Below are 68,222 nucleotides of genomic sequence, written 5' to 3'. Positions count from 1 at the left end.
ACTACTGATACTTTCGGTCAAGTACCCGCCAATACAGAGTACCGTTATCTTTGTGGTGCAAATATTCGGTATCGGTATCGGTGTTAGGGCAACCCTAATTCTGTTTGAAAAAAAATCTAAGTACCTTTTTCCTAGTTGATATACAGCTGTCACATGACCCATCCTGTCTGCAGGGGGACATAAGTAGTAGGAGCTGCTGGTCACATGTTCAAAAAAAAAAAAAAAAGCAAACATACAAGCTGAAGGCCGCTATCAAAGCAACCTGGGCTTCCATAACACCTTAGCAGTGCCACAGGCTGATCGCCTCTATGCCACGCCGCATTGATGCAAAAGAAGTCCCGACCAAGTATTGAGTGCATACTATACTGTACATGGACACACTTTTCACTAAGCCAACGTTTCTTTTTTAAAAAAAAAATTTTTTTATTGGTGCTTATGCAATATTCTGATATTCTGAGATACTGAATTTTGCGTTTTCACAAGCTGCAAGCCATAATCATCAAAATTTAAAGAATGAAATTCTTGAAATATATCACATTTTGTGTAACGCATCTATATAAAATATATTAGTTTGTCTTTTTTTTTATTGAATTACTGAAATAAATTAACTTTTTGATGATATTCTAATTTTATAAAATGCACCAAAAAGCCTAGGACAGATATCTAAAAAGGTAAAACGAGTAGGCAATGCATACCACAATAACTGTGTGTTGATGTTGCTCCCAGAAACTTTCCTATTTGAAAATTGTGGTTACATGAAAAATTAATACCTGTAAACTTTTTCTGCGCTAAAGCTGAGTTCCAGCCTCAAATACCTTTTTTAACTAAAAATACCCCTATATTACTAATCCATCGCCCTTTAAAGAACCGCTATTCTCATACTTACAAGGTATACAGTATTGGATTTTAGTCAAAATCTTACTTAAAAGCGCTGTCTGGGTGCGGCCATTTTGGATGTGGGCATCTGAAGCTGCAGTGTAATCTGCTGTGTCCTTCTTCCTGATTCCAGGGAGTGTTCTGGGAGTTCTTCCTGATTCCAGAGAGTGTTCTGGGAGTTCTTCCTGATTCCAGGGAGTGTTCTGGGAGTTCTTCCTGATTCCAGGGAGTGTGCTGGGAGTTCTTCCTGATTCCAGGGAGTGTTCTGGGAGTTCTTCCTGATTCCAGGGAGTGTTCTGGGAGTTCTTCCTGATTCCAGGGAGATTTCTGGGAGTTCTTCCTGATTCCAGGGAGTGTTCTGGGAGTTCTTCCTGATTCCAGGGAGTGTTCTGGGAATTCTTCCTGATTCCAGGGAGTTTTCTGGGATTTCTTCCTGATTCCAGGGAGTGTTCTGGGAATTCTTCGTGATTCTAGGGAGTTTTCTGGGAGTTCTTCCTGATTCCAGGGAGTGTTCTGGGAGTTCTTCCTGATTCCAGGGAGTGTTCTGGGAGTTCTTCCTGATTCCAGGGAGTGTTCTGGGAGTTCTTCCCGATTCCAGGGAGTGTTCTGGGAGTTCTTCCTGATTCCAGGGAGTGTTCTGGGAGTTCTTCCTGATTCCAGGGAGTGTTCTGGGAGTTCTTCCTGATTCCAGCCTCCTGGGAGTGATAACAAACAGCTCCCAGGATGCAATGCAAAGGCGGAAGGGGGGAGAAGGAGGAAGTACAATCAAAAATGCCCTGAAAATAAGGTAAGGGACCCCCGAAAAAAAATTGAAACTGCCCAATTGTTGATCAGCATAGCGAGCACTCCAGGAGTCACTAAAGTTGCAAAATAGGCCAGAACTCCGCTTTAATAATATAAAATATCCAAGAAAGGTGATGTCTATGCCAGTCAGGTAATAAGCATTTGCAGAAGGTCAGCAGTGGTAGACTCTATGTTTTCTTTAACAGTTCATCAGCAGCCAAACCCTATACTTATACCCACAAACCTCTTTTCACCTCCTCTATACTTCCTATGAAGACACCACAGAGTTTAATGTTATTTAAAAAAAATCCAAGATTACTTGGGGCAGTAAGTCATTGTAAGAAACTCAAAGACTAAAGAACTGCCCTACAACCTTACAAACAAAAAGGTAGCTGTCCATACAACCATGATGATGTTTTTAGGATCTTAAATAAAAAGTGGTTTATATTTTCTGACAATACATGTCTATAACCACTTGACCTCCAGAAAGTTTTACCCCCTTCATAACTAGGCCATTTTTTTGCTATTGGGCACTGTGCTACTTTAAGCAAAAACAAAAATAATTAAAAGCTTGGGACTTTATATGAGGTGTGACCAGCTACTTATGTAGGGGTAAAAATAAAGTAAGAGAAAAGGAACCAATGTAAAATGCATAGTAAATTTATTAGTAGAACCAGTAATGCTCTTTTTCACCTATTTGGTGATTCTACGGGCTTACACTTCACTCTCTATTCCCTCTTGGACTATCCACTTATTATTAGGGGCCCCAGGACACACTCAGTATTATGCCATTCACTTGGGTCTCGGCTTCCTCGTGATCTCACCCATATCGTACCTTTTATAATTTTTATCTTTATCTATTATATTTACCTATGCAGTTTTGCTATTACTGTATTATAGATATACACTTCTAGGAGTGAAGGGTTTGAGATCCCCTCTCGGAGAGCTGTGTTGCACAAACGTTTGATTCATCTTGCCTGCTTGACACGCACGGGCTTCGCCCCCTCAGTTTCCTGGCTGGACATACCCTTGCATGACCCGTTACCCCCAATTCTCATATATACTCGATATCATACTGTAAGTTATACTCTGATTGGTTTGAGACCTTGTGATTATTGGATATATACTGTTGTTCATTTATGTACATTCTTTCTAGAGACTGTGTCTACTCCTGATGAAGTGAAATTTGTTCACGAAAGGGGTTGAGTCTATTACAGGCCATTTCTGCAAGTTTATACATGCGATCAACTGTCTTATGACTGTATACAATAATATTTTTTATTGATGCACTTTACTTATTTTATTATCATGATATTATTGTATTACCTTGCACCATTATTATGGTCTTACATATTTACAACTGTATCATTCATGGCTACTCCCATATTCTGGGGCTACATATCGAGCATTACTGCTTATACTAATAAAATTACTATGCATTTTACATTGGTTCCTTTTCTCTTACTTTATTTTTACCCCTACATAAGTAGCTGGTCACACCTCATATAAAGTCCCAAGCTTTTAATTATATTTGTTTTTGCTTATATGCATTTATATGAGTCTCATATAAAGTCCCAAACTCCTTCCCGCATGTTCCACTGTGCTACTTTAGTCATTGCGTGGCCATACAACACTGTATCCCAATGGAAATTTTTATTTTCGTTTTTTTTTATTTTGGCTGAAAACACATTTAACAATGTCAGGGGCCACAACATTTGTCCAAGAAAGAACTGAAAATAACAAAATACAGTGCTGAAAAAAATGGTTTAAATGTAAGTTAGTAGAACAGGGCCTGGAAGAATTTATATAATTTTTTTTTCACACAAATAGAGCTTTCTTTTGGTGGTATTTGATCACCACTGGATTTTTAATTTTATATCATATCAACGAAAACAGACTGAAATTTTTGAAATAAAAAAAAAAAAATACAATATTTTTTTAATTTATGCTATGCAACATATCCAATCCAAAAAACTGTTAAAAAAATCAAATTTTTTTATAAATGTAGGCCAAAATGTATTCTCCAGGTCTTTCATAAAACCCAATATGTATAGGCACAGCACTGCTGTGCAATGCATTCAAAAAATGAGAATATGCCCTCAGTGTGCAGTTACTGTGCAAATTGTAGAAGGGATTAGCATGCCAATGCCGATTCTTCATCCTTAAAGCGGAGTTTCGGGCATAAATAATGCTTTTCGTTAAAATAATGCCAATAGGCGTATATTAATTGGTTTGCGGTAATGTCATAGCATCTACAAACAATGGTATATATACTGGAATTTTTATATATATATATATATATATATATATATATATATATATATATATATATATATATATATTTTTTTTTTAATACTAGTAATGGCAGTGATCAGTGACCTATAGTGGGACTGACAGTGCAGTGGGGGATCAAGCACTAACTGACCCTGTGGGGGGGGGGGGGGGATTGCTGACTTACTGACATCACCAGTGACACTAATGCAGTGATAATACTATACACAGTCACTGTACTAATGACACTGGCTAGGAAGGGCTTAACATTAGGGGCAATCAAAGGGTTAACTGTGTTCCTAACAATGATTACTGTGTACTGTTTTTACTATGCAATGTACCAGCTTTTACTCCCTTTGCAGGGAGAGAAAAAAAAAAAAGGCACTGGTGCTGTCTGTAGAAAGCCCTGTGTTGTTTACCAACACAGGCCCCTCTGCTGTCATTCGTTCAGCTGATCAGGGGGTTCCAGCAAAAATCATTGGCCAGGACCCACTAATCAGCTTGTGCTGCAGTGAATGACAGCTCAGGTATGCAGAAGCCCGCGCGCATGCGTGAGCAGACCCGGAAGAAAGCCCGGACGTACAAGTACATTACAGTGCTTGGATAAGCCTCCCGGCTGCAATATATGTACTATGGCGGGTTGGCAAGTATTTAAAACAGCTTTTAAATATTGGTAAACCTTACCTTTTCGTAGCTCCAAACTATCCCCTGTATTGTCCTCTCTGGAACAAAATCTCTCTGTCCCTCTTAAAAATCAAACATAAATCACCTAGTGCAAAATCAAACCACAGTTTATATAGGGTAAAAAGAAATAGTCCACCATCCAAAGTGAAATAAGAGAAGTGAAGTGCATCTTCCTTTCCCTAAAGTGCAGATCACCCCATTTCAGGCAACCACACCACCATCTTCCTTCACCACATGCTTCATAAACATGCTTCCTAAAATAATTTGAGCCTATTATTCAGAGATGTCAAAAAGCGCTTGTATGTACAGGATCCTCTGTGGTGCAGTACAGCCGTCCTCCTATTCGAGTCTCTGCTAGTTATCCTCCCAGGCTCCACATTGCCCATGAAAATAAAGCCAAGGAATCCACACAGTGTAAAAACCGTATATACAGATTTTTGTTAAAATAGTAAAAAGGTACTCACAAGTATAAAATAATGAGTGTCAATAACAATGAAAAAGCCAGTCCCGGAACTACGATGGGCCACTCCTAGACACTAGAGCGTGTGTTGACATCATGAATGTTGGCTCTGCCCTACGCATTTCATCACAAATGACATCTTCCAGGGTGTTAATTAATTGTATATTCAGATGCATGCATATTTTGACATCATTTTTCATCGTTTTGACTATGTTTTATGTTTGTTCTTGCCCTGATGAAGGTGGGGTTTTTTTGTCCTCAAACTGTCAATTTTATATGACTAATTTACCAACTATTAAAACTATTTTTGACTCTTTCACCCGTTTTGTGTTTGCCACTCCTTTTTGTATTTTATTGGTTTCAACTAGCAATAATGTAGCGGATTTCTTTGTTTTCTTTTAAGTCCCTAATAACATTTTTATTACCTGTTGATTCTGCCAGTAGATCTGTTAATTTTCTCTTTTCAATGACATTGCATAGCAGCATTGTTGCCATGTGGGCAGGGTAGTCATAGATGGACATGTAGTTTTAAATGGACTTTTATAAAAACACAAAGCCTAACCCCTGCAACTGACGCTTTTGCCAGACGCCATGGCCTCATACATAAAGTGAAAAAAAAAAAAAACAGATCTACTGGGAAGATAATCAGGTAATAAAATCATGTGACAGACTGGTTCAGAAAAATGAAAACTGATATACTCATGCTACTAGCAGACTATACCAAAACATTTCTTTTATTTTGCCTGTAGTTGCGCTATAACCACTTCCCTCCCGCCCACCATAAAATGACGGCGGAGCGGTGTGGCTCTCGTTCTGGGACGATGTCACATGACGGTTCCCCAGAATGGCCGCTCTCCAGCACGTTTCTAGGGCAGGGAGTGACCCCAGTCTCAGTAAAAAGCTGATGACATGGCTCTTTACCCATGTGATCGGCTGTGTCCAATCACAGCCGGTCACATGTAAATGCAGAAATGCCGAAGGGATGACCAATACAGGTATTCAGGGCACTGATCATTAGTGTCCTGATTACAGTAAAGCCCCAGCAGTGCCCATCAGTGACTCCAATAAGTGTCAATCAGTGACCCCAATCAGTGTCCATTAGTAACACTAGCCAGTGCCCATCAGTGCTGCCTATCAGTTCCACCCATCAGTGTCCAGCAGTGCCACCTATCAGAGCCCATTAGTGCCACCTATCAGTGCCCACCAGTGCCACCTATCAGTGCCCATCAGTGCTGCCTATGAGTGTCCATCAGTGTTGCCTCCTCAGCGCAAATCAGTGAAGGAGAAAAATTACTTATTTACAAAATTTACTGACAAACTGAAAATAAATGTTTTTTTTCCCAAATTTTCGGTCATTTTTCCTTTTTTTTTGGTAAAAAATAAAAAACCCAGCAGTGAGTAAATACCACCAAAAGAAAGCTCTATTTGTGTGACAACATTGCATGACCGCCCCAATTGTCATTCAAAGTGTGACAGTGCTGAAAGCTGAAAATTGGCGTGAGCAGGAAGGGGTTTAAAAGTGCCCAGTAGGCAAGTGGCTAACCTGAGCCTACTCAAACCTCTAATCTTACAACCATATTTTAAACTAATACTATATTATCCAAATAAATATTGTACTAACTGTCAATACTGGTGTTGATTTCATATTATTTTTTGCTGCAGTGCACCACAACACCTGCATGTAAAATGTCTGCAATAAATTGACTGCACAGATAATGACTGATATATCCATTTCCATTACCTAGAAGTCAGGTTTAGCCGTGAGAGTCTTCAACGCCATTCTGCCCTAAACACACTAAAGGCCCGTACACACAATACAAAAATCGGAAGGGAAATTTCGTCCGATGAACGATCTGCTGATTTTCGGATTGTTAGTATGGTGTTAGTATGGTGTTAGTATGGTGCTTTCGACAACCGATTACGTTTTTTCGGACGACAAAAACTGGATGTGCAGGCTATAAAATTTTTATTGTACGTCAACACAACATCCGATTTTCATTTAAAGCGGTAGTATACCGCTTTTTGACACTTTTACCTACAGGTAAGCCTATAATAAGGCTTACCTGTAGGTACAATTAATATCTCCTAAACCGGCACGCTCTGAAGGTCCGGGGGGACCTTCAGTTTTCCTTGCCGGGAGCTTGCCGAAAAATCACTCCCGCGCGCATGTCGTCATCGCAGCTCCGGCCAATCACAGCACCAGAGCCGCCGAACCCGGAAGAGACGCCGAGGGATCATGGCAGCGCCTGCAGCGATGTCCGGGGGTCCGTGTCGGGGCTTCGTTCTAAGGTAAGTAATACATAATGAGCTAGTATGCGATGCATACTAGCTCATTATGCCTTTGTCTTGCAGGTTTTTTTTTTTTTTTTTTTTTTTTTAATTTTCGGGTGTACAACTGCTTTATTTAGTACAGTTTGCATCTGAAAAAAATCTTAAGAGCAAGACTAGGCATGCTCAGAAACGAACAAACACATACAAAACAATCCAACACATTATTATTATTCAGGATTTCTATAGCGCCAGCAGTTTACGCAGCGCTTTACATGACATCACTTCTGAAGTAGAATTCTGTCGTACGGGAAATTTCGTATGAAAATAACCTCTTCACTTTCCACATCAGACTAGCATTCAACAAAAAACAGATGACAGATCGTTCTATAATCTGATCATTTGTACGAGACTTTAAAGTGTTCCTAAACCCAGGAGCCTGCATTCACTATATCTGGTCTCTCACAATACACAGAACATGGAAATGCAATTATTTTAGTAATTATAAACGGCTAAATACCTTTTCTCATCAGCAGTCTTGTGACTTCTATCAGTGTCAGACACTGGTTAAAGCTTGAAGAAGGAGTTTTAATTCTCCTCTGACTGTCCTATGAGGCTGCAGGACCCTTGACCCTCTGTCTAGACAATGTTGATTGGTCCTGCACTGATCACATGCACTCTCCAAAAAAAAAAAACAATACACACCAAACTATAAACAGTGCTGTTTGCGAATGGACTTTTAAGGTGCTCATGGACTACACATAAAAAATACATATTTATTGACAACTTTTCATTAAAAACACTGTGCTTAACAACCTGGGGTATATAGCCCCCTCTTTATACAGTAGATACCTGGACATGTCATACATAAAATACTTGAAACAACTTTGAGAAACTTTCTCACACAATATATCAAAAGTTGTGTCTTGTTAAAGATATTCTAGGGATCCTGTGTGCCTCAGCGCGTTCCGCGGGATCTGACACGCTTCCTCAGGAGGATGGTGGAGAGCAAAGCATCTGTAAATATGCAAACAAAATAGTGACAGATCATGCAAAACATTTTACATGCATCATGATTTACTTAACGAGTATTAATACCTACAGCACTTTTACATAAAAATCCCATACTGTATGTATTGGCACAGCACTGCTGTGCAATGCATTCCAAAAATGAGAATATGCCCTCAGTGTGCAGTCACTGTGCAAATTGAGGGATTAGCATGGCAATGCCGATTCTTCATCCTTAAATAAATGTTGCTATAGATCAGGCATGTCCAACTTGCGGCCTGCGGGCCGCATGCGGCCCACTGCCCCCTGACAATTTTTTTATTTTTTTTTGCTGGGGAGGAAGGAAGTTGAGTTGGGGGCACGGCCACAGCGGCTTCCAACTAACTGTAGGCAGAGGCTGCCTTGGTGGGGATCATCCACTAGTTGTGTTAAATTAGTGCTGGGGGGGGGGGCGCAGCAGCGCGGAAAGGGCGCAGTGGCGTTTTATTACTTATATACCTTAACTATAGTATATATTTTATATGCGGCCCGAGAAATATTCTCTACACTCAATGTGGCCCAGAGAAGCCAAAAGGTTGGACACCCATGCTATAGATGAACATAGGTTATCAGGTCCTGGGTACTTCAAGTTTCAAGGTCAATGTGGCACTTGGTGGGTGGGTGGGCGAGAAGTATTTTAGAAACTGTGCACCTCTCTACATCTGGAGCACACCGTGGGTATATTTCCACCAGCAAATACATTAGACATTTCAAAATTCTTATGACAGTAATCTATTTAATTTAAGTATAACTAAAGGCAAAACTTGTTTTTTTTGACAGAGCTGAGAGGGATTAGAACACATGTTGAGCTTTCTGAAATTATAAAGAGGGTAACTTTTTGGCACACAACATGTAAGCAAAGTATGCATTGCTGGCATGGCCTCAATTACATGTGTCACAAAGATCCAATAAACAGAAAATGATTGGCTAAACCTCACAAGGGCCTACTTTTTCTTTTATAATGGCTTTTTAAAAGAACAAACTCCATAATATAGAGGTTGGATAAAAAGTTTAGTGCAGCAGTATACTTTTGGTAGTAAAACAGTGCATTTTGTATAGAGATGTACACCTCAGACCAAAAAGAGGGACAAGTAAGGCTGCACAAGGGACAGAAGGATTTGGTCTGAAAAGAGAGAAATTCCCTCCATATGAGCTATTCCCTCCATTGGGAGCTGTGGTGAAATGAATGAAAATTTACAAATTTTGAGTTGTCATAGAATACTAATAGAGGGGATACCTTCCACTGGGGACACTAGTTTTGATGAAAACCAGGGATTCCCTAACTTTGTAGGGTGTTCACTTTCTGTTTAGGCTATGGGACTGGAGGTGAAGGAAAATCTCCCCAGTGGGATATAAATAGCAAAAAAAAAAAATCTGTCTCCCTCACACTTTTTAAAATGAAAAGAAAAGTTTTGCCTTTAAATCTACATTAAACAGTAAAAAAATAAACAAAGTAGTACCCTCTTGTGTGCTTCTAGTGTGAGAGTAGGAAAATGTATACCCTGACTCATGTTTAATCCAGTGAGTCTGTAATTAGGTTAGTGTTAGGTTAGAGTTCAGGGCAGCATGACTCATACAGACAGCTCTCTGCCCCCCCCCCCCAATTCTGGAAAGCTGGAAAACATTCTGGAAGCTGGAGGGCGGAGGTTAGGAGGGCTGTTCTGCATATTAAGGGGTGCTTAGCCATTCCCCAGGAGATGGGCCTGGCAGAGGGCTAAGTGAACCACTAAATAGGAATGAGTCATGCTGGGTCAGGTGAAAGATGGAGATGCAGTGCTGAGGGGACTGTTGGTGGTCCTCCAGAGACCCCTGCCAGGGAGGGGGCTCTACCTTGGGTCGGGGCTCAGGTGCTGGCCTGGAAGGATCCTGACAACAGGAGAAGCTTGGAAAAAGTCTTCCCTAAGAGGCAGCAAGGAGGACAGTGTGAATACTACAGCCCAGAACATGGACTTACAAGGGGAGAGACTTCCACTTGTAGAAGGTCTCTCTGGAAGATAGCAGCACGTTTTTATCTTCCCTACCTTGCCCTAGGAGGTCTCCAGTGAGTCAGTCGGGTAGACTGGAGAAGAGAGTCAGTCGCATAGACTGGGGAAGAAGCAACCAGGTGGGCTGGTGGAAGAGCAGCCAGGTGGGCTAGCATTTCCGATGGCGGTAGAGCTGGAATCAGTGTCTACAAAAGAGTTGGAGGTGCTGCTATTTTCTAAGGGACTGAGAGATCGTAGCCTGTAAAGGGCTGTGGCTGATCTAACAGAGACTGCTAGGTACCAAAGAGGGATTAATCAGAGCTGTACAGACCAAGGAGGAGGAATCCATTGGAATTATACAGGATAAAATAAAATAATCAATCAGAGCTGTAAATAGGGAGAAAGTTGTCCCTGGCTTTGTTACGGTCAAGTTGGGCATCCCATAATTCATATCCCCATCCAAGTTATTACCCCTTGATAAAAATTCAAAACAAAGTTTAAGGACTGTTCAATGTGTTCAGATGAAAGCTGATGTTGTTGTGTTCCTGGCTTTGCAGCAGTGGGGTCACCTGTAACCCCTGTAGGGGTAAAGCTACAAATACAATATGTAGAAAAAGGTGTATATACAATGCTTGCACATACATCCACTGACTCCCCAAAAAAATTCCCGGCTGACAGTTGGTTTGTAAACAAAGGGGTGGGAATCGTAACTGACCAACCATCATGGTCATTGACCAAATATGGTCATGGCATCCCACCCCTCTGTTTACAATCAGCGGACCGACGGAAATTCCCGGTAGACAGCTGAATGTCTGGCCAGTAATGTGTCACTGACTGCTAGGAAGCTGATTGGTTGTTGGCTTCCTAACAACCAGCCTGAGTGAGAAGCTGTCACATTTAGCAGAGGTAATAATAAGGCTCATAAATGTATCACTTCCCCCTGGAGCTGCAGGCTCAGCTTGGCGGACTGGAAAACAAACCATTTAGTTTTCCTGTTTGCTGAAAAGTTCAAACCAAATTCTACTTCAGCACCAAATATCTTTGTGTTTATCCAACGTTATACAACAATATTCATTATGGAATGTTAATTTTTACCTTTCTATTTACACTTGTGGGACAGATATATACAGCATATGCTCAATAATATGAAGGTTGCTGTCAGGACAAATCTCAAACAGATTTCATATCCTAAAAAAAAAAAAAAAAATGATTTTTTTGCTGGCCATACAAAAACTTCCTTCAAAAATTGTTTATTTTAAGAACGTTCGTATTTTCTAATCAGTGGGGGTCAAATCAACGTTCGTTTTCGACCACATTGATGGGAAAACTTGAAAGAGCCGGATAGAAAACTTCTTGGTCAAAGGAATTATCAGACTATGTATGTGGTTTTTGTTCATTTTTTCAAAAATCTAGCAAAATCTAGTGTAACTAAAGGGGAGGGGGGGTGTCCCAAAACTAATATTGACTTTTTTTGCAGATGCTGACAACTGAGTCACTTTTTGGCACTCCTAGGATCTCCAAAGATTAGATCTCCCCATGGTTATTCCCACCTCCTTCCACCTTTTACATAGTAGTAACTAGAATACATAAGATCCCATTATCATCTTTATCGACTAATCCTCCAATAAATATTTACCCTTGAGGTACAACTGCCTGTTTTGTTCTAGGGATCCAGTGTTGGTCTCCCCCCTTTTTTGGGATCCTTATGGGATCAAGTGGGCACCATTTGCCACCCTTTTGGCGAAATACTGTCAACATCAAAAGAAAGCACATATACATATACGGTATTTATACTCTCATTAGTCCTTGCCTTTCCAGTATCTTCTCATGCCTTGTCGGATAAGAAGTGATGTTGTTCTTCACGGCTTCACTTGTCAATAGAAAGTGACCTTTGTGGTGCGTATAACTTATTTGATAATATCTCTTTATGATTATTTCATTCTTTGACTGTATAATGATTTGTTGTTGTATATTTATATCTGTATATATTTACATGTGTACATCTTTTTTTAAATAGACAATAATGAAGTGGTTCCAGTAGACCCCTGAAGAAGGGTACGCTCGAAACGCGTCGGGTCTTCCATGGAACACATGCACTCACGTAACCACTTCATTTTTGACTAATTTTTGTCAGCTGTGATTTCCTTTTTCTTTTATCATGACTTGTTCTTTGTATAAATATGTCTTGTTATAATTTTATTTTATATATTTTTATATAATAAAATTTGATATCTTTTTATGCTGTTGTACCATTATTTGGACGTTAAGGGTGCCCATATAGTCCCACAACCTCAGGGGAATTCTTTTTGACTTGTAATTTGGGATGATGGCCACCTACATCCAGACATTTGCAATTAGACAAACCTTTCTTTACATAGAAGAAGGGAATGGGGCAGCGTACCTTCTCCCTGGAGTCTCTATCCATGTCTACGACTCCCCCTATAATCATATTTCCATGTAAAATTGGCAAATACAGTAAAACCTTGGTTTGAGAGTAACTTGGTTTAAGAGCGCTTTGCAAGACAAGCAAAATTTTCAAATAAATTTTGACTTGATATACAAGCGATGTCTTGATATACAAGTAGCCTCAAGTCACAGCTGAGTATAAAAGAGAAGAGAGGCACCTCTAAGTGTAGCAATATGGTTAAATTTAATGAAGATACAACATTTAGCAACTAACATGGTTGATGATTGGAACAGGCACATCTAAGGATGCAGGCATCAGGGGTAAAGCTGTCCACATAGACCATCCTCCGCACCATCATCTACATCATCCCTTCCATGCTGGCCCTCGCTTTCAGATCGCTTTACTCCAGGGTGGTCTTCCCGGTCAGGATTACAGACTGGCAGCCGGCGGTGCAGAAGATAGTCTATGTGGACAGCTTTACCCCGGAAGCCTGCATAAATGTTGTACCTTCATTAAATGGAACCATATTGCTACACTTAGAGGCGCCTCTCTTCTCTTTGATACTCTGTAGCTCCTGCTGGATTTTGCTTCTAATCCCCTTGTGGAAGCGGCTATTTGTGGATGGACATTTTATGGTTACACAACCTATCACAATGCTATAATCTTTTTATATGGACTATAAACTGAAGGACTTATGAATAAATGGTTGTGGAACGAATCATCTGAGTTTCCATTATTTCTTATGGGAAAATTTGCTTTGATATAAGAGTGCTTTGGATTACAAGCATGTTTCCGGAACGAATTATGCTCGCAATCCAAGGTTTTACTGTACCTACAATGTGTTTTATTTCTTAAAATTCTATACTATTGAGAAGAGGATCTCAATTAGCATGTTTTGTAGTCTTTTGGATTTATTCCTTCATGCAATTTCAACTCCTTCAGCTTTTTTTCCACTATTAATAAAAAAAACTTGCACGAGGCTTCAGTAGGCAACTTTTAAAGACTAAGCACACCTCAAATTATATTTTATCCACCTCAATATACAGTGGGTACGGAAAGTATTCAGACCCCCTTAAATTTTTCACTCTTTGTTATATTGCAGCCATTTGCTAAAATCATTTAGGTTCATTCTTCTTCCTCATGAATGTACACATAGCACCCAGGGCCGCTGATAGGCCAGTACAACTGGCCCTGTTGTACCGGGCCCGGAGTCCTCAGCTCTGCAGGGGGGCCCGGGCAATCTAAAATCTAAAACACAGTGCAGAATAATTTAAAAAAAAAGCCTTTTTGAATTCACAGCATCCCCTCTCCTACTTACTAAACTGGTGTTTTTCCTTTTTCTGGGCCCCTCTGCAATAATGTGCTGGTATGTGTGGGAGGGACTACTTCTTCTGTTTCGGGCGCATGTCTATTCAGTGCCCGCTCTGCATAGGATTCCTGCCTGCAGCCTGTGTAATGCCTTCCCTGCCCTGGCGGAGTGATCTCTCTTCCCCTGCTTATGGTGCTCAGCTCTGCTCCCCACTCGGCCAGGAAGCTGTGTCTGTGAGGAGGCAGAGAGGAAACATCTCAGCCACAGGCAGCCGACATTTCTCTCCAGAAAGCAGGTAACAGCACTGCAGGAAGGAACTGAGAAGAAGAGGTAAGTTAGTGAGGAGAAGAAGAGATTCATGATCGGGAGGCTGCCAGACAGTCACAGTGCAGTGCCTAACACAGCAGAACCAGGGGCGTAACTACAGGGGTTGCAGGGGTTGCAATCGCTACCGGGCCCCATGCTCCAGGGGGCCCGGTAGCAAACCAGTGGGTGAACTTCCAGGATCTCAAGGGTCACACTTGCGACCAGACCCTGGCATTGCACCACTGTGGGGAGGCCCCAAGATTGCAAGAAGGGGGCCCACAAGATTGCAGGAAGGGGGCCCACTGCAGAACTTGTGAAAGAATCCTGCTGCGGGACCGTAATAAAAGGCCATGCAACGAGTGTAAAGAGCCCCAGGATTAGTGGGAAGAGCCCTGGGCTTGAAGGTAAGGGCCAGGGGTCTGGGGGGCCCTTCATGGTTTCTTGCATCAGGGCCCTGAAGGTTCTAGTTACGCCTCTGAGCAGAACATTCAGGTGTGTCTGAACACTGAAGACACATTTTATTTCACACAAAGTCAGGCAGGGCTAAAGATTGAAGGAAAGCCCAGAAAATCCTGATTGTTTCTTTATGTATTTGACTTTGTAAACGTTTACAGGATTGATGTAGCTAAATGTGCTTGCCTCACTGGTATTATTTCCCAAGTCAGCCTAAAGACTTCTATAGTAGAAAAAAAAAGTTATGCTTTCAAATTTGTGCTTTTTAATCAAACTATCTGAGAACAGAAAAGCTTTTTTTTCAGGTTGGAAATAAAATGATCAATAACCATAGCAGTGTGTGTCATTGAAGGCATCCTGTCACTTCTGTCACAAGGGAAAGTTACAGGAGTTCACTATGTAATGAACAGAGGATTCTCTCTGCCAGAGGTGGGAAGCATTGTGACTCTGCCCTAAAAATCTCTGCTTTCACTTTATCTAAAAACTCCGATCCCAGACAGAGAGATGGGGAGAGACAGACTGAGAGGAGAAGAGAGAGATATTTATATAGATGGGGAGAGAGATGGAGAGACAGAGAAAGAAATAGAGAGAGAGAGACTGAGAGGAGAAGAGAGAGATATATATATGGGAGAGAGAGAGAGACTGAGAGGAGAAGAGAGAGATATATAGATGGGAGAGAGAGAGAGACTGAGAGGAGAAGAGAGAGATATATAGATGGGAGAGAGAGAGACTAGGAGGAGAAGAGAGAGATATATAGATGGGAGAGAGAGAGAGACTGAGAGGAGAAGAGAGAGATATATATATGGGAGAGAGAGAGAGACTGAGAGGAGAAGAGAGAGATATATAGATGGGAGAGAGAGAGAGACTGAGAGGAGAAGAGAGAGATATATAGATGGGAGAGAGAGAGACTAGGAGGAGAAGAGAGAGATATATAGATGGGAGAGAGAGAGAGACTGAGAGGAGAAGAGAGAGATATATAGATGGGAGAGAGAGAGAGACTGAGAGGAGAAGAGAGAGATATATAGATGGGAGAGAGAGAGAGACTGAGAGGAGAAGAGAGAGATATATAGATGGGAGAGAGAGAGACTAGGAGGAGAAGAGACAGATATATATATGGGAGAGAGAGAGACTGAGAGGAGAAGAGACAGATATATATATGGGAGAGAGAGAGACTGAGAGGAGAAGAGAGAGATATATAGATGGGAGAGAGAGAGAGAGAGACTGAGAGGAGAAGAGATAGATATATAGATGGGAGAGAGAGAGACTAGGAGGAGAAGAGACAGATATATAGATGGGAGAGAGAGAGAGACTGAGAGGAGAAGAGAGAGATATATATATGGGAGAGAGAGAGACTGAGAGGAGAAGAGAGAGATATATAGATGGGAGAGAGAGAGAGACTGAGAGGAGAAGAGATAGATATATAGATGGGAGAGAGAGAGACTAGGAGGAGAAGAGACAGATATATAGATGGGAGAGAGAGAGAGACTGAGAGGAGAAGAGAGAGATATATATATGGGAGAGAGAGAGACTGAGAGGAGAAGAGAGAGATATATAGATGGGAGAGAGAGAGACTGAGAGGAGAAGAGAGAGATATATAGATGGGAGAGAGAGAGAGACTGAGAGGAGAAGAGATAGATATATAGATGGGAGAGAGAGAGACTAGGAGGAGAAGAGACAGATATATAGATGGGAGAGAGAGAGAGACTGAGAGGAGAAGAGAGAGATATATATATGGGAGAGAGAGAGACTGAGAGGAGAAGAGATAGATATATAGATGGGAGAGAGAGAGAGACTGAGAGGAGAAGAGATAGATATATAGATGGGAGAGAGAGAGACTAGGAGGAGAAGAGACAGATATATAGATGGGAGAGAGAGAGACTGAGAGGAGAAGAGACAGATATATAGATGGGAGAGAGAGAGACTGAGAGGAGAAGAGACAGATATATAGATGGGAGAGAGAGAGACTAGGAGGAGAAGAGACAGATATATAGATGGGAGAGAGAGAGACTGAGAGGAGAAGAGACAGATATATAGATGGGAGAGAGAGAGACTGAGAGGAGAAGAGAGAGATATATAGATGGGAGAGAGAGAGACTGAGAGGAGAAAAGACAGATATATAGATGGGAGAGAGAGGGACTGAGAGGAGAAAAGAGATGGAGAGAGAGACAGAAAGAGAAAGAGAGGGAGAGAAAAAGAGAGATGAAAGGGGAAAGATGGAGAAAACAAGATATAGAGAGAATTAGAGATGGAGGGGCAGACAGAAAGAGAGAGACCAAGAGAAAGAGACAGATAAATATTATAGAGAGAGCGGTGGACAGAGAGAGAGAGATGGAGAAAGAGAGGGAGATGGAGAGAGCAATAGAGAAAGAGAGGGATAAAGAGAGAGAGAGATGAAAGGGGAAAGAGACTGAAAGAGAGAGATAGAGAAAACGAGATAGAGAGAATTACAGATGGAGGGGCAGACAGAAAAAGACAGATTGATAAATATTATATAATATAAGATAAAGATGGAGAGAGAGAGAGAGAGAGAGAGAGAGAGAGAGAGAGAGAGAAAGAGAAATGGAGAAAGAAGCAGAGAGGTAGGCAGAAAGAGAGAGGGGCGGAGAGAGTGAGAAATAAAGAGAGAGAGAAAGAGAGAGAGATAGAGAAAGATAGAGAAAGAAAGAGAAGAAGAGAGACAGAGAGTTAAAGATTATATATCACAAAATAAAGATAGATAGAGAGGGAGAGAGACTGAAATGATAGAGATACAGCAGAGAGAGAGATAGAATGAATATATATCATAGATACAGAAAGAGAAATGGGCGGAGAGGGAAAAAGAGAGAGCAGAAAGATATATGGAGAGAGAGGAAAGGATGAGATACCAAAAAAAAAGAAAGGAACAGAGTGAACGACTGAGGGAGAGAAGAGAGAGACAGAGAACAGAAGAGAGTGCAGAGAGGAGCAGTGAGATGAACTGGAAGATCTATATACAGTATTTGAAGCATCAGCTTTTATCAAGAGAACAGGAACTTGTATAGAAGGCTGTATACGGTGTTAGAAGGCTGTATACGGTGGTAGAAGGCTGTATACGGTGGTAGAAGGCTGTATACGGTGGTAGAAGGCTGTATACGGTGGTAGAAGGCTGTATACGGTGTTAGAAGGCTGTATACGGTGGTAGAAGGCTGTATACGGTCAGAGATGTATAGTAACGAAGTAGAACTACTTAAGTACTGTACTTAAGTACCGAAATGCGGTATCTGTACTTTCCTAGAGTAGAATTTTTTTCTCCTACTTCTACTTTTACTTCACTACATTTTTTCGATGATTTCGATACTTCTACTCAAGTATTTTTTTTTTGTGCTGCATAGTTACTCGTTACTTTTAAAAAAATTACCACTGCCAGAACAGTAGATGGCAGGTTGCATAAAGCTCAAAAAAATGTGTATAATGTCATTTGTAAATCAGCGCATACGAAAATAAAGGCTGTGTATAATAAAAGCTGCTATACCAAATCTTTCCAATAAAAAGAAAATATGAAACAAACAAATAAATGGTGCTACAGCGCTTAAAGTGCATCAAGAAACTACTAACAAACACCGGTTAATCATTTGAATAAATCATTTGAAATAATAAAAACAATATGATGTTCATACTTTTGACTTCTTTCTTTAATAACTACATAACACAGTACTTGTACTTCTACTTTCAGTACTTGAGTAGAAATTTTTTTTCAAAACTACTGGTACTTTTTACTTTTAGTACTTAAGTAGCAAATTTTTTGAAAAAACTACTTGCAATACTTAAGTAAAAAAAATGTTGAATACTTTAGTACTTCTACTTAAGTAACTTTTTCTGCGAGCACTTCCACTTCTACTCAAGTAATTTTTTGATCGAGCACTTGTACTTTTACTCAAGTAGAAATTTCAAGTACTTTATACAAGTCTGTATACGGTGTTAGAAGGCTGTATACGGTGGTAGAAGGCTGTATACGGTGTTAGAAGGCTGTATACGGTGGTAGAAGGCTGTATACGGTGTTAGAAGGCTGTATACGGTGGTAGAAGGCTGTATACGGTGGCACCCGCAGCTCCTCAGGTGCAGAAATTTTATGCCCAGCTTATTTTTAGCCTCCATGTATATGAGGCCTGAGTTCCCATCACCACCGGGGTAGGGATAGCAGTGGCGGCAATTTATTTCAGAGCCACCACAGTGCTATTTCAAAACAGTTAGCTTAGCCCCAGCATTTTCTGTGTGCCCCCCTTTGAATTTAGTACTAGAATCACCGACTGTCTGTGAAAGCCAGGATTTAGTCCTGGTTCACATTAGTACGATATCAGACATCGCATATGATTTGGAGCGCACTGCTCTGCAAATCACATGCGATGTCTGTGCGATGCAAATTCAGCCATACAGATTGTATGGCTGAATTTGCATCGCATTCGAACACAACTCGCACAGGACCCTTCTTTTTTGGTCCGCAGCAGAATCGGATCGCATGGTGGTTCACACCTATGCGATTCATGTTCGAACTGACAGTTCGCACTGCGATATGCAAACTGATCTGGAGGTGTTGTTAACCCTGTATTGACACCCCCAACAATTCGCATATGGCAGTGTGAACTGCTTGTGATTTGAATGTGATGCGGGAACCTGCAGTGGATTCACAGGGTTCCCGCATTGCATTTATGTGAACCGGCACTTAACACTAAACCCAGAAGCTGAAAAAATATTTTCCTGTGCTACACAGCATTCCATAGGAGTGCCTGTAGCAGACCACTGTGTGTCACTCCCAGCTTCTGTAGCCTCCTGGGATCTGTGAAGATTTTACATGAATAACTAAAAGCTCATAAGAAGCTGATCATTGTAAGCCCCCTCTCAGTGGTAAATGGTTTCTCTCATCTCTGTAAACTGATACATCTCCAGGAGAGCTTGTTCTTTTGAAAGACAAAAGACTTACTAGCTAGATCACCATATAAAAATTAAGGAAAGAGAGTCTAAAAAAGAAAACTAATGCAATGCAATATACTAAATGTCTGCTTTTGGGTTTAGGACTGCTTTAAATATACAGTATCTCACAGAACTGAGTACATCCCTCACATTTTTGTAAATATTTTATTCTATCTTTTCATGTGACAACACTGAAGAAATGACACTTTGCTACAATGTAAAGTAGTGAGTGTACAGCTTGTATAACAGTGTAAATTTGCTGTCCCCTCAAAATAACACACAGCCATTAATGTCTAAACCGCTGGCAACAAAAGTGAGTACACCCCTAAGTGAAAATGCCCAAATTGGGCCCAATTAGCCATTTTCCCTCCCCGGTGTCATGTGACTCGTTACAAGGTCTCAGGTGTGAATGGGGAACAAAACTTTACAATCACTTTAAAGTCCCTTCTATTGCACTCAGCCTACTCCAAATCTCCAACTTTCTTCTGCAGTGCTCCGTCTTCCTGATACAGGGAAAGTGGAAAGCAGAGCTTCTGGAGCTCACAGAGGACATTACAAGGAGGCAGAAAACCACTATTTCAGGAAAAATAGATTATAGGGCCAGTAAGCAGTGGATATCTATGATTTTTATTTTTGAGCAACCATGAGTGTTTTTGAGCTGATAGTATCTTAAGACACTGGGCTCCATCCCTGAAACCTATCTACCGCTTTAAGAGCAGTGTTAAAAAAGCTCATAGCATTTTTCAAAAAATGTTTTGCCATTCAGCAAAAAATGCTTGTAAACTATTTATTTCATAGAGCTATCCTGAGATAAAAGAGGTCTGTTCCCCTCTGAACTCAGTATTCCTTTTAGATAATCAAACCTATAACTGGCTGGAGGAAGATAAATATCACTTAAAGACAAAACTGCACTTTGTTTCCAGGCGGGGTCTAGGGAGGGGCCAGGGGCGGGGTCTGGGGAGGGGCAAGGGGTGGGGCTTAAGGGCCCCCATCAGGTAGGCTGTACGGGGCCCCATGATTTCTATCAGCGGCCCTGATAGCACCCCATACTGTCAGAAAAACACAGAATTGTTGACATTGTTGCAGATTTATTAAAGAAAAACTGAAATATCACATGGTCCTAAGTATTCAGACCCTTTGCTCAGTATTTAGTAGAAGCCCCCTTTTCATCTAATACAGCCAGGAGTCTTTTTGGGAAAGATGCAACAAGTCTTTCACACCTGGATTTGGGGATCCTCTGCCATTCCTCCTTGCAGATCCTCTCCAGTTCTGTCAGGTTGGATGGTAAACGTTGGTGGACAGCCATTTTTAGGTCTCTCCAGAGATGCTCAATTGGGTTTAAGTCAGGGCTCTGGCTGGGCCATTCAAGAACAGTCACTGAGTTGTTGTGAAGCCACTCCTTCGTTAATTTAGCTGTGTGCTTAGGGTCATTGTCTTGTTGGAAGGTAAACCTTCGGCCCAGTCTGAGGTCCAGAGCACTCTGGAGAAGGTTTTTGTCCAGGATATCCCTGTACTTGGCCGCATTCATCTTTCCCTCGATTGCAACCAGTCGTCCTGTCCCTGCAGCTGAAAAACACCCCCACAGCATGATGCTGCCACCACCATGCTTCACTGTTGGGACTGTATTGGACAGGTAATGAGCAGTGCCTGGTTTTCTCCACACATACCACTTAGAATTAAGGCCAAAAAGTTCTATTTTGGTCTCATCAGACCAGAGAATCTTATTTCACACCATCTTGGAGTCCTTCAGGTGTTTTTTAGCAAACTCCATGCGGGCTTTCATGTGTCTTACACTGAGGAGAGGCTTCCGTCGGGCCACTCTGCCATAAAGCCCCGACTGGTGGAGGGCTGCAGTGATGGTTGACTTTCTACAACTTTCTCCCATCTCCTGACTGCATCTCTGGAGCTCAGCCACAGTGATCTTTGGGTTCTTCTTTACCTCTCTCACCAAGGCTCTTCTCCCCCGATAGCTCAGTTTGGCCGGACGGCCATCTCTAGGAAGGGTTCTGGTCATCCCAAACATCTTCCATTTGAGGATTATGGAGGCCACTGTGCTCTTAGGAACCTTAAGTGCAGCAGAAATCTTTTTGTAACCTTGGCCAGATCTGTGCCTTGCCACAATTCTGTCTCTGAGCTCTTCAGGCAGTTCCTTTGACCTCATGATTCTCATTTGCTCTGACATGCATTGTGATCTGGAAGGTCTTATATAGACAGGTGTGTGGCTTTCCTAATCAAGTCCAATCAGTATAATCAAACACAGCTGGACTCAAATGAAGGTGTAGAACCATCTCAAGGATGATCAGAAGAAATGGAAAGCACCTGAGTTAAATATATGAGTGTCACAGCAAAGGGTCTGAATACTTAGGACCATGTGATATTTCAGTTTTTCTTTTTTAATAAATCTGCAACAATGTCAACAATTCTGTGTTTTTCTGTCAGTATGTGGTGCTATGTGTACATTCATGAGGAAGAAGAATGAACTTAAATGATTTTAGCAAATGGCTGCAATATAACAAAGAGTGAAAAATTTAAGGGGGTCTGAATACTTTCCGTACCCACTGTATATATGTATGTTTCTTCCTTTCCATAAAAGTGTGGTAAAAAATGAGACCTTGGGGTTGGAGTTTTTTGTATTGTATTTACACAGAGGAAAAAAAATGGTTATTAAATACCCCCAAAAGAAAGTTTCATCTGTCCTAAAAATAATTAAAAAAATAAATAAAAATCAGTTGGGTACAATGTTGAATGACCAAGTAATTATCAAACTATCACAACACTGACAACTGAAAGCTGGCCTGGATAGTCCTAATTTTTAAGAAAACAAAAAAATTAAAAAATAGCTAGCAGTCCTAATCAGGAGTTTTTTGGTTAAGCAAAGAACACAAACACATAGTGCGGGGCAATAGAGTTTATGAATGAGGTGGAGGAAACAAACTTGTTTTCTCCAAAGCTTAATAAGATCTGCTCAGGGTCCTGATGCTCAGAGAGTTTGTGGAGCTTTAGGTTGGATGAAGCCTCCACTCTTAGGTCCACATCCTGCCTGGTAGCCAGACCTCAATATTAGTCCCTGCTGCTGGATACCGCTGCTGCGTGCTGACAGAACACTAAAAAAGGTACACGTGCTGCTGAAAGGTTTTGGGGGCACCTTGTTAGTTAGGAACTACTGTAACATTAGTTTAGGGAGCAGTGGCGGCTGGTCATATCCATGCGTCCGGCCCCCTAATCTACATGTGGGGCACTGGAAACATTTTCAATGGGGCTTTTTTTTTTCTTCAACCATGTGATTAGAGCCAGAGGCTCTCACAGGCTAAAAAAAAGGGTGGGCTCGGGGCGCAGAGCAGTGCGCCCCGAGCCCACCCAGTTGTGTGACAATAGCGAATAAAAATTCGCTATTGTCACACGGATCCTCCTCTTGTCCAATCAGGAAGCGGGTTTTGAGACCCGTTTCCCGATTGGCTGAAAGGAGAAGTCATGCCATTGGGCATGGAGGAGGAGGGAGGAGACGCAGAGGACGGGGAAGAAGCAGAAGCCACTGCTGCCTACTGCTGCATCCAGGTAGGGTGAATAAGTGGGGGGGGGGGTCCTGCCTGCCCTGTCCGTCCTGTCCTCTCCTCTACTGTCTCGCTGTGGTCCGGGGAGGGGGGGGTGTGCGGCCTGGTGTGGTCCGGGGTGGTATGGCGCGGTTGGTCTGCCGCCCCCCCCCCCCCGGCCCATGGAGCACCAGCCGCCACTGTTAGGGAGTAACTCGGAAGAGCAGATGTTTTGTTTGTTTTATTCTACAGGATTGGTCTACAAAGTCCTCCTGAAACTGTATTTGTTTACCACTCTGAGGATCTAGGCCCAGAATCTCTTTAGTATTCATGTTATTTACTACTTTTTTTTTCATTTTTATTATTAAAGGCTTACCCCTTGTACCTTTTTCTGGAATCCTCCATTGGACCTGGATAGGAGAAGAGTTGCACCAAACTTCACAGGTCACATTATCTCCATAGTTCCATGAGTGACTTGATAGTGAGAGCAGGTTTACACAAGTCCAGTTTCCATCATGGTCTTCCCTACAGATCATTTTACCTTTGTGACATATTCCAGAGACATCCCAGGTCCATTGAGTGATGTTACAACTCACATTTACTGCACAGGCCAGCTGGATGGTGTTAGAAGGAGGAAGCAGTGAAGGAGCCACCAGTGTCACAGGGCTGCTGGACCCAGGGCTAGCTAAAGGGAGAAGGAGTTAAAGTCAATTATTCCAGTAAGATCCTGTACAGCTGAAGGATTATTTCTAAAACAAATGTAAATTTCTTTGTTTGAGAACAAATACAACTATTTAATGGCCATGCCTAAAAACTGAATGTCACCAGTAGAATATACTGTACAAGATTTTTGCTTTAAATCATAACTCTAGGCATATTGCTAAATACCCTGTTGAAAAACATATTTATGTACTTGTTTATTTTCTTCTAATAAAACGTTTTTCTGTTCAGACCCCTGCCAGACATCAATGCCAGGTCCTGACCATTTACTTGTCTCTAATGCAATCAAAGCAGCATAGAACAGAGTAAACTGTGATTGGATAGTGAAGGAGTCTCAGCTTACATAGGAGATCTTTTCTATGCTCTCTTCTCTAATCAACAAACTCCATTTCTGAGATTTAAGCCTCATACACACGCAACGATTGTTGGCCTTGAATTTTTGGCCAACGTCCGATTGGCCGATTGTCGGCTTGTTAGTATGATGCTTCCGACCACCGACTGCGACTTTTCGGCCGAACAAAATCTGGTGTGTAAACAGAACATGACATCACTACTGAAGTTGGTTTTTGTTGGCCGATAAAATTCGTGTGCAGTCTAGAGCAACCAACAGAACAACCAACACAACAACACTGGACAAAAGACGGCCGATCGGTCGGCCAACAATCGTTGCGTGTGTATTGTAGAATGCAGTGATTTCTGCTATACAGGGGGGTCACAGGAAGCTAGTATAATAGTACATTTGGGTACTTTGGTAACTATCTAAAGATTAATTCCACCTTTGCTTTAAAAAAATTGAGATTAATTCCCAACACCTTTTTTGCTGCACTTATCTAGTGTTTCAGTCATCTTCCCCCAACCACATCTACCTGTGTACTGAGCTGTACACTTTTAACTACTTTACGACCACCCACTGCAGTTATATTGCGGCAGGCAGCCGCTCCTACCCAAACCGCCGTAGCTATACGTCGGTCACGCGCAGGCAGCTAGGGGGCGTGCTCCTGCCTCCGCTTGTCAGCGGGGAAGCCGATGCAAGGGGCATGCGGCTCCGATTGCCACCTGACACCCGCGATCGCTCCCGGCTGAGAGAGAAGGACGGTTGGCTGTTTACACAGCTGACCATTCTTCTCCCTGGAATGATTACAGAGTGCCTGTGAACCTTGTATGTAGGATTGCGAAACTTCAAAACATTTCTAAAACATCTAGTCTCTTTGGATAGACAGCTCAGGACGGACCACCCAAGGTTAACTGTTACAATAGTTTTTTGATGATTTAGTCATTATCTGCACATGGCAAAAAAACAGATGGGGCCATTCCCTGAACCTCTTAAGGCCAGGCCTCATTTGACAGTCTTAAGTGGGCTATAGGATATATCGTAATTCTGGTACATTTTCTGGAGACCCATGTTGTCTCCCCCTTTCTGGAGTGTACATAATGGAATTTAAGCACGACATACCTATGCCTATAAAAAAAAGAAGTTTATAAAGAAATAGAGGATAGTATCTTGTTCTCTATTTTGCTTTGGGACTTTGCAATTCTTTTTTTCTTTTTTTATAATTTCTTTATTTAGCAAAAGGTTGTGATACAAACAGGAACAAGGGCACAGCAGGTAAAAATGAAACAGTACAAACTTACAATAGCGCCAAAGGTAGTGTCCCACAGAATGTTACAATAACAGTAAAAAGAGTGCATCCGATCAAAACAGGAAGGCGGGAGTAATGGCTGCATGGCAGCGCGTAGTAAACAAATATTCCCAATGTTACAAGGATAAACAGTCCGAGCAACGAGCAAACAACCTCATTTATATGGTATATATGGGTGTCAGGTACCAGAACAGTACAGACAGACGAGTTCCTATTCAGAACAAGAACAGGGAGCAAAACTCCAAACCATGGAGTCAGTCAAGGCATGAACGAGTAGTAGGGGGGGGGGGGCAGATAGGGAAGGCCCCAGTAGTGGAGAAAAAGCGCAGATTTGCACAGATGGGAAAACAAAGGTGGGGAAAGGAGAAACACAGAAGGAAGAAGAAGGAACAGAGGAAGGGAGGAAGGGGGCATGGAAGAAGTAGAGAGAGTAGGCAAGAGCCGGGACCCCAGACCCGCGCCCCTGCCGCCCTTGCTTTATAGCCAGGGCCACGGAGCTCCTGCAGATAGGCGTCCGTACAGGTGAAGTAGTCCCATGGTCCCCGCTTGTCCTGAAAAGCTTGTTCCCGATTGTATAAGGTGGCCGATAAGTCCTCCATGTCCCAAAGCTCCTTAACCTTGGAAAACCACAGAAACCTTGTGGGTGCAGCAGTCGATCTCCAGCAGAGGGGTATGCATGATTTGGCAGCATTCAAAAGCTGAATAGTCAGAGAGGCCTTGTACTTTTTAACAGGCTGTTGGGTGAGATGCAGCAGGCATGCCGCATGTCCACCACGTCAACGTTAGTGAGCTGTTTGATAACGTCAGTGACTGTTTGTCAAAAAGGTTTAACCAACGGGCATTCCCAAAAAATATGGAACATTGTCCCCGTGGCGGTGTTACAACTCCAGCATTTGTCTGATACCAGAGGGAAAAAACGATGCAATAGAGAGGGCATCCTGTACCATTGCGTGAGAATCTTGTATCCCGTCTCCTGAATCTTGGTGGCTTTAGAGGATTTTTGTGCAAAAAGAAGAATCTTGTCCTTTTGGGCGTTCGTGAAAGACGTATGTAGGTCAGCCTCCCAATGAGCGAGGAAGGGAGGGGAAAAGTCAGCGGGGGGGGGGGGGGGACGGGACTGTTCAGCGGCGCATAGACGACAGAAAGAGTGTGCCGCGATGGTTCCCATCTGTGACAGATCCGCTCTATGGCATTCAGTGGGCGAGAGATACCAAGGAGGCGGAGGACCCCCCCAAGGAAGTACTGAAGCTGGAGACCACTCCAAAAATCCAGCGGAGGGTCCACTGGCCCAGACAGTGCCCCCGTGAAGAGGCCACTGTTATCTCCCAGAAAGTCCATGAAGTGGACACGGCTCACGGCAGTCAGTTCACGGAACCTACTGCCTGGGAGGGAAATCCGGGTGGCCCACCACAGGCACAATCGGCGAAGGGCACGGGGAAACCACAGAGTGCAGAAGTGTGTCCCTGACAACAGAGAGTGGACTTTGTAATTCTTATGGTTACTCTACTCTTTCACAATTGTACCTCCAACTTCTGCAACACAGGTATTACCTACCTGTCACCCCACTCTCATCTGTGTTTTTCCAAATTGTTAAAGAACAATACCAAAGATAAAATCTGCTTTAAAAGTATGCAGTCTGCTTAGGCCTCTATTACAGGTAAAACCTCCACTACTTTTCGGTAAGGATATAGGACATGGTTTGGATAGAATGAGTCTACAAAAATATATATTTAGCTGTATCCTTCAATGTTTATAGGGTGGAAAGCTTAAAACTGAGTGACCCAGAGAATATAAAAAAAAACCCACAAAATTTATATGTAGCAAAACCTGGATTAAGTAAATCAAAAAGAGAAAAGAAATGTGTTACCTCCAGTAATAAGAGCTGTTCCATTGCCAAAAATAAAATTATTTTTCTGCATGATTGTACAGTAATATACTCCATAGTCTAGTATACTTATATTCTGTATTTGTAGAACAGGGTTGGTGTCCCCCTGCTTACATTTGTACTTCTCAGAAGAATTGCCTGGTCTGCAGAACACAACTTTTTCCAGCTTTTCAGGGACCCGCCAAGTCCTCCGAAACCAGTACAACATTCTAGTTCCAATTAGTGAGTCACTGCTGACCAAACATGAAATATTAATCGAGCCTCCAGAAGGAGCATATGTCAATATGTGAGGATGACATAGTTTGATAGCTACTCCTGTAAAATAAAATAAATGAACTGTATATCAGTCAATATGACTTAATTCCTAGTTAAAAATAAATTGTTTGTTTATATTTTCTATATAATGGTCAGGACTAAAAAAAAAAAAAAAAAAAAAAAAAAGAATAAACATTTTTTGAAGTCAGGTAAATATGAAATATTCCATGAAAAAAAAAAAAAAAAAACATTTTGTAGCCTTATATTAAACAGGTAGGTAAAAAAAAAAAAAAAACTAAAAAGCTTCTTTTGACATGTGTTTCCTTTATTTACTTTGTACTTGTAAGAAAAAGCCCTTTCTTTACAGAGCTCCAAGAGCTCATGCAGAAATTTACACACACAAGTCAAGGAGTCAGAGCAGAGACCCATCTCTTAATGGGCAGCTCTTTCAGACAGAGAAATTGAGCCTAAAGGCAGGCAGATTCTATTGTACTTTTCTTTAGATAAGTCCTAATCCTGATATATTAAAGCCCTACTCAGGCATAACTACGTAGAATTGTAATGGGTACGTGAGTGACACTTCCTCTTCATTGGTTGTCAAGCAAGGGTCACATGAGATGCCTACCTCGGTGTGGGTTCTTCTGGGCTATGCTGGGTACTTTGAACAGGGTCACCCTGTACACACGTATCGATCGTCGGCCGAACGATCGGCCGTCTTTTGTCCAGGGCTGTCGTGTCTGTTGAAAACTGCAAAAGACAGCACATGAATTTTGTCGGCCAACAACAGCCGACTGCAGAAGTGATGTCATGCGATGGTTAACTTTCCTTGTCTTTTTTCTTTTCTGAGCATGCCCAGTCTTGCAAATCTGCTGTCTGTCGGCCGAAATCTGTACTGACTGGCGAACAATCGGCCGTTCTGGTGTTGGCCAACAAAAATTTTAATGCTTGCATGACAGATTCTGTTCGGCCGAAAATGCGCTGTCGGCAGCATCATACTAACAAGCCTACAATCGGCCGATCGGTCGTCGGCCGAATATTTACGGCCGACAATCGGTACGTGTGTACGGGGCTTTACACATGGGTTACATTTACTTCGACAGACGCCTGATCTCTATTAAATTTGCTCATGTAATATACACCACCATGGTTATTGATCCAAGAAATAAAGGGAGTGTTTGTGATAGATATTCAATTTCAAAAGGTACTGACATCCCTAATTGTAATCATTTGAATAGTGGGAGTCACCCCAAAAAGGAAAGGAGGACAGACCCAGGTGACAGAGCCTGTCGACCAAAGATGCAGTAGGAGAAATATCTCCAAGAAGACAGAACAGAATAGAATTGAATGAAAAATTGTGAGGGCTAAATGGGATTTTTAAGATCTCTACCGTACCGTACCGTACTATTTCATGTAAAATGACACATACCCAAAAGAATATAAAATATATAGAATTTATTTATACAAAGTTTAAAAACACCATACACATAACACGGAAGACATCATAAGATACAAAAAATACACAAAATATACATTATTGGAGATATTTCTCCTACTGCATCTTTGGTCGACAGGCTCTGTCACCTGGGTCTGTCCTTCTTTCCTTTTTGGGGTGACTCCCACTATTCAAATGATGGTTATTGATGTATTTAGGAGGGACCTGCAGAACCAATGCCCTCTCCAGCGTATCACAGCTATCTCACTCCCAATAATGATATGGAGCCCCACCTGCATCTAGCACTAATTCCATGCATGCACTTCACTTGAACCTTCCCCTTCCATACCTGTGTGGTACTAATCTTACTAAGGGAGACAGACCTGCTCATGGAGAAAGTACCGACAACAATGCCTCCTGCAAGAAGCTATCCTACCTGTCACATGTACATGCTTATGACAGGCTGCTAGAGAACCCTTTGTTACCCTTGGTAACCACTTGTATCTTCACACTGTATTAACTCTTATACTGATGTCTTCATACCCAAATAAGCTTTATCTGGCCCGAGCTGTAGACTATGTGTTGGTTACTTGCATTACACCCCTTTAGTAAATTCAGAGCAGGCAAAGGCAAAGTTTCAAAGCTTTACTGAGAAAAATAATATAGCGCTACCCTGGTAGGACATGCTGGTGAATAGGGATCTCCCATCCTGCACAGCCAGGCACACTGAATTACCACAATACACTCAAGGCAGGAAACAGTGCAGCAACTTTGTTTTGTTTTTGTATATTAGGGGTATTAAACTTGGATGGGGATAGGGGTATTATGGAATGCCCACTTGACTTCAAGAACAGTTCTGCACAGACAACTTTCCTATATACAACTATATACACTCATCTTCCTCCAGTACATCACTTGCTTACAGAACACTCAGGCCCAGCTGGAACACTGTTTAAGTGGGGTCTGACAAGGTACTCAGTCAGACCCAGTAAAGCCCTTTACAGGCAGGGGCCGTGGGCCCCTTTGGTGTGTAGAAAAGGTCTCAGTGTCAAGCTACCTTTCTCTTGTTGCTACTGACCCCTCTTCAGGCGCTGCCAGACCACCTGGCTGTAGCTGCCCCTTTCCCTAGCCTTTCTGGCTAGTCATCCACAGTCCTTCCAGACTAACTCTACAACCATCCTAGACTGCCACCTCAGTCTTCTGATGCTGTCTCTCAGTCCTCCCCAACTGTTTCACTCACCAGCCACCCGGCTGTCTTCTCCTGGAAATCTCCCAGACGTGCTTGCTGGCTCCTGAGGTCTTCACACCTGCTCCTGTGCCACTGGACAGGACTACTCTATGTGTTGTAAGAGGGTCTCTCCTGCATTGGAACCCCCCCCCCTGACTAGGGGGCACCCTCAAGAGCCTCCGACAGCCTCAGCACCCCATCTCTACAATTCCACCAAACTCTCAAGCCCCTGCTGGGCTGATCCTGAGTATTTATGAGGTGCCTGTCCCCTTCCAGTCCTTCTGAGGATTGGCTGGGATCCTCATGAATACTCCAGACAGCTCCTCCTAGACCCCTCCCAACTGTTTCTGGAATCTTCTCTATGTTTGCAGCAAACAGGGGGAGTCACCAGAGATTCTGCTGAGTCATCCAGCCTCCCTAAGTCACTCAAATCCTGGCTCAGAATAAACCCATGCTTGGCTGCCAGCCAAGCCAAATTTACCTACACAAAACAACGATGTACAACTTACCTTCTAGCACACTAGAGGGTGCTACAATAAATTAACACAAAAGTTCAACATAAAGTGGAGACTTTTCCTAACATTCCTAATCCCTAAGTTCAGGCATGCGGCTGCCCCAGCATACCTGCATAGGAAAGAGTCCATTCTTGGCAGAGTCCATGGATGGTGTGTTCAGGGAGGACTGCAAGTCCAAACCAATCTCCCTAAATAACAGGAACTCCAAAACCTGCATGGCACTGGCAATCCAGACTCGGGCAACGGCAAAAAGCACTTCCCACACAATTCTCTCCCTCTTTCCTCTCTGGGTCCATGCCTTTGTCCCTTTTTATAGCACACAGGACCAAAGAGTTTGGACCCAAGAAAGATCCACCAAACAAAACCCGGGAACATAATTAACACTAGTCTTTTCGGCTGGGGCAGCGTTAAACTCCACCTGCCTACAGGCCAGCCACCCCTAGCTACTGCAGGACACATTGGTGACTTCGAGGTCAATGGGAGGAACCCCAAAGCCAGTGGGTGACACCTTACACATACCTAGAGAGTGTGGGAAGGATTGGTGCCAGTTCTGCTACACAGTGAAGTTTCTGTAGATGCCACGCAGGTACCGTGGGTATATTGCTGCTTTTTTTTTACAGGTTAGTGTTTTTAACATTTTTAAACCCCCAGTTAAACCCTTTACCTACTCTTTATCCTGGTGACTTTTGTCACTAAGACGAATGTAAGGAAAAGTTCTAAATTTTGACATTAGGGCAAAAAGTAAGAGGAATAATACAATGGGGATAGATGTTTTGGTGACAACTGTTAACAACATTTTTCTCACTTTCGAAGAACTTCTCCTGATAAATATATGACAAAAGTGTGTGTTCCTTCAAAGGAGCTAATCCGTGATGAAGGTATAGTGTATGTAGACCTTGTTCTGGTTCTAGGTTACTACATCAATGATCAAAACACAAAGAATGTTTATCAAATATATCTCAGTGAATTCCCCATATTCAATGAGGTAAATAGCAGCACTATCTAAACAATATCTGCCTAGTGACCCTGCTGTGAGTGAACCTACTAAAAGATGAAAGAAAAGATCTTGACAGTCCAGAGCCATCTCTACAGAGCCTGAAGGATCGCAGACCGGAATGGTACAGTACACCTTTGATAGTCTATTCTATAACATTTTTTACGCATGTAAGTACAATTTTAATTTTAATAAAGCATTCCTTTACAATACTACACTATTGGGGACATCATCTTTATTTTCACATGGCATGGGAGTAAGCATACAACACGTGGGTAAGACGCTCTTATAAAGGGACCAGCACCCTATTACCCTGAAGATCAGTGGCGGCTGGTGAATGAAAATTTGGGGGAGGGGGGGGGGCAATCAAATCTACCACCCCTTCCTCCGGCCATACGTCTCCTCTCTCTTCCTGGCCAATGACAAGTAAAATCGCTTTTCTTTTCAGCCAATCAGGAAAGGGTCTCATGATCTGCTTCCTGATTGGCTGGGAGGCAAATCAGTGTGATAATGGCAAATATTTATTCGCTATTGTCATACAACTAGGTGGGCTCAGGGCTATTGTCATACAACTAGGTGGGCTCAGGGCGCAGTGCTCTGCGCCCGAGCCCACCCTTTTTTGAAGCCTATTAGAGCCTCTGGCTCTAATCACGTGCATCAAAAAAAAAAAAATCTCCTATTGGAATCCATGTGTCCGGCGCCCTGCATGTAGATTAGGGGGCCGGATGCATGGATGGGGGGGCGGCGCCCTTGCGCCCCTAATGAACGGGCTGCCACTGCTGAAGATATACCCGACAGGATACAAGCATCCTAGTGAGTGGGAGGCCACACTACAAAAACCTGGTACATGATATTAGCTGTAGAGAGTCAAGATGTATGTGATTTTACATGCCATTAAGGAAGCAGGCTAAGAAATGTGCTGTGCTCAAACGACAGGTCCCACAGTGTTTAAGAATTGATTCTCGGCTTTTGAAAAGTGATCTGGATTTTGTATAACTCAATAAAAATATATTGCATTGAAAAGTGATCTGGAGATTGCCCATGGTGGAGTGATTAACCTCAGGGTTAAAAGCATATTTGCCAAACATGAGAGTGTGAGGCAAATCCATTTGGTGAGTGCATACCTTAAGGGGAAGTTGTGGCACGGTTAACACGAGGTGTGGTGTGAAAATCGCATGACATAATAGAAGATATTTCCAGAAACACATCTTTTCTTGGACTTTTATTTGAACATTTTTTATTGTGATTCAGGTTTTCTTTACATCTAACACTGGTTGTTCCTACTATCATTTATATTTTGGTGCAGCGAAAATTAGCCCATTAGATTTAATATAAGATATTGAGGTACCTCATCCCTAGTCAAATTCGAAAAGATAGCAAGATGTGGGGCAAAGGTTGGGATTTTTAGGGTACCGTTATATAACCAATAAGAGAGATGTATCTACAAAACATCTAAAAAGTGTATAATTTTATTAATCACATAGAGTCAAAAAGAATAGGGGTACAAATACAAAGACATTACTGTTACAAGATAATATGAAACATCATCATGGTAACAACATAATTGATAAAATATCATCAGAGATAATTTCCTTGAAATTGTGGACAGGACTAGTCAGAGGTCACGGTCAGTCTGGATGTGCCAGGACTGGTGTGTGTCCCTCTAATGGGTCCGATTTCCACTACCCGACATGTTTCGCGGTATATACCGCTTCTTCAGGGGTACAAGGGGTGTAACTTGGTAAAAAGCCAATGAGTATACAGGAAGGATAATCTACACTGGCATGTAGGCCAAGGCATATATATGAAACTCCCAGTGGTGGGACTGATGGTTCATAGCAAACGGAGCATAGGCGTCGGTCGTCAAAATACTGTCCCCCGGGCAGGCAAGGATGACCAAAAGGCAGAAAAGCCAAACTCTATGCCAGGGCTTGTGTGATGGTCAGACGATGGAGAAGGGGTGGAAAGAACATATGATCAGAAGAGCACAGAAATGATATCGCACATCAAGCGAGACATCAGATTTCAATCTCCGGATAAACTGGTACCGCTCGTTTAGTGATCCATGTGTCGAAGCTCCATCGTCTGCTATATTGGTGCAGTTTAAATTTTTTTTTATATATTTTTTTTGTTTTATTAGATTTTTCTCTGTATGGTTTAGATAGCGTCGCTATTTACTGATTATGGTAAATTCACTAAACTACTTTAGCAATTTTTAAAGTGGCAGCAATCAAGATTTTTAATTGTTTATTTTCTTGTGTTGTGTTTTCTAGCTGTGGTGCATAGGTAGGATTGGTGTACAATAGGTGACAAGTCAACAGCCAATGCGTTTTTAGGGAAAGGCCTCCCCCTTCCTCAGGGCTTGAGAAGTAGATGTTGTTAAAATCATGATGAGATGTAAAAGAAGAACTATGTTGTAATTTTATGTTTCATTTCCAGGACAGGAACAGAAAGGAAATACCCTCAGTGGGACATAGCCAGCAAAAAAAAAAAAAAAATTACCCTTGCCTACTAATCTGGAAAATGGCTATGCATGCACTTTACATTTTTTTACCCAAAGCAAAAATATATTTTTTACATACCGTATTTTCTGGCGTATAAGACGACTGGGCGTATAAGACGACTGGGCGTATAAGACCACCTCCTAATTTTCAAGTTAAAACATAGGTTTTGGGCTATACTCGCCGTATAAGTCTACCCCCCTTCCCAAGCAAGGCAACACCATTGAAAAACATCAGATTTCTCATAGATCTCCAAGGTACCCCAAGTACTGTAATACATGTAATCTCTAATAATATCTCCAAGGTACCCTAAGTATAAGTATTACCAGTAGATGTAATCTCAAGAAGCTGGCTGTGCGGGAATCCTGTACCGGTATACCAAATGTACCGTAGCTTTGGCTACATACAGTATATCACGCTGAGCCAATCCCAGTGAGCGATGTATTCTATTATTGAATGCAAAGCCTGTTTGGATTGGCAGAGTCAGAGAGGCGGGCCGATGTTACTCCGCCAATCCGAGCAGGCTTTGCATTCAATACATCGCTCTCCCTGATTGGCTCAGCGCAGTACACTGTTTGTAGCCGAAGCTACGGTACATACGGTATACCGGTACAGGATTCCCACACAGCCAGCGTCTTGAGATTATATCTACCGGTAATACTTATGCTTAGGGTACCTTGGCGATATTATGAGAGATTACATGTATTACAGTACTTGGGGTACCTTGGAGATATTATACTCAGCGTATAAGATGACCCCACATTTTTGGGGGATTTTTTTGAGGTTCAAAAGTAGTCTTATACGTCAGAAAATACAGTACCACTATTTATAAAATTTATAAAATTACACTTTAGACATTTCAAGACCAATTCATATATTATCCTCAGAACCAGCCCTGATACTTGTTGAATTGTTTAATACCCAGTTTGATTCGAATTCCTGTGAATTTGGGATATCTGCTTGTCTGGCCAGAAACCATTTTTAACAAATAGCCACAGCTATATTATAATGGTTCTAATCTATGGGAGAATAGCAGAAAATCAGCAAGAGACAAGACACCGAAGATAGAGGACAGCGATAAGAAACAAAAAGGTAGATAAAGTGGTGATATGAGGGGACAAGACACAGCAACACTTGCTATTTTATTATAATATTACTATAATCTCCATAGCAATTAGGGGCTGGTTCACACCAGAACAGGAGCGTTTGCATGGACAGCGTTTTGAGAGCCCGTTTATTTCAATGGGCTGCAAAACGCATTGGACCACAGAAAAAGTAGTGCAAACATTACTTTTTCACAATGCACTGAATAGTACTCTGGTACCATGTGCTTTGGTGCTCACAAATGCAATCCCGCGATCTGCATTTGGGCTGCCATTGCTAATACATTGGTACCCGCATGCAGATTGCAAAGGTAGAGCGTTCACCTGTGTTCCTTTCCTGCACCATATTCTGGTGTGAAGCAGCCCTTAAGCCCCGTACACACGATCAGATTATCGAACGATCTGTCGTCCATTTTTTGTGGCATGCTAGTCTGATGTGGAAAGTGAAGAGGTTATTTTCATACGAATTTTCCCGTACGACAGAATTCTACTTCAGAAGTGATGTCATGTGTTGGATTGCTTTCTATGTGTTCTTTCGTCTCTGAGCATGGCTAGTCTTGCGCTTAAGATTTTTTTCCGTTGAAAACTGTACTAATGAGACGAAATTTGGACGTTGTGTTGATGGACAATAAAAATTTTATAGCCTGCACATCAGGATTTTTTCAGACGAAAAGTCTGAGTCGGCTGTCGAAAGCACCATACTAAGGCTCCATGTACACGGGACGCTGGAAATGGCCGTTTAGGAGCAGTTGGGCGTTTTTTTCCAGAAGCCCCTGAACCCATCTACATTTTATCTTATCTGTCCATGTACACATGGTCGTTTACAGTCATTTGCAGGCAGTTGCGTTCAGGGACTGTTTTTAGAACGCAATTATTTGCGTTCGAACGTGTGTTTCCCGGCGTTTCAAACGCACAAACGCGTCCGAACGCGTCTGAACGCGATGACCCGCGTTTAGCGTTCGCGTTTTTCCATTTTAAAGGGGAATAATTTTTTTGACCTCTAGGAACGCTTCTAAACGCAAACGCCCGCAAACGCTGCTAAACGCGGGTACAAACTCGACCGAACGGACGTTTCAAACGTCCTAAAAATTCCAGCATTCAAAGGGACATTTAACAACGTCCCGTGTACATGGAGCCTAACAATCCGAAAATCGGCAGATCGGTCGTCGGACGAATTTTCCCTTCAGATTTTCTTATCGTGTGTACGGCCCTTTAGTCTAGGTGCTCAGGGTTGTCCCTGATCTTTTAGGATCCAGGGAATGTCTCTGAACTAGACCAGAGGTGGTAATTGGTTTGTGCGTGGAAAACAAACACGTAATAAGAAGCAATTGTAAGCAAAAAAAATATTTTCCATCAATGGAAGAAATATTTCAACTTACTAGAAAAAGAAAATATTAGAACAATAGAATTAAAAAATATATATATATAAAATATGATTCCCTATCATTTAGGAGTATCTGCAATAAAGAAAATAATATTATCCTTAACCACTTGCCGACCGAGTACGGTAGTACTACTGCGGCAAAGTGGTTCGTTATCGTCTGACGACGTAGTATTAACGTCGTCAGACACTCCCCCTTCTGGGCGGCGCTTGCGCGCCGCCGGAGGCTCGCTCCCGCTGTTTTCATTCACAGCGGGAGTCGGGCCAGGGGAGGAGCAGCGGCGATCGCCGCTGCTCTGCCCCGATCGCCGGGGATCTAGTGTGGAGATCCGCCCGCTGTGTGTAAACACAAGCGGGCGGATCTCCATAGTGACAGGGAGTGACAGATCGGACTGTTCAGCATAGCTGGACATCCGATCTGTCCATGACTCACACAGTCACCTCCCCCCCTACACGTCAGTAAGCACCAGGCATACATTAACCCCTCCCTCTCCAATAAAATTAACCCCTTCCCTGCCAGTGTCATTTTTACAGTAACAGTGCATATATATAGCACTGATTACTGCAGTAATGTCACTGGTACCCCCAAAAGTGTCAAAAATGTCAGTCAAGGGTCCGATCTGTCCGCCGCAATGTCGCAGTCCCACAAAAAAAATCGCAGATCGCCGCCATTACGCGTTAAAAAAAAAAAAACACCAAAAATGACAGAAATCTTTCCCTTTGTTAGTAAACGCAATAACTTTTGCGCAAACCAATCAAAATACGCTTATTGCGATTTTTTTTTACCAAACATAGGTAGCAGAAAACAAATTGGCCAAAAATTTTTTAAAAAATTGTTTTTTACATCTTTTTTGGGGGGAATTTCATATAAAAAAAATGTTAAAAATATTGTTGTTTTTTCAAAATAAACGCTCTTTTTTTGTTTATAGCGCAAAAAGTAAAAATCGCACAGGTAATCAAATACCACCAAAAGAAAGCTCTGTTTGTGGGAAAAAAAGGACGTAAATTTCGTTTGGGTACGGCGTCGCACGACCGCGCAATTGTCAGTTGAAGTCGCACAGCGCCGAATCGCAAAAAGTGGCCTGGATGGAAGACAGCAAAATCCTCCGGTGGTAAAGTGGTTAAAGAGGAAGTAAACCCTCCTCAGGAAGTTGTACCTATAGGTAAGCCTATGATAAGGCTTACCTATAGGTACTGCAAATATCTCCTAAACATGTACCGTTTAGGAGATATTTACCTTACATGCAGCCAGTGACGTCACTGGCGCATGCGCTCTGAAGGAACGGCCGCTCGTGCCGTTCCTTCAGAGTCCCGTGCCGTGACTGTCGGCTCTCGCGCGCGTGCGCGGGAGTGACGTCACCGCGGCTCCGGCCATCTGGCCGGATGCCGCGATCCTGGAAGACGGGAGACTGGACATGTCGCCCGTCATAGAGGTGAGTGACCGGCACGGCGGGGGCTCGTTCTAAGGTAAGTATTGCATAATGAGCTAGTATGCGATGCATACTAGCTCATTATGTCTTTCTCTTGCAGGGTGAAAAAAATAAAAAAATAAATAAATGCGAGTTTACAACCTCTTTAAATTGAAGAAATCACAGCAATAAGGAAATTCTAGTTTTACTAACTTTTGGAAAACCAAAAAAAAGGTATTTTTTTTTTCAACTTGAGTTTAATTTGTTGTACATGTGCAATATTAAACACATGATTCAGCAGTGTTAGCATACAAAAATATATTTTCTAAAAAATATATGTACACACACGTAGACAACGCATATATAGACACACTTTTTTTTTTACATGGGCTAAATTATAAAGCTAATGCACACAACATTTTGAGTTACTGGCACCTATCTTATTTATACCCAAAGTATATATTTTACATTTTATATTTTTTATTTTTACACTTTCTCCACTAGTCACACCACCTAGTGGGTCCATTTGCACACGTCACTTTATATAGGCACATCAGAATTTTGTGACACCAAATGCCAGTTTGATTTTTTATATATTTTTTATAAATTTTTTATATATTTTTTATATATATTTTTTTGTTTATGTCATTTACTTGACCCACAGTGTTTTCTTCTACACTCTATTTACCGAGCATCATATTTGCTTTAGCACTTTATACCACTTTCTTGCCACCAGGTAGTGCCATCCCTCTTTTTTCCTCTTCTATAGTGCATTATATTTCATTTAGCATATTCAGCACTTTATTAGCACCTCATAATTTTCCTCACTAGGCAGCGCCATTCCCCTACCCTCCTTTTCTATTCATCATATAGTCCTTGGACTATAGTTTAGGGAGGCTGCAGCTTAATATTCTAACATATTCTATATCCAAATAGACCGCCAGCGCGGAGTTTTAATATATTTAAATTATAAAGCTAATATCAGTGCAATGCATTCTTAGAGTTTGAAAGAAAAAAAAAAAAAGAAAAAAAAAAAAAAAATATATATATATATATATATATATATATATATATATATGTATATATATATATATATATATATATATATATATATATATATATATATATATATATATAAAATTCTATGAAATTAGATTATACATTTTATTTATCTATGACTATCACTAATTTATATTAGTACCAGTTTTTATTACTAGTACCCCATAACTGTATGTAGAAATCTTCCACTGAGTGTATATTAAAAGTAGCACATTTGACAGCCTTGTAGCTCTTACCTTCAATAACAAGAATCAAGTAAAAGAGATGCATATCTCATCAGCGGGGAAGGTGTTGTAAACCATAACAGTAAGTTCTAATCACTACTTTTTTCACCCCGGAAATGTTACCTTTACTAAACATACTCTCTAGAAAAACTCCTCCTCTTTAAAAAAAAAAAAAAAAAAAAAAAAGAAAAGAAAAGCAGAACGCAAGCTGGTTCATGCTACATACAACATATGAAAATAATATGAAGTCAAAAGAGAGGGATATACAGTACTTTAGTACTATTAATACATATCTATAATAAAAAGTGATATTAAGGTGGACCTACAATCAGTTTAGGTTCACTGTATTAGCACACAATAGAAAATGGTGGAGAGGGGTATTAAAGTACTGATAAACCTACGAAGATATAAAAAAAACACATGCTCTCTTTATAAAAGATTAAAATGTAAAAACATCTTGGACAGATCTATCACTCTTCCTGCTTCTTTGTGTTTTACAACCCCAAAAAAAATAAAAAGTCAGGAAGGGTGGGAACACAAAAGTTGTGCAAACCAACAAAGTACCAACCTTGTCAGGTTGCATCCACCCAAAACTATAATAAACGGTTTTGGGTGGACGGAGCCCCAATGCTTATTTATTTATTTTTTTTTACTGCAGTATTTATCATTTTTATTAGCTGACTGTCTTCATTATTTCTTCAAAATGGACAAATTAGTATGCAATCTATTACAACCACAAACCTCAATGGATGGGCTGATGCCCCATACACACGTGCAGATTATCTGCAGACTTTTGTCTGCAGACTTACCTTTTCTATGTAGTGCAAGGGCCTGCCGGATTGCATACAAATTGAAAGTGTTTAGGTTTGACCTCATATTATCTGGTTTTGGTAAGTCTGCAGACAAAAGTCTGCAAATAATCTGCACGTGTGTATGGGGCATTATATCTAGCAGTATGTCAAATGTGTCTGTGAACTGGTCTGGTTGAACCACTGTCGCAGTGGACTTTCAGAGGAGTAAAAAGAATGGTGTGAGATAGCAAGGTGGCTTCTCACCCAATATTTCTATAAATACAGTGGAAATTACCACGCGTGTGACCTATAGATACAGCTACAAACATTACAATAGGCAAAATATTGTGTTAAGAATCTGTGTGATAAAGTGCTGCGCTCAAAAGTCAGTGGTTCAATGAAGGGAACCACATCAATGTGATCAAGAGGAACATGCTAAATATATAAATGCTATTTTGGGTTACATATATAACATATAATCCAAATATATAACATATAAACCAATATACCAAACAAAATATTGCATATAGTAAGTAAACATGTGAAGAAAAACATCCACATTTGTGGACATAAAGTATAACGTGCATGTACACCGAATAGGGATAGTGTGGATCCAAAATTATACAGTGCAAATAGCCCAGTGTTGAATCACAAGTATATATATATATATATAAATCCTTAAGCCCCCGTTCACATAGAGGCGACCTGTGAGGCGACCTGGTCGCCTCACAGGTCGCCTTCCATAGAGAAGCTGCGGACCCGTTCTAATAGGAGCGACACAAGTCGCTCCGACTTAGAAAAAGGGTCCGGAGCTTCTTTGGGGCGACCAGGAGGCGACCGCCATAGACTTTAATGTTATAAAGTCCGTGGCGGCCGCTCCGAGGTCGCGGTGCGCTGCTCGGCCCCTATGTGAACGGAGCCTTAATGTGAAGAAATTTCATGATGATAAACAGTTCCACACAGGACCGTAAATAGAACACCAGAGACGTGATATCCACCACCTGGGAAAAATCTATACACTTACCGGAAAGCGTGGACTCCTTATGGTGCCGAGTCAAACAGCATGACAGGGAGATAGATCTCCACATTGAATGGCTCCAGGGGTTTCACACTGCCAGGCTGTAGTTGAAATTCCACGCTCTCGGTAATATCATATGTTCCTGAGTGGGGCAGGGGTAGCTGGTAATCGACCCACTGGCCAGTGTGGAAAACCTTCAGTGGCTGGGGAGGAGTGAAGTGGTGGAGCTTTAAGTCAGGGGCTACTGGAAAGAGGAGCAAGTGGAGGTGGCATATTGGTGGTGATTCACACAGGAGCCAGTGGAGAGATCCTCAGGAGGGGGAAAGTGGTGACCCCTTAAAAGGGAAGGCCCTTTTGACCTATTGCTCACACTAATAGCTTCACAAGTTCAGGAACCTTGACCCCCTGAGAGGACTTTAATACTGTGAAAACAACATAACACAGTAATTACTATGGCGCTAATGAAAATCAGTGTGCTGGAGTACAGGTCCTGACCTGTGCTTGAGAGAAGGGGCTAGTTGATAAAGATCCGAGGATCCAGAGTGGAGTTATGACCATGCTGTTTGTTGATTGAGGCTGTTTACTCTCAGCCTTCAGGTGAGTAGTGATGTCGCGAACCTAAAATTCGCCGTTCGCGAACGCGAACATCGGCAAATGTTCGCGAACCGGGCGAACCGCCATAGACTTCAATAGGCAGGCGAATTTTAAAACACACAGGGACTCTTTCTGGCCACAATAGTGATGGAAAAGTTGTTTCAAGGGGACTAACACCTGGACTGTGGCATGCCGGAGAGGGATCACGCAAAAAAAAGTTCTTAAAAATTATAATTTTTTGATAGAGAGCCAATTATTGGAAAAATTAAAAAAAAATAAAAATAAAAAATTTCTTTGGATTTAGCATCTGGGGGGTCTAAAAAGTGTACCTGTGAAGTTTCAGCTCTGTAGCATGTCCAGAACCCCTAAAAAAGAGCATTTGTCTTATATTTTCAGGAATATGGCTTCTCTGCGGCTGGCTTTTTCTCTTGCAGGCATTTATCGGGCATTTTTTTAGGCAGGCATGTCATTTTTTGTATTTAGTGTCTGGGGGGTTTAAAAAGTGTACCTGTCAAGTTTCAGCTCTGTAGCATGTCCAGAACCCCTAAAAAACAGCATTTTTCTTATATTTTCAGGAATATGGCTTCTCTGCGGCTGGCTTTTTCTCTTGCAGGCATTTCTCGGGCATTTTTTTAGGCAGGCATGTCATTTTTTGTATTCAGTGTCTGGGGGGTCTAAAAAGTGTACCTGTCAAGTTTCAGCTCTGTAGCATGTCCAGAACCCCTAAAAAACAGCATTTTTCTTATATTTTCAGGAATATGGCTTCTCTGCGGCTGGCTTTTTCTCTTGCAGGCATTTAGCGGGCATTTTTTTAGGCAGGCATGTCATTTTTTGTATTTAGTGTCTGGGGGGTCTAAAAAGTGTACCTGTCAAGTTTCAGCTCTGTAGCATGTCCAGAACCCCTAAAAAACAGCATTTTTCTTATATTTTCAGGAATACGGCTTCTCTGCGGCTGGCTTTTTTTCTTGCAGGCATTTAGCGGGCATTTTTTTAGGCAGGCATGTCATTTTTTGTATTTAGTGTCTGGGGGGTCTAAAAAGTGTACCTGTCAAGTTTCAGCTCTGTAGCATGTCCAGAACCCCTAAAAAACAGCATTTTTCTTATATTTTCAGGAATATGGCTTCTCTGCGGCTGGCTTTTTCTCTTGCAGGCATTTATCGGGCATTTTTTTAGGCAGGCATGTCATTTTTTGTATTTAGTGTCTGGGGGGTCTAAAAAGTGTACCTGTCAAGTTTCAGCTCTGTAGCATGTCCAGAACCCCTAAAAAACAGCATTTTTCTTATATTTTCAGGAATATGGCTTCTCTGCGGCTGGCTTTTTCTCTTGCAGGCATTTATCGGGCATTTTTTTAGGCAGGCATGTCATTTTTTGTATTCAGTGTCTGGGGGGTCTAAAAAGTGTACCTGTTGTACCTGTCAAGTTTCAGCTCTGTAGCATGTCCAGAACCCCTAAAAAACAGCATTTTTCTTATATTTTCAGGAATACGGCTTCTCTGCGGCTGGCTTTTTCTCTTGCAGGCATTTAGCGGGCATTTTTTTAGGCAGGCATGTCATTTTTTGTATTTAGTGTCTGGGGGGTCTAAAAAGTGTACCTGTCAAGTTTCAGCTCTGTAGCATGTCCAGAACCCCTAAAAAACAGCATTTTTCTTATATTTTCAGGAATACGGCTTCTCTGCGGCTGGCTTTTTTTCTTGCAGGCATTTAGGGGGAATTTTTTTAGGCAGGCATGTCATTTTTTTGTATTTAGTGTCTGGGGGGTCTAAAAAGTGTACCTGTCAAGTTTCAGCTCTGTAGCATGTCCAGAACCCCTAAAAAACAGCATTTTTCTTATATTTTCAGGAATACAGCTTCTCTGCGGCTGGCTTTTTTTCTTGCAGGCATTTAGCGGGCATTTTTTAGGCAGGCATGTCATTTTTTGTATTCAGTGTCTGGGGGGTCTAAAAAGTGTACCTGTCAAGTTTCAGCTCTGTAGCATGTCCAGAACCCCTAAAAAACAGCATTTTTCTTATATTTTCAGGAATACGGCTTCTCTGCGGCTGGCTTTTTCTCTTGCAGGCATTTATATCAGTGGTGGGTGGGCAGTGGCACAGTACACTCTCTGTGGACCTGACAGCAGTCACTGGCACCCAGGCAACTGCAATTTAAAAAATATATATATATTTTTTTTACTTTGCAAGCTGCTGTGCCACCTTATATATCAGTGGTGGGTGGGCAGTGGCACAGTACACTCTCTGTGGACCTGACAGCAGTCACTGGCACCCAGGCAACTGCAATTTAAAAAATATATATATATATTTTTTTACTTTGCAAGCTGCTGTGCCACTTTATATATCAGTGGTGGGTGGGCAGTGGCACAGTACACTCTCTGTGGACCTGACAGCAGTCACTGGCACCCAGGCAACTGCAATTAAAAAAAATATATATTTTTTTTTACTTTGCAAGCTGCTGTGCCACCTTATATATCAGTGGTGGGTGGGCACACAGTGGCACTGCAGTGGGCACAGTACACTCTGTGGACCTGACAGTAACTGGCAGCCCAGGCAACTGCAATAATAAAAAATATTTTTTTTTTTTCAATTTATTGCAACAAGATGCTGTGCCACTGTATATATATCAGTGGTGGGCAGTGCACTGCAGTGGGTACAGTGCACTCTGTGGACCTGACACAGCACTCACTGCAATTATGACAGAGGAAAAAAAAAATATTTTTTAAAATGCAAGGTACTGTGCCTGTGCCACCCGAAATGAGTGTGGTGTGCACACAGTACAGTCTGTGGTAGGTCTGTGGCCTCTCACACACAGCGGGCAGGCAACTGCAGTGTACAATAGATATATATAGATATATATATAAGGAAAAAACTCTATTACCTTACCAGCCCTTAAAAGGGCTTTTGGGGACACTATATATATATATATATATATGTATATATATAAATAAAAAAAATCCTCAATTACCAGCCCTTAAAAGGGCTTTTGGGGACGCTAGGTATATATATATATATATATATATATATATATATATATATATATATATATATATATATATATATATATATATAAAAAAAAAAAAACACAAATACCAGCCCTTAGAAGGGCTTTTTGGGGTGCTGATATTACAGCAGTAGTGGACCAAGAACACTGCAAGACCAGGAACACTGACTAACTGTCCCTAGCTTAACAGCAGCAGCAGCAGCAGCAGCTCTCTTCCTACTCTCACTACACACACTGCTTCAGAATGATCTAAGATGGATGCTGCCCTTGCTTATTTATAGGAGGTGGGAGGGTGTGGGAGGGAGGTATGCTGATTGGCTGGAAATGTGCCTGCTGACTGTAAAGTTCAGGGTCAAAGTTTGCCTCAATGATGTCTTATGGGGGGCGGACCGAACATCGCATATGTTCGCCGGCAGCGGCGAACGCGAACATGCTAAGTTCGCCGGGAACTGTTCGCCGGCGAACAGTTCTATACATCTCTACAGGTGAGAGGCTAGTACCACTGGTGGAGGATATTGGCACTGAGTGTGAGCAGTGGCGTAGCGTGGGTTGTCAGCGCCCGGGGCACGGTAAGTAATTTGCGCCCCCTACACAAATCTACTAGACCACTACACAGACCTACCTTATACCTACACTGACACCCCCCATACACTGACACCCACACTGACCCCCCTCCCACACTGACACCTTCACTGACAACTACACTGGTCCCCCCATACACTGACTCCCCCATACACTGACACCCCTACACTGACCCCCCTTACACTGACGACGTCACTGACCCCCACCCCTACACTGACAACTTCACTGACAACTACACTGACCCCCCCCCCCCCCTACACTGACCCCCTATACTGACCCCCCTTCACTGACCACCCCTACATTCCCACATACACTGAGACCTACACTGACAACTGCACTGACCCCTCCCCCTACACTGACCCCACACACTGACACCACACACTGACACCACACACTGACACCCCTACACTGACACCCCTACACTGACCCCCTACACTGACTCCCCTACACTGACCCCCCTACACTGACCCCCCCTTAAACTGACAACTACACTGACAACTGCACTGCCCCCCCCCTACACTGACACCACACACTGACTCCCCTACAATGACCCCCCCTACACTGACCCCCCTTAAACTGACAACTACACTGACGCCCACTCATACACTGACGCCTACACTGACCCCCCAATACATTGACACCTACACTGACCCCCCCCCCATACACCGACACCTACACTGACCCCCTCCATACACTGACACCTACACTGACCCCTACACTGACCCCCCCATACACTGACACCTACACTGACCTCCCCATACACTGACCCCCCCCCCCCCTATACACTGACACCCCCCATACACTGACACCTACACTGACCCCCCCATACACTGACACCTACACTGACCCCCCCATACACTGACACCTACACTACACTGACCCCCCCATACACTGACACCTACACTGACCCCCCCATACACTGACACCTACACTGACCCCCCCCCCCCATACACTGACACCTACACTGACCCCCCCATACACTGACACCTACACTGACCCCCCCATACACTGACACCTACACTGACCCCCCCCCATACACTGACACCTACACTGACCCCCCCCATACACTGACACCTACACTGACCCCCCCCATACACTGACACCTACACTGACCCCCCCATACACTGATCCCTACACTGACCCCCCATACACTGATCCCTGCACTGACCCCCCCCCTACACTGACCCCCCCCATACACTGACCCCCCCCCCTACACTGACCCCCCCCCATACACTGACACCTACACTGACCCCCCCATACACTGACACCTACACTGACCCCCCCCCCCCATACACTGACACCTACACTGACCCCCCCCCATACACTGACACCTACACTGACCCCCCCCCATACACTGATCCCTACACTGACCCCCCATACACTGATCCCTGCACTGATCCCCCCCCATACACTGACACCTACACTGACCCCCCCATACACTGACACCTACACTGACCCCCCCATACACCGATCCCTACACTGACCCCCCATACACTGATCCATGCATTGACCCCCCCCTACACTGACCCCCCATACACTGATCCCTGCACTGACCCCCCCCCTACACTGACCCCCCATACACTGATCCCTGCACTTACCCCCCCCTACACTGACCTATCTCCCCCCTCCTATGTCCACTTCCCTGGGCTCCCAGGCAGGCAGCACATCACTCAAGTCACCTCTTTCTGTGTCCAGACACTGGGGACTTGAGGAGACGATCTGGAGCAGAGGAGAGACACAGCGTGTCAGCAGCAGCAGCAGCCAGCGTGGAGGCAGCCGGTCCGGACAGCAGGGAGAGACTCCAAGAGCGGTGCTGCACATGCACCGAGCCGCCGGCTGCCATCTTCACCCACGAGTCAGCCCCGCCCCGCCCCCTGGCCGCACATGACAACTTCAGTGTGTCCATCGCTGCTCGTCCTGCACAGTAAAGGAGCCAAGTGCAGGAAAGAGCGGCCGGGCCGCCGGACAGGGCATTATCACAAATAAAGGGATGCGGGACACTATGATCTTGCGGATGGCGGGCGTGGGATGCGCCCCCCTAAATATTGCGCCCGGTGCCAGTGGCCCCCCCCGCACCCCCCACGCTACGCCACTGAGTGTGAGCACTTTATATCCGAATATTAAAGCACTGTGCCCTTTTCCCTCGGATTTTCTTGGACTCTTTTACCCATCTTTTTTTAAAGGATGTTTTACAGCGATATTTATGTACTTTTTATATTTATTGATTGACCATTTTAGCGCTGCACTTTTTATTCTTGTTGGACTTTTTTAAGGTTTCTGTATTTTACCTTGGTGTCAGCTGCTTTGTAAATTCTTGGAAATTTTCTTCATTTGCTTGCGCTGATATATTTTTGCCTTTATATGTTCCAAGTATCCAAAAAAAAAAAACAAAATAATTACACATAGTGTAAAAACATAAGATAACACAATTTATTGAAGTACAAAACACGTGCATTCCATTAGTAGATTAGGCACTTTGAATACAACAATCCATCAATCTGTCAAACATGTGGTTTGCAATGGCCTGTTTGGGACTTGATTGGGCCCGACATTGCACTTATGGTTGAAAGTAAAAACGGACTCATCTATGGGCTGCCTTACACAGACACTATCCTTTAAGCCAGGTAAAACATGAGGGGAATCTAGTTACCATTTTTCTTAATGACCTAAACCAGGCATGTCCAACCTGCGGCCCGGGGGCCGCATGAGGCCCAGAGCCCCAGGCAATGCGGCCCACTGCCCCCTGACAATTTTTTTTTTTTTTTTGATGGGGAAGAAGGAATTCAGGTTGGGTCATGGCCACAGTGGCTTCCAACTAACTGTAGGCAGAGGCTGCCTCGGAAAGGATCATCCTCTAGTTGTGATAAATTAGTGCTGGGGGGGGGGGGGGCGGCAGCACGGGAAGGGCACGGTGACGTTTTATTACTTATATACCTTAACTATAGTATATATTTTATATGCGGCCCGAGAAAATTTCTGTACACTCAGTGTGGCCCAGAGAAGCCAAAAGGTTGGACACCCATGACCTAAACCCTTGAAGATGAACTAAAGCCTTACATTTAGTCTTGCACAGTTGTACAAAATCCTCTCCTATTTCCTTCTTTATATTTTAAAGTATATTGAAAGACAAAACTTTTTTTTAGCTTTGGAAAGAGTGGAGAGGGATTAGAACATCTGTCAGGTTTTTATTGATGTCCCAGTTAGGAAGAGTCACCCTCTCTTTGTCCTGTTTACTGTTGTCACCAAACGTGAAAGTAAGAGAAAAACCCAAATTTTGAGTTGTACCCAGAACAGGAATCGAGGGGAAATATTCCAATGAAGATAGCAGTTCTGGTGACCCTGGTGACAACCAGAGAGTTCTTTACTTTGGAGGGATATTCTCCCACTTCCAGTTTTGGCTACAGGACAGGAAGTGATGGGAAATTTCCCCGATGGGACACAGACAGCAAAAATAAACCTTACAGTGGTTATAAATCTCCCTTACGCTATCCAAAATGAGGTGGAAAAAAAAGTCCTTTAGTTCTACTTCAACCACTTAAGCCCCAGAAGGTTTACACCCCTTCATGACCAGGCTATTTTTTGCAATACGGAACTGCGACACTATACCCAAATACCATTTATGTCCTTTTTTTCCCCATAGAGCTTTCCTTTAGTGGTATTTGATCACCTCTGCGGTTTTTATTTTTTGCGTTATAAACAAAAAATTGGATGATTGTCTTACCGTAAAAACCTTTTCTCTGATGTTCATTGACGGATGCAGCTCCAGAATCTTCTTGACAGAAGAAATATAACCAAACTCTACTCAATACAGGGGTGGGTGCTATGTCCGTCAATGAACATCAGAGAAAAGGATTTTAGGGTAAATCAAAAATCCAATTTTCTCTTTCGTTCATTGATGGACAAAACTTCAGAATTTTCTTGACCATTGGGATGTCCCAAAGCAGTGTCAAAACATGAGGGGTGGGAAAAACACAGCAGAAAAAAAATCTCAAGCCAACCAGGTAACATAGAGCTCAACCAGAAACAATTGAAGCTCACTTAAAAAAAACATACACTCTCAAAGAAGACTTGTTCTCTCAAACAGCAGCCTGAAAAACCTTGCAGCCAAAAGCAGCATCCACAGATGCCAGCACATCTACTTTATAAAATTTGGTGAAAGTGTGCACAGACGACCAAATGGCCGCTTTGCAAACCTGCATCACTGACGCCTGATGGCGGAAGGCTCAGAAGGCACTAAGCACCCACATAAAATGCGCCTTAAAAGGGAAAGGAGGAACCTGACCCTTGATTGAATAGGCCTGCACCACCATCTGTCTGATCCATCTGGAAATAGTCACGGCAGACACAGCCAACCCCTTGCGAGGTCCACCTGTGAGGACAAATAGTGAGTCTGATTTCCTAAAGGTTGCTGCCAGGTACACCCTGATCGCCCAAACAACATCCAGAGAGTGCAAGGCTTAGGATGCTTAGGCTTAGAACACGGGCTAGGCAACACAATGTCTTCATTCAGATGGAAACCAGAGAAAACTTTAGGAAGGAACGATTGACAAGGGCAAAGCACTACTTTATCTCTGTGAACCACCAAGTAAGGTGAACAACAAGACAAAGCTGCCAGCTCTGATACCTTGAGTGCAGAAGTAATAGCCACCAAGAAGGCAACCATCTGGGACAAGGTAATCAGAGGAATCTCGCAACATTTTTAAAGGCGGTTTCTGAAAAACCAACAGTACCAATTTGAGGTCCCACGGAGGCAACAGAGACCGCACAGGTGGAGCCAAGTGGTGAACCCCCTGAACAAAGGTGCGAACCAAGGAATGCCTAGCCAAGAAAGGACATTAAAAGAAAATCGCCAAGGCCTGAAACCTGGCCCTTGATGGTACCCAAGGCCAGGCGCTGTTCCACACCTCTTTGGAGGAACGCCATAATTAAAGCCACCGAAAAGGAACGGGGAGAAACCCCCAGAGACTCACACCACGCAATGTACAACTTCCAAACATGATGGTAAATCTTCCTAGAGGTAGATTTTCTAGCTTTTAACAGCGTAGGAATCACAGAGTCAGACAACCCCCTATTCTTCAGCACCTGGCTTTCAACAGTAAAGCTGTTAAAATCAGTGACTGTAAAGCAGGATGAAAGATCGCCCTCGGGCCAACAAGTCTTCTCTGAGAGGGAGTCGCCAAGGGACATCGTTAACAAGCCGTACCAGATCCGTGTGTCAAGCTTGGCGAGGCCAGTCTGGGGCCACAAGGATGACCAGATTTCTTTCTACCTCGATCCTTCTCAGAAGTCTCGGCAGAAATTGGAGAGGGGAAAGGCGTACATCAGATGGTACTGGCCCCAAGGAGCCACAAATGCGTCCGTGGTGTCGGCTAGAGGATCCCTAGACTTTGCTACAAATCTCTGCACCTTCCTATTGAGACGAGAGGTCAACAGGTCCACCTCGGGAGTTCCCCACTGGAGACATAGCTGGTGAAACACCTCCGGATGAAGTGACCATTCTCCTTGGTCTAAGGCCTGTTGACTGAGGTAATCGGCCTGCCAATTTTCCACCCCTGGAATATGCACAGCAGAAAGAGCTGGAACAAAACATTCCACCCCCCTTAGATTGCCAGCTACTTCCCTAGCCACTAGGACACTTTTTGTGCCCCGTTGGTGATTGACATATGCCACGGCCATGGCAATGTCCGATTGAATCTTAACCTGACACCCCTGAAGAGGAACCGTCCAATGGGCCAGACAAAGTCTGATCGCCTGAAGTTCCAGTACATTGATCGGTAGTCTGGACTCCTCCAGAGTCCAAACCCCCTGAGCACAGTCCCTGCCCAAAACACCTCCCAACCCGGACAGGCTGGCATCTGTGGTGACCACCATCCAGAGAGCAAAGCTACCATATCAGTGATCCTCTCATACCCCGGCTCTGCAGGATCAGATTGTCTAGAGACTGTGGATTCTTGTCCCATTTGGCAAGAATCTCTCTCTGCAGATTTCTCGTGTGGAACTGTGCAAACAGAACCGCCTCAAAGGTAGACACCAACAGGCCCAGCAGTCCTGAGAGACGACCGACTGCTGGACAACAGAAGATGAATGGCATCCTGTAGCTTTTGGAGCTTGTCCAGTGGAAGAAACACCCTGGCTGAAGCCGAGTCCAGATTTAGATCCAGATAGTCCAACTAGGTGGATGGAACCAGAGCAGACTTCTGGAAATTCAAAGTCCAACCAAACTCCTGCAGAGTCCACACAGTGATGTCCAGGTTGTCCTGGAATGGAGACTATGCTCGCAGAAGATTGTCCAGGTACCCCAGCACTGCAATCCCCCACTGTCACAACAATGCTAACACCGGGGCCAACACTTTTGTGAACACCAGAGGAGCTGAGGCAAGACCAAATGGTAATGCCACGAATTGATAATGCTCCTCACCCACCGCAAAGTAGAGAAAGTGCTGATGCCCAACATATATCGGGATATGGAGGTAAGCATCCTTTATATCGATAGAGGCTAGAAGATCCCCTTGATGAAGGGATGCCACTACCGTATGAATGGACTCCATTCGGAAATTCTGTACCCGCTCGAAGCTGTTCAGGGACGCAGATCCATCCTCCGTTTTTTACGTTACCCTACACAGATACAATCAGTGCATCCACAAGCGCTTTTTCATGCGTAGCTGTAGTGGAAGAGGCATCATCCTCACTTTTATAGCACTCAGGGTGCAGGGACGCTGACCCAACAGGGTGACTTGCGTCCGCAGCAGCCAGATCAGACTCAGAACCTGAGGAGAAAAAGGAGGCAGCTGAAGGCAGTGGACGCTTTTTGCTGGTCCTTTTTTGCAGGACCAAATCAGCCTTGGACACTAAAGACTCTAGAGCCGCCACCATTGCAGACAGGGTGGACTGAGGCCCAGAAGGGCCCGCCGCCTCTGAGATGGGATTAGGGGGTTAAATTTGCTCCAGGGACTCCATGATAACCAGGGAACCACACAGGCCCAGGTCCACCCCGACAGGCCACCAGCGAAGGGGAGACACTACTCACCATACCATGGAACCTGGTGGGCACCGTTCCAGGCAGACCACCTCTCTTTTGGAATGGGGGTGCTGTGGGCCAGGAGGCACACTGCGACTCAGGCCTGGACAAGGTTGTATGCGCCCTTGCAGGACGTTTAACTCGCAGGCTAGCCCCCATTCAGTGGGGCTATGTTGCAGCTGCACGCGCTCGCTGGCCTGGCTGGATAGAACACAAGGATCTAGAATATCCAGTCCATCGCCCAGTCCAGCAGTTGATTGTACTGTAGATCTCACAGGAACAGAAAGAGGAAAAAATCAGTTTACAAAAGAAAAAATGCTAGGACCAGAGATCCCAGCAAGGAACTAGGTCCTTACTCCTGACTAGGCAGAAAAAAACGGAATGCCTATAGCAGAGTGTGGGAGTATATCCCCTTAGACTGCCCCATAGGCGTGGTGAAGTTTTGTCCTGCCTAGTGTCCTACTCCTGTAGGAGGCAGCATAACCCAATAGTCAAGAAGATTTTGTACCTGTGTCCATCAATGAACGAAAGATAATTTTTTATTTTTTTTTAAAACAATTTTGAAAAAATAATAAAAACAATAGTTTTTACTTTATCCTATAAAACATACACAATAAAAAATATAGAAAAGTCAAAATTATATATCAATTTAGGCCAATACTTATCAATAAGCGTATATTGATTGGTTTGCACAAAAGTTATAGCGCCTACAAACTATGGGATATTTTTATGGATTTTTTTTTTTAAACTAGTAATGGCGGCGAACAGCGATTGTAGTGGGGCTGTGAAATTGTGGCGGACTACTTGGACACCTAACTGACACTTTTGACACTTTTTTAAGTACCTGTGACACTAATACAGTCATCAGTGCTAAAAAAGATGTAATAATGTCATGTACTAATGATAAAAACAGGGGCATTCAAAGGGTTACGTTTGCTCCTAGGGAGGGCTTTATGACTGTGTGGGGGGTGGCTTAACTGGAGGAAGACAGAGATCCGTGTTTCTGATTAGCAGAAACACAAGATCTCCATCTTCCTGTCTGACAAAACGGCTTGTTTACATAGGCAGACCACCATTCTGCCTCCCCTGAGAACGATCGGCGGGTCCTGGTGGACATTGCAATGCAGGATTGGCTCCTGATGTGTCCAATCACAGCGGATCACCTGCGGCACGTGCCCAAGACCCTGTGCATGAAATCACGTACAGAAACATGATTTCCCACAGGAGGGCCGTCCTGCCGCAGTATATCTGCATGGGGCGGTCCATAAATGGTTAAATAGATTTCTCTGATTTCCCTGCACACTGAGAGCTTCTCACAGTGTGCACTGGAAGCTGCAGTAGGTCAGATAGAGCCGGTCTCATTTCCTAGCTGTGGAATGTAAAGCACCTTCTAGTCCTTTCCTCCTTAGCCTGACTGTCCCTGGCTGTCCTTTTCATTCCTTGAATTTCAGTTCCTTAAATTATGGAGGCTCAGCATCACATGTGGGCATTACCCAAGGTGGTCGGCATGACAATCCCAACTGCCTAGGAAGGCCCAATTCTCTAGACTAACAATACCCCCATTAAAATATTTTTATATTTCCATAACTCCTCCAAAGAGTCAATCCACTGCTTGCATCAGAGCTGAGAGGTCCTGAGAGAAGTACTGAGGGACGGTGCTGGGAAGTTTTCAGGAAGTTATGTACAATATCCTGCCAGATCCACTCAAACTAATCTCAGCCTCAAAGTAGTTTAAAGTCCGATGTCCCTGCCATAGCTATACGTGGGTATCCATACACTATGGCCAAGCTATATAGAAACCCATCAATATACCAGAATGTTTCTGAGCCATTACCAACCCATGTCCCTTTACACATTGTCTGACTACTCACAGAGAAAGTAGATGCTGGACTCGGGTCTGAGAAGCTCCTTGATCAAATAGACTAAGTTTTCCTGTAAGGGAAAAAATAAAAACATTGGATTTAACCATTTGTCGACCAGCCGCCGCAGATATACGGTGGCAGGTTCCCGCGAACGTACGTCACTTCATGGGAATGATTGTGGGGGGGCGTGCGCACGCGCCCATTCACCAGCGGGGAAGCTGATCTGTGATCTGATCGCTCCCTGTGTTCTGCTGTTGTAAACGCAGAAGACTGTTGTTCTGTCAGCAATCAACACAGGGCTCGGGACACAGGTCCCTGTGCTGATTCCATAAGCCCATCCCCCCACAGTTAGAAAACACCCCCTAGGCATACATTTAACCCTTTCATCACCCCTGGTATTAACCCCTTCCCTGCCATTAGTACAATAACAGTGCATATTTTTAGCACTGATTACTGTAGTAATGTCACTCTTCCCCCCAAAAGTGTCACAAAATGTCAGTTAGGTGACCAATCTGTCAAAGTCCCGCTAAAAATCGCAGATCGCCGCCATTACTAGTAAAAAATAAATAAATAAAAATGACATAAATCTTTCCCCTAGTTTGTAGACGCGATAACTTTTGTGCAAACCAATCAAAATACGCTTATTGGGATTTTTTTTAACCAAAAAATATGTAGCAGAATACAAATTTGCCTAAAATAATTTATATATATATATATATATATATATATATATATATATATATAATATTTATAAAATATTTATATAATTTATGATCTCTGCAGTTACACCAGGGAGAATGACAGGCGGCTTTGTTTACATCAGCTGTCTGCCTTTCTCCCTCTCCACCTGGGAGATCGCGAGTGACCGGCGGACATCAGAGCCGCCGGTCACACGCGCGGGGATGCAGGGGAACGACCGGGGGCGGTAGCGCGCCTCCGGTGGTGCGCGCTCGCCCCCTACAGGCTCCTGGGCTAGCGACGTAGTACTACATCACTTTGCCCAGTAGGGGCTGACCGCCGTAGTAAATGTACTTGTGGCAGTCGGCAAGTGGTTAAGGGGGTAAAACCTTCCGGTCCAGAAGTGGTTAACCACTTAAGCCCCGGAAGATTTTACCCCCATTCCGACCAGGGGGTATTTTGCAATTCGGCACTGCGCAACTTTAACGGACAATTGCACGGTCGTGCGACGCTGTACCTAAACGAATTTGGCGTCCTTTTTTTCCCACAAACAGAGCTTTCTTTTGGTGGTATTTGATCACCTGTGCGATTTTTTGATCACGCGCTATAAACAAAAAAAGAGCATCAATTTTGCAAAAATAGCAATATTTTTCACATTTTTTTATATGAAATTCCCCCCAAAAAAAATGTAAAAATCAAAATTTTTTAACATTTTCGGCCAATTTGTTTTATGCTACCTACGTTTGGTAAAAAAAATCGCAAAAAGCGTATTTTGATTGGTTTGCACAAAAGTTATCGCGTTTACTAACAAAGGGAAAGATTTTTGTCATTTTTGTTGTTTTTTTTTTTAACGCGTAATGGCGGCGATCTGCGATTTTTTTTGCGGTACTGCCACATTGCGGCGGACAGATCGGACCCTTGACTGACATTTTTGACACTTTTGGGGTTACCAGTGACATTTCTACAGTAATCAGTGCTATATATATGCACTGTTACTGTAAAAATACACTGGTAGTGAAGGGGTTAACTTTATTTGGGAGGGAGGGGCTGTGTGTGTCCCTAGGGGCGTGCTTTCTACTGTGATTGGCTGTGGCTTGAGCTGTAAGGACACTGATCAACGGATCTACATAGTAGATCCATGTGATCAGTGTCTTTACAGCGAGGAGAATGACAGGTGGCTTGTTTACACAAGCTGCCTGACATTCTCCCTCTCCCCCGCCGATCGCCGAGTGGCTGGCGGACATCGGGTCCGCTGGTCACATGCGCGGGGGGGTCCGTGACCACGCGGGAGCGGGAGCGCGCCTCCGGGGGCGCGCGCTCGATCCCTAGACCCTCACAAGCAAGCGACGTTGCCCTACGTTTGTTTGCCTGTGAGGGGCTGACCGCCGACGTAGATAGTCGTGCGGCGGTCGGCAAGTGGTTAAAAAGCCGGTTCCCCTAACAAACGCCATGTACAGGTTTTGTTCAAAAGGTAGCTCCACTTTGGTGGCAAAAAAATAGCAAATAAAAAAAAAATGATATAACATATACAATTGCTACACGTCATATTGTAATTGAAGATGATTAAAATTGACCTTTCCTTGTCAATCTACAGCGCTGTCATTTTCTGTAAAATGCAATGCAATATGGTGACCTGGAGGGGTTCTGTACACAGATTGTATACATCCCCCAGAAATGTCATTTCCTGCTTGTGTGATTGGCTCACACAGAGAAGTCTGCACTAAGATAATGTCCTTTTTGGTGAGATACTCCTGAAGGTTAATCCCTTCTAAAGGGACACAGACGCTGCCACTTTCCTCATTAGAACCCTTCAAGTGCTGCAGCTGATGAGAATTATAAAATCACTCCCGTTCACATTCACTCATGGACACAGACAGACAAACAGCCTTTTCTTCAGAATAACAATTAGTAGGAATCTACTATAAAGTTCATTAAAATCTGTGCAAGGAACACAGATCACCCAAAGGGGAATGTTTTTATTCTCAATAAAAGTGTAGTTACTCTTTACAGCCTACATCCAAGATGGGCAGCCCCCCGACCTCTTTGTAGCACCCCCTTTATTCCTTTGTTAAATAAAGGAATATTTATTGGATCAATTAATACAAAACGAACAGAAAAGGGAATAAACGTTCAGCATGTAATGCAGTGTAAGTAACTCAATATTTCAGATTTGAAAACACATTTTCTATGCACATCTTTTTCAAGCCATCTTTGCAGCAGTCATACATGACATCCTGGGGTCCTCTTCCTCCTGGGGCAGTGGTGGGCAGTTCTCAATGATACAGAGAGAGGAGCTCAAGGAACGGGCACATTTTTCTGTATTATTCTCCTATGAGCCCAGGGCAGCTTAATGATTGGCTCTCCTAGGGGGCGTGTCCTTTATGCCATTGGCTCACAGAAAGTGGATTAGTGGAGTGCTATGTTATCGCCCATCTAACCTTCAGCCTCTGATTAATCTCTTCTTCACACGTACTTGAATTTGTTTTTCTTCCTTTTAACCATTAGAACGCAGAAAACCCCAATTGGAGGGGGAAGTTTCAAACTGCAATTTGTGCTTAATGGCACGCAGTGCAATGGGGGGAAAGAAGTATTTAAAAGGTGGAAGTTATAAAGACTAAACTTTTACTTTTAAGTGCACCTGTCATCGCTGATGTTTTTAGCGTGTTAGTTCCTTGGCTGTCTTACTGAAACTTCCGAGTCCCTTACATTACATAGGTTTTCATGACGGGGACAGGAGGAAAAAGATAGAGGGGTTATGTTAGTGACAGAGTACAGCTCCCCATGCTGAAAAAAAAAAAAAATAGTCAATTAGGTTATGAGTATTGCTGGGCCGGTATTGAGTCAGTGTCCACCGCTCCATCACCCTATGGCAACCCAAGACATTGCAGTTCAATAAGAAAAAGTCATGGCCTGACCATCAAGGTAGTGTAAACCAGGGGAATCCAAACTTTCTAAACAAAGAGGCCATTTATGGTCCTTCAGACTTTAGGGGTGCCAGACTGTGGACACAGAGTAGTAAATGCCTTGGCTTGGTCGTTAGTGGGAGTAAAACAATTACATTGCACACCTGTGGTTACTAGGAGGAATAGCGCCCCATCCTTGTTGTAATTTGAAGGACTAAATATCCCATCCGCAGTAGGATGAATAGTGTCCCATTGGTATCTGTGGGAGGAATAGCACCCCCATCATTTGGCATCAGTGGGAAGAATAACACCCCATTACTGGTATCAGTGAGTGGAATAGCGCTCCATCACTGGTATCAGTGGGAGGAATAGCGCACCATCACTGGCATCAGTGGGAGGAATAGCACCCCATCATTGGTATGAGTGGGAGGAATGGTGCCCCATCATTGGCAACAATGGGAGGAATAGAGCCCCGTCATTGGTATCAGTGGGAGGAATGGAGCCCCGTCATTGGTATCAGTGGGAGAAATGGTGCCCCATCACTGGCATCAGTGGGAGGAATGGCACACCATTATTGGTGTTAGTGGCAAGAATAGTTTCCAATCATTGGTATCAGTGAGAAGAATACCACCCCAGTATTGGTGTTAGTGGGAGGAATAGCACCCCATCACTAGCATCAGTGGGAGGAATAGCACCCCATTATTGGTGTTAGTGGGAACAAAAGATCCCATCATTGGTATCAGAAGGAAGAATGGTATTCTATCATTGGTATCGGTGGGAGGAATAGCATCCCATCAGGGTTCGTGGAAGGAATAGTGTCCCATCACTGGCATCAGTGGGAGGAATGGTGCCCGTTATTGGTATCAGTGGGAGAAATGGCGCCCCATCATTGGTATCCGTGGGAGGAACGGTGCCCAATCATTGGAATCAGAAGGATGAATGGTGCCCCATCTTTGGTATCAGTGGGAGGAATGGTGCCCAATCATTGGAATCAGAAGAAAGAAGGGTGCCCCATCTCTGGTATCAGTGCTAAGAATGGCGCCCCATCAGTGGTATCAGTGGGAGTATAAGTGCATCATCAATGATGTCAGTGGGATGAATAGTGCCCTATTACTGGCATCAGTGGGAGGAACAGTGGCCTATTTTTGGTGTTAGTGGGAAGAATAGTGTCCCAAGAGCCGAATGAAGACAAGGGCTGCATTTCCTTGACCATTGGCATAGACAATGTTGGTCACAGTGTAGAAGAGGAGCTAAAGGCACCTATAGGGAAGGATTTGCAGGACATCTACCAAAATAATAATAACCGATTCACTTTCTGCTTTACTGTAGCTTCTTATGACTTCACACATGTGCTCCTACCTGGAAGTAATGGAAAGCATGTCTTGGCGGTCTGTGTTGACGACCAGAGACAAGAACTGCTGCAGGAAAGAAAGACAAATTCTTACAATGTAATTGCAAAATGAATTTATTGTATTATTATAACTCATTAAAAAATTAAGCAATGGCTGCCGTTTGACGTTAAACATGTTACACTATGTAACCAGGATGTGGATAGTTTACAGTCTGCAGAGCACAGTCACTTCCAAGTAAATATTAACAATGCAGACAGCTTCTGCTTGGAAGAAACTTTGTAAATTCCGCATCCTAGCTGTCAAAGTCCCAAAACATGATTGGCATTTACGTCCAAAGCAAGTCGCAAAAGGCTGTCCATGTTCATTAATATCACAAGGATTTCCTGTGCCTTCTGTTCCCTTCAATGCCTATTTTCAGCGATGGGACGTGGGCCCTTTCCAACGCATCTTTCACCGAGGTATCTTTGGGGCCATTTGGACCAGTGGTCTCCAAACTGTGGCCTGTGGGTCAAATGTGTCCCTTTGCTTACATTTATCTGGCCCTTGGGGCACCATTCCTCCTAATGACACCAATGCTGGAGGTCTATTCCTCTCAATGACACTAACGATGGGGCACTATTCCTTCAATACAAATGACAGGGTACTTATTCCTGGTCCTATACAGTATCTCAAAAAAGTGAGCACACCCCTCACATTTTTGTAAATATTTTATTATATCTTTTCATGTGAAAACACTGAAGAAATGACACTTTGCTAGAGTGTAAAGTAGTGAGAGTACAGCTTGTATAACAGTGTAAATTTGCTGTCCCCTCAAAATACTCAACACACAGCCATTAATGTCTAAACTGCTGGCAACAAAATTGAAAATGTCAGAATTGGGCTCAATTGGCCATTTTTCCTCCCTGGTGCCATGTGACCCGTTAGTGTTACAAGGTCTCAGGTGGGAAGCAGGTGTGTTAAATTTGGTGTTATCGCTCTCACTCTCTTATACTAGTCACTGGAAGTTCAACATGGGACCTCATGGCAAAAAACTCTCTGAGGATCTGAAAAAAAGAATTTTTGCTCTACATAAAGATGGCCTAGGCTATAAGAAGATTGCTAAGACCCTGAAACTGAGCTGCAGCACGGTGGCCAAGACCATACAGCAGTTTAACAGGACAGGTTCCACTCAGAACAGGCCTCGCCATGGTCGACCAAAGAAGTCGAGTGCACTTGCTCAGCATCATATCCAGAGGTTTTCTTTGAGAAATAGACGTATGAGTGCTGCCAGCATTGCTGCAGAGGTTGAAGGGGTGAGGGATCGGCCTGTCAGTGCTCAGACCATACCGCACACTGCATCAAATTGGTCTGCATGGCTGTCGACCCTGAAGGAAGCAAAAAAAAAAAAAGAAGGAAGCCTCTTCTAAAGATGATGCACAAGAAAGCCCGCATACAGTTTGCTGAAGACATGCAGACTAAGGACATGGATTAAAATCAATCAGAAAGGCAGCGCTAACAGGTAAATATAATAAATATGTCTGTATGACTGTGTTCAAAAATCTGAAAATAAATATAGAGTAAAGTGCATGTCGTGATCAATGAATATAAAATTAATAAATATTAAAGTGCAAAAGAATATTACAATGATATGTCCATTGTGCAACCATGTGCAAAAATACACTGTGCAAAAATACAAAATATATTGATAAAAGTGCAGTCCAAAAAGGTTCCTTCAAAGAACTAAGGTGCTGGAAAGGTGCTCAAAAAATAGTCCATAAGGTGCCCAAGTGCTCTTCCAGAAGAGAAACCCCCCATGGGGATGCACTCACCAGGTTGAGGATATATATAGGCCTTGAGCAGATATAATATCCCCTGGACAAGTAGATGGATCCAATACAACCTCTTTGAAATCCAATACAGCCTCTTTTGAATGGCTCCCTTATTATCTCCTCTCCTCTCCTCTCCTCTCTCTCACCAACAAGGTGTGTCAAAAGAAGGGGAAGAAGCCAGACATAGTGAAGCCCGTAGGTGTTTTTATTAAAATCAAAATATAAAGAGTAGTACTCACAAACATAGTAAGATAATGAGCGTTGGTTAAGCAAAACACGATGAGTCCACTCCACTTCCGCGTACGTTGCCGGCGTGCGTTCCACGGTGGTTTCAGGAAATGACGTCGTGATGCTCAGCTTCCGGGCTTTTTGGACTGCACTTTTATCAATATATTTTGTATTTTTGGACAGTGCATTTTTGCACATGGTTGCACAATGGACATATCATTGTAATATTCTTTTGCACTTTAATATTTATTAATTTTATATTCATTGATCACGACATGCACTTTACTCTATATTTATTTTCAGATTTTTGAACACAGTCATACAGACATATTTATTATATTTACCTGTTAGCGCTGCCTTTCTGATTGATTTTATCACATTCTGGTCTTTTACTTAGTGAGCAGCAGCTCCAGGAAGCACAGTTTTATTCACCTTTTTACATTTATACACTTTTAAGCGCGGATTTTAATTATTTAGTTTTCACATAAGGACATGGATTACTGAAACCATGTCCTGTGGTCTGATGAGACCAAGATAAACTTATTTGGTTCAGATGGTGTGAAGGGTCTGTGGTGGCAACCAGGTGAGGAGTACAAAGACAAGTGTGTCTTACCTACAGTCAATCATGGTTGTGGGAGTGTCATGGTCTGGAGCTGCATGAGTGCTGCCGGCACTGGGGAGCTACAGTTCATTGAGGGAACCATGAATGCCAACATGTACTGTGACATACTGAAGCAGAGCATGATACCCTTCCTTCGGAGACTGGGCCGCAGGGCAGTATTCCAACATGATAACGACTCAAAACACACCTCCAAATGACCACTGCCTTGCTAAAGAAGCTGAGGGTAAAGGTGATGGACTGGCCAAGCATGTCTCCAGACCTAAACCCTATTGAGCATCTGTGGGGCATCCTCAAATGGAAGGTGGAGGAGCGCAAGGTCTCTAACATCCACCAGCTCTGTGATGTTGTCATGGAGGAGTGGAATAGGACTCCAGTTGCAAATTGTGAAGCTCTGGTGACCTCCATGCCCAAGAGGGTTAAGGCAGTGCTGGAAAATAATGGTGGCCACACAAAAAGACACTTTGGGCCCAATTCGGACATTTTCACTTAGGGGTGTACTCACTTTTTTTGCCAGCGGTTTAGACATTAATGGCTGTGTGTTGAGTTATTTTGAGGGGACAGCACATTTACACTGTTATACAAGCTGTACACTCACTACTTTACATTGTAGCAAAGTGTCATTTCTTCAGTGTTGTCACATGTAATGTAGTGTAATATTGTAGTGTAATATTTACAAAAATGTGAGGGGTGTACTCACTTTTGTGAGATACTGTACTCCCACTGAACACCAAGTCAGAGGCATTGTTTATTCCCACTGTTGCTGGGGCATTTTCCAGCCCTGAGGGACCACAGTCCGGTCCATCTAATGTCTGACGGACAATAAACTGGTCCTTTGTTTAGTAAGTTTGGAGACCCCTTATCTAGACCAGGGATTCCCAAACTATGTCCCTGCAGTTGTCTCAGAACTACACATCCCATGAGGCATTGAAAAACACTGACATTCACATACATGATTAGGCATGATGGGAATTGTAGTTCCTGAACAACTGGAGGGCCGTAGTTTGGGAATCCCTGATCTAGACAAAAGGAGAAAAAAACTAGATGGTAAAGGAGAGACATCTGGTGGATTGTTAGAGATAATGCAGCCTCTGGTGGTAGGCTGCTAAAATTGTGACCTCTAGTCGCAACCCTTTGATCGCCCCTACCCTAGTGTTAACCCCTTCCCTGCCCGTGTCATTAGTACAGTAACAGTGCATATTTTTAGCATTGATTACTGTAGTAATGTCACCGGTCCCCCCCAAAAGTGTAAAAAATGCCAGTTTTTGACACTTGTCAGTTAGGGGTCCGATATGTCAACCGCAATGTCGCAGTCCAGCTAAAAATCGCTGATCGCCACCATTACTAGTAATACATAAATAAAATAAACAAAAATGACATAAATCTTTCCTCTAGTTTGTAGACGCGATAACTTTTGCGCAAACCAATCAATGTACACTTATTGGGATTTTTTTTTTCACCAAAAATATGTAGCAGAATACAAATTGGCCAAAAATGAAGAAAAAATTTGATATTTTATTTATTTTTTTTATTGAGAATGTTATATAGCAGAAAGTAAAAAAACTGGATTTTTGTCTTACTGTAAAATCCTTTTCTCTGATGTTCATTGACGGACACAGCTACATATTGACCATTGGGTTATGCTGCTCTTCCTAGGAGTAGGACACTAGGCGGAAAAAGGGTTAACAAGGCTTTGACTATGCCCATGGGCAGTCCCAGGGGGTATACTCCCAGTACCTCAATTTTGTAACAAGCAGTGTCAGAAGAATACATAACCCACCTCCACAGAGGGGTGGGTGCGGTGTCCGTCAATTAACATCAGAGAAAAGGATTTTACGGTAAGACAAAAATCCAGTTTTCTTTTTCGTTCATTGACAGACACAGCTTCATATCTTCATTGACCTTTGGGATGTCCCAAAGCAGTGTCATCATGAGGGGTGGGCACACAGCAAAATTTAACAAAAAAATGGCTAACAAAAAATAGCCAACCAGGTATGAATGAGCCCAACCAGGAACCACTGGGGCGTACCAACTGAACAAAAAAAAAAAAAACACACCCTCAAGAGGCCGCAACCTTCACAACAGCTGCCTGCAAAGCTTTGCGGCCAAAAGCAGCATACGCAGATGCCAGGACGTCCACCTTGTAAAATTTGGTGAACGTATGCACAGACGACCAGGTAGCCATCTTGCACACCTGGACCACCGACGCTTGGTGCCGGAAGGCCCAGGAGGCACTAAGTGCCCTTGTAGACTGCACCTTGACAGGGAAAGGAGGGCGCTGACCCTTAATGGAATAGGCCTGACCCACCGTCTGCCTGATCCATCTGGAAATAGTCGCAGCAGACGCAGCCTGCCCCTTATGGGGTCCATCCATTAGTGCCATCCATTAGTACAAATAAGGAATCCGACTTATGAATCGTTTCTGTCGTCACCAGGTACACCCTGATGGCACAAACCACATCCAAGGAATGTAGGGCAATCCCTTTTGGATGCCTTGGCTTAGGACACAGCAAAGGCAACACAATGTCCTCATTCAAATAGAAGCCCTAGACGACCGAGAAGCCTGAGACAAAGGAATAACTGACAGGGACAGAGAACCACCTTGTCCCTGTGAACCACCAGATAAAGCGACTGACAGGACAATGCAGCCAATTCAGAAACCCTGCGTGCCGAAGTAATGGCCACGAAGAAGGCCACCTTCTGTGAGAGAGTCAATAAGAGAATCTTGCGAATATGCTCAAAAGGTGATTCTTGAACAGATAACACCAAATTAAGATCCCACAGAGGCACTGGGGACCTCACAGGAGGGGCCACATGGCGAACTCCTTGCACTAACGAGCGTTGGAAAAACATTGTCAAAGCTGAAATCTGGCCCTTAATGGTGCCCAGAGCCAAACACTTATCTACACCCGCTCATAGAAATTCCAGCAGACGCAATACCGAGAAGGCACGGGGGGAGACACCCCGAACCTCACAACAGGTAATATACACCTTCCAAACCCGATGATAAATATTTCGGGAAGTACATTTTCTTGCTCTTAACAGAGTGGGAATCACCAAATATGACAATCTTCTATCCTTGCGTACCTGGCTTTCAATAGCTCTTCTCTGTGAGGAAGCCGCCAAGAAGCATAGTACTAACTCCACGTACCAAGATCGACGAGGCTAGTAGGGAGCCACCAGGATCACTGGGATTCCTTCTGCCTCAATCATGTGAAGAAGTCTTGGCAGGAGCTGTAATGGGGGGGGGGGGGGGCATAAATTAGATGATACTGATCCCAGGGGGCCACAAGAGTGTCTGCGGCGTCTGCCAATGGGTCTCGAGATCTCGCTACAAACCTCTAAACCTTCCTGTTGAGGCAAGAAGCCAGTAGGTCCACATCGGGAGTCCCCCACCGGAGGCACAACTGTTGAAACACCCCCCAAAGTAGGGACCATTCGCCCAGACTCAGAGCCTGGCGCTGAGGTAGTCTGCCTGCAGATTTTCCACCCCTGGAATGTGCACAGCAGAGAGGACTGAAATATGCCATTCTGCCCATCTCAGAATGCAAGCCACCTCTTTGGCCACAAGGGCACTCTTCGTGCCCCCCTTGATGATTGACATATGCCACGGCCTTGGCGTTGTCCGATGGAATCCTTACTGGCGCCCGGATTTCCAGGATGTTAATTGGCAAAACGGACTCCTCCCGAGTTAAAACCCCCTGGGCCAAGTGCGTGCCCAAGATATCTCCCCACCTGGACAAACTGGCATCCATGGAGATTGAATCCAGAGTCAGCCCCAGATAATCCCGCTTTTGACTTACCAACCCAGGGTCTCTTGGAAACCCCCGAGAACGTTCGGGAGGGTTTGGAACCTTTATCCTGTGTAGGACAAAAGGGTCGCTTGTGGGCTGAGAACACCGGACCACGTTTGCGCCGAGGCTCTCTGCCCTTTGTAATCTGTGGAAGCAGTGTGCTTTTACCACCAGTGAGACCTTTAATGACCTCTTCCACTGAAGCTCCGAACAGACAATCCCCCACAAAAGGAAGATCAGTCAGCACCTTTTTGGAAGCTTGGACCAAAATTTTAGCCAAATCAAGCGGCGGACGGTCACTGCAGTCACAGATGCCCTGCAGACCAACAGGGCCGCACCCAGGGAGGCATCACAGATATATTGTAACCCCTGTATCAACTGGTCCATCAATTCTGCCAGCTCAGGGGGATGTTGACCCCCTTCCAAATCCTGGCGCAGGATTCTAGCCCATTCCTCTAAAATCTGAGAGACCAAGGTAATGGTGAACACCAGCCTCAATATTGAACCTGTCACAGTGAAAAGATGGCAGATCAGGGCCTCAGCCTTCCTGTCTACAGGGTTTTTAAAGGACAGAGCACCCTCCACCGGTAACAAGGTGGCAATATTCAGCCTGGAAACCTGCGAATCTACCATCGGCGGAACCACCAGTTTCTTTAAGAGGAACTCCTCAAATGGGTACCTCCGAGCAAAACGCTTATGTATTCCAACCATGCATTTCGGGGAACTCCACTGACTAGTGACAATCTCGTCAAAATAGGAGGGAAACAGAAACACCTTAATTGCCTTGGACGGTCTGTGGGTACTGAACTGCAGCAGCGCAGCAGACGTAGCGCCAGCTGTGTTATCCAGCTTTAAAGTTACCCGCACTGATACTATCAGTGCCTCCACAAGGGACTTTTCTTGCGTGGAAGACGTGGAAGAGGACTCATCCTCACTATCAGAGCCCTCCAATTGCGTGGACGCAGACCTCTTGGGGTTGCTGGCGTCCGCAGGTGGCCAGGTCAGCCTCAGAATCTGAGGACACAGAGGGGGCAGGTGAGGGTGGAGGGGACTTCTTTCCCTGTCTTTTCTAAAGGGCCAAATCCACTTTTGACTGCAGGACCGCCGTCATGGCTGCCAGGAGGGTCCTGCAGCCTCTGAGAGTGGTGACACTCAGAGCGAGGTGGTGACACTCGCTCTGAATGTTCCATTGAGCAACCTGGGACCACTAGATTTGAAAAAAAAAGCACAGAGGCCCGTCTTAGAAAAGGGGTACCAGAGGGAAGGTCACAGGAGGGACTGACCACCTCAGATTGGGCCCGCTTCAGCCCAAAGTTTCCCAGAGGAGAAAAAAAGGGGGAACAAACTACTCACCACACCTTTGGAGACCGTGCGGGTACCACTCCAGGCAGAACACCTCTCCATCTTGGAATGGGGAGAGCTGCAGGTCAGGGGCACGCTGCGACTCAGGCCGCGACCTGGTCGTGTGCGTCCTTGCAAGGTGTTCCACTCGCCACCCAGCCCCTATCCAGTGGGGCTATGTCGCGGCCGACTGAGCGTGGTGCTACAGTCTACATGCGCTCGCTGGCCAGACTGGGGGGACCGTAAGGATCTAGAATATCCAGTTCATCACCCAGTTTGGCAGTTGATTGTAGTTCTCACAGGAACAGCTTGATTGTAGAAGAAAAAAACCAAAGAAAGGAAAAAAGTTCCATTTAAATTTAAAAAAAAAGGCTAGGACCAAAGATCCCAGCAAGGAGCTAGGTCCTTACTCCTGATTAGGCAGAAAAAAACTGAGGTCCTAGAGCAGGAAGTTGGAGTATACCCCCTGGGACTGCCCATGTGCGTAGTCAAAGCCTTGTTAACTTTTGTTAACCCTTTTTCCGCCAAGTGTCCTACTTCTAGGAAGAGCAGCATAACCCAATGGTCAATTAGGATATGAAGCTGTGTCCGTCAATGAACGAAAGAGAAATATTGGTTTTTTTTTTTTCAGAATTGTCGCTTTTTTGCTTATAGCGCAAAAAAAAAAAAAATTGCACAGGTGATCAAATACCACCAAAAAAGCTCTATTTGTAGGAAAAAAAGGACATCAGTTTTATTAGGGTAAAGCGGTGCATAACCGCGCAATTGTCAGTCATTAAGAGGGTAAATCCTTCCGGTCCAGAAGTGGTTAAACAATGGATAAGCAGTCCTTTATGGCGTTTTTCCACTGCATGGTACCGAACGGTTGGGCTCGGCTCCACTCGGCCCTGCTTGGCTCGGTTTGGTTTTCCACTGCATGGTACCGCATGGTACGGTGTAGGAACGGTTCGGTACGGTACGGCGGCGCTTTTCCACTGCATGGAACTGAACGGTACGGCTCGCTTAAACAGTACC

At 43.5% G+C, this 68,222-nt stretch overlaps 1 protein-coding gene across 1 annotated transcript; it reads right to left on the bottom strand.

The window, feature by feature from the left end:
* Positions 1-8,193: 8,193 nt before the first annotated feature.
* LOC309543303 (immunoglobulin lambda-1 light chain-like) lies at positions 8,194-39,721 on the bottom strand. The gene is made up of 5 exons (XM_082242761.1): positions 39,643-39,721; positions 27,512-27,844; positions 23,661-23,969; positions 11,449-11,541; positions 8,194-8,331 (listed from the first exon to the last, which is right to left on the bottom strand). Exons 1-4 carry the CDS (start codon positions 39,674-39,676, stop codon positions 11,453-11,455), a joined length of 765 nt encoding a protein of 254 aa, XP_082098887.1. The 5' UTR covers positions 39,677-39,721; the 3' UTR covers positions 8,194-8,331; positions 11,449-11,452.
* Between the last annotated feature and the right edge of the window lie 28,501 nt (positions 39,722-68,222).

Source organism: Pelophylax lessonae, assembly GCF_965119305.1.
Source record: "Pelophylax lessonae genome assembly, chromosome: 13".
NCBI lineage: Eukaryota > Metazoa > Chordata > Amphibia > Anura > Ranidae > Pelophylax > Pelophylax lessonae.
The sequence above is the reverse complement of the archived record's forward strand: the minus strand, read 5'-3'. Positions and strand labels throughout refer to the sequence as shown.

Excerpts from the sequence above, each read along its gene's own strand:
- LOC309543303 (XM_082242761.1), bottom strand. The coding sequence starts at position 39,676 with ATGCATCTCTTTTACTTGATTCTTGTTATTGAAG. Across the intron at positions 27,845-39,642 it reads CTTGATTCTTGTTATTGAAG|GAGTAGCTATCAAACTATGT; the intron begins GTAAGAGCTACA and ends TTTATTTTACAG. Across the intron at positions 11,542-23,660 it reads TCCAGAAAAAGGTACAAGGG|GATATGAAATCTGTTTGAGA; the intron begins GTAAGCCTTTAA and ends TTTTTTTTTTAG.